The sequence below is a fragment of the Mizuhopecten yessoensis genome, unplaced genomic scaffold (genome assembly GCF_002113885.1).
Source record: "Mizuhopecten yessoensis strain PY_sf001 unplaced genomic scaffold, ASM211388v2 scaffold10603, whole genome shotgun sequence".
NCBI classification, from domain to species: Eukaryota; Metazoa; Mollusca; class Bivalvia; order Pectinida; family Pectinidae; genus Mizuhopecten; species Mizuhopecten yessoensis.
In genome coordinates this window covers 1,804,292-1,876,380 of record NW_018408629.1, presented here as the reverse complement: position 1 = coordinate 1,876,380, position 72,089 = coordinate 1,804,292, and the positions used below count along the sequence as shown (strand labels likewise).

The 72,089-nt window shown below is 35.5% G+C and overlaps 3 protein-coding genes across 4 annotated transcripts; 2 read left to right on the top strand and 1 right to left on the bottom strand.

Moving 5' to 3' along the window:
- Positions 1-13,143: 13,143 nt before the first annotated feature.
- Positions 13,144-38,149, top strand: LOC110461365. Its single transcript, XM_021514811.1, has 17 exons — positions 13,144-13,201; positions 13,866-14,102; positions 15,892-16,086; positions 18,745-18,854; positions 22,209-22,338; positions 23,979-24,203; positions 25,599-25,840; positions 26,083-26,225; positions 27,561-27,676; positions 27,845-28,413; positions 28,789-28,953; positions 29,624-29,825; positions 30,264-30,458; positions 31,156-31,313; positions 32,282-32,599; positions 34,744-34,848; positions 37,037-38,149. The coding sequence occupies exons 1-17, from the start codon at positions 13,150-13,152 to the stop codon at positions 37,187-37,189; spliced, it is 3,315 nt and encodes a 1,104-aa protein (XP_021370486.1). The 5' UTR covers positions 13,144-13,149; the 3' UTR covers positions 37,190-38,149.
- Positions 38,150-38,522: 373 nt separating this feature from the next.
- LOC110461367 (mevalonate kinase-like) lies at positions 38,523-54,993 on the bottom strand. Its single transcript, XM_021514814.1, has 9 exons — positions 54,847-54,993; positions 53,338-53,485; positions 51,836-51,983; positions 49,722-50,002; positions 49,287-49,332; positions 46,826-46,916; positions 42,283-42,405; positions 40,049-40,202; positions 38,523-39,378 (listed from the first exon to the last, which is right to left on the bottom strand). The coding sequence occupies exons 1-9, from the start codon at positions 54,916-54,918 to the stop codon at positions 39,242-39,244; spliced, it is 1,200 nt and encodes a 399-aa protein (XP_021370489.1). The 5' UTR covers positions 54,919-54,993; the 3' UTR covers positions 38,523-39,241.
- Positions 46,717-67,473, top strand: LOC110461368 (cob(I)yrinic acid a,c-diamide adenosyltransferase, mitochondrial-like). 2 transcript variants are annotated; one of them, XM_021514816.1, is made up of 10 exons: positions 46,717-46,800; positions 50,634-50,727; positions 55,409-55,467; positions 58,618-58,711; positions 60,981-61,038; positions 62,148-62,220; positions 63,855-63,952; positions 64,736-64,800; positions 65,293-65,352; positions 66,606-67,473. In XM_021514816.1, exons 2-10 carry the CDS (start codon positions 50,699-50,701, stop codon positions 66,709-66,711), a joined length of 642 nt encoding a protein of 213 aa, XP_021370491.1. In that variant the 5' UTR covers positions 46,717-46,800; positions 50,634-50,698; the 3' UTR covers positions 66,712-67,473. The 2 variants fall into 2 exon arrangements, with proteins under 2 accessions (XP_021370491.1, XP_021370490.1); XM_021514815.1 differs by lacking the exons at positions 46,717-46,800; positions 50,634-50,727 and adding an exon at positions 54,979-55,093.
- The last annotated feature ends 4,616 nt before the right edge of the window (positions 67,474-72,089 follow it).

Below are 72,089 nucleotides of genomic sequence, written 5' to 3'. Positions count from 1 at the left end.
ACTATACAAAGAAACAATAGTCGAAGCGGGTTGCTACGATGGTAACTTAAAAAATCCTCTTTTAATAGCTTTTTAAAATTTAAATGAATTAATCTGTTTAGCACTTCGAACACTTTAATTCAATTCATTTATAACGGCCGTTATATATGCGCATTGACTAACTGCTGTGTATTGTCCCATAACTTAGCCGCCATTGCTAATTTTACCGTCAACGAAATTTGCTTGTGTCACACTGGAGGCCATCGATTATAATCTGACCTACAATAATGTCATTGTAGATCTGGTATCACTGTGTATATCTATCATTTTAATAGTAAACTGGAATCTGTTTACACTTCATTTTTTATATTTGTTTATGTTATATTCCCATATTTTTTCTCTCGAAGCAATGTTTGTATCCTATGCCTAACTCCTGTCTTTACAACTGATCACACCTATGTTGGTATTCTTATAAACTGCCATATTCCCATAAGCAGACCTCCAGCTACTCTTACAATGATATTTCAATCTTAACATGGCATATTCAAAGTGGTTCGTTCTAGTTTGGATCTATATATATGTTTTGTATGTATACATCTGTATATATGAAATATTTGCTTAACAATGTGGAAAGGATTCCAAAGGGCAATTCGTAAGCCTAGTTCACTAGTACAATATCATGTTACAATAAAGAGCTATTTGAGTTGTTTACGTCCCTTCTATTCGATGTTAACTAGTACAATATCATGTTACAATAAAGAGCTATTTGAGTTGTTTACGTCCCTTCTATTCGATGTTAACTTGCTCCGTCTGCTACTGATTTAATCAGCAATGAGCATCTCCACAAATGTTCTCTAAACTCAACACGAGTCGGTAAGTTGATACTGTAGTATGATGCAAATGTATCAACCAACATTGAGAGGTAGCGAGGTCTCCATTAAGTGTTATTATTTGTTAACGCTATGCTTCAATTGTCATGTTAATAACGTGTCGCTAACTTTGCAACAGTCGATTAACAGAGCACAGGCCACTTACTCTAAAACACTTCCTTTCTATCCATGTTTTTGTTTCAGTGTAATGAACCCAGCGACGGTAAGAAGAAGTCATACATTTACGAACATTCTTGAACAGTAAATTATATATGCTGTAAACATGTTTTGCCGTCTATTTGATGTTGTGGATCGAAATTGGGTTGACGCACTTAGTAAATATTTGCATAAATACGATAATGGTGACGACGGAAGATGTTGCCACTCCAATGCTTCTTTTAAAATACCATCACAATGAAATATCTTAAACACGTTAGTATGTATGGCATTCGACCCCCCAAGAAATTGAAGAATCCAAAGTCAGCCTGCTCATTGCTAAATTTGAGATCTTGATATTTGTTATCTTATATACAGGGAACTTAGGGAGACATCAAATAAGGGTGAAAAACTGATAAGAGTTATTATGTTTATATATCATTTTTGATCTCCTTGGCGTTACCGAATAAAGGGAAAACATTGTTCTTTGCTCTGTTTTCAGAACTGTGCCATTTTTATAGAGAACACAGAAGGAAAGTTGCGAAGCTTGGAAATACTGCTCGACCAAACTAACCCACACCTTTTGCTTGTGTAAACCCTCGATGAATGAGTTCGTTGCTTATTCGTCCTCGCTAAAGTAATAGAAAGACGTTGCCCTAGGATAGGCAATTAAGTGGCGCTTTAAATGGTATCTCATTAGGTAATAAACTGAACACGATAGCGTTATACCACATCCGGTAACATTATTCTGCCACCGCGCTAACCAGAGGTGCATAGATAACAACGCCGAAACCAAATATCAGGTTTAATAGAAAACAAATAGAGGTCTAAAGTGTTACAAACGTGGAAGCGTTTCAACGGAGGTTTCTCCAACTAAATCTAAAAGTAGAAAAAAATAAAAATATAAACCCGATTCTGACGTTTGCCCTCATTAGTCGCCTCATACGATCATGTAGTAGGACACCGCATGTAAAGTATTTTTTCGCAACCTTAGAATATATATACAAATGTAACAACCTGTATGAGGATATTCACAAATAGATGGTATATTCAATATTTACAATCCGTGCCAATATAGAAACAATTGGACACACTCTGTTTTATTGTTTACCCTTGTATATGAATCTTGACAAAGACATTGCGTTTTGTCGCTATGGTATACTTTGAGGATCTGTCATGAGTTTCCCTTCATATTAGATTTATGATACAAGGGCAGGCAAATATGAAAAATCCAAAACATACACATACTAGATGTAATGGTTTTATGACACTTCATAACACGGTATTCATATGATAACTGCTTTTACGCCATACTTCTAATATTTATTTATAAAGAAGCACTTCATAAAATATATCTGTAAGCCACTGATAGCCATACCCATTGTTTCGTTTGTATGCCTCATGTCATATGAATCTCAATTAGAAGAAAACAAACATTGATATTAAAATCATCGACAGAAAGTCCGAGTCCTGGTCAAGTTTTTATAACTTTCTATCGGTCATTCATGTACAACAGTTGCTTCTATTATTTCATATTGCTTATAAAATTATCCAATACACCCTATTGCTAATCCGATTTTTTTTATTTATTCACAATAAAGTCAATCGTAATCAATTTGCATTATACTGTCAGCAAATTTAGTCAATCATGCACGTTACTAAATCATGTTTAATTAGTATTAATCGTTGTTTCCTTCTGAGTTGCTTAAAAAAAAAATCTATCGTTTAATGAATTCGTTATCTCGAGAATTATATTAGGTTCGAAATTGCATATGATCTTACATGAGTTCCTTTGATGTTCATTCTGATGACCTAGATTTGCATAATAATTATGGAATTTACATGTCCTCATATAAAAAAAAAACACCTAAAGGAATGCGTAAGGGATAATCAATGTTCTTAGACAAAATCCCCAGCCGTTCTGAAAGTGCATTCCCGTAAAGAAAAAGAACACGGTCGGACAGACGCTACGAACAGACATAAGCTAACATGGCTATTTAGGGCCAGGCAAACCAATTAAAACCATAAACAGTTTGTCTGTGTTATTAAAATGAATAATATCACAGAGCATTAGGGCCAGGTAGAAAAAATATAGCTTTTTCATGTAACTAACTCGAAATTTTGACTTAATATTCTTTTTCGACTAATTTAGAAAAATAATTACACAATATTTTCGCTTTTGATAACTGGTATATGTATAGCACAGACATTGAATATCACATACTGGTTTCGCATATGTATAAACTATCACACGTTTGTATGCACTTTTATAACATCACAGGCTGGTATTACGTATTTATCTACTATCACAAAATGTTCTTACTATCGGACACAGGTGTGATACCTGTAATTGCTACATGTAACTCATACAATAGGTAGATCACGTTCATTTCTCGTTATTTCTAGTTATCAAGTCGAAATTTCGACTAACTGTGTCGCAATTTCGAGTTATTAAGTCGAAAGGTTTATTTTGTATTCAAAATTTTAAGCAAGGTATTCGAAATATCGAATTTGGATGTTATAAGAAAATAATAATAAAACTTTCTACATGGCTCTAATGCTTTTACGTAGTATGATATTATCTCTTTACCATTATTTGTTATAAAAAAAAACCTTGTAGGTATTCCTAATTTTTATGTGCAGAAACAAGTGCAGGATATCGTGCTCGATTACGTGAGTAACTTGTCTTGTTGTTTCTTATCAAAGGCCAGTAGCTGAACATCGGAAATATCTAAATCCGTGATATGAAAAAACAAACCATATGATTATTCCCAAGAATCATTCAGGTGTTCAATCTTTATGCTTTGAAGAAATGGGGTTGTTTAAGTTGTGCTGATCTGTTTTATATTTACATGTTTATGAAAGCTGAAGATTAAACTTTGAATGCATATTAGGTCGTGTTGGAGTTACGACACTTGATTTGGTTTACAATTAAACTTAAATTGAATATATTTGGAATTCTAGTGGAATGGTAAATGGCATAAGATAAAAAAAAAAAGGATGTTGTTATTCAAAACTATATTGATGGGGGGTTAAAAATGATTGATGTACATCCTTGTATTGATTCTCTTAAGTTGGGTTGGGTAAGAAGATTATTACATTCATCTGGTAAGTGGAAGTTGATTTTAAACACATTTGTTGATTTGAAAATAGCTGTATAACTGTGGAAAGCAATGTATTCTTTTATGTGGATCCAATTGTCAAAATTTATTTTGGAGGGATATGCTTAAAGAATGGGATAGGCTTAATAATTCTGAATATATGAGGCTGCCTAGACCAGATTCAATTTTAAAATCACCTCTTTGGTATAATAAGGATATCAAGGTAAACAACCATGTTTTTTTATCCTAACTGGTTTAAGGTTGGCGTGTTTACATTAAATGAGCTAATTAATGATACAGATCATTTGACTTTTCTCTCACTTGAGGAATTCGTACATAATTTCCAAACCAACACACACTTTCTCCAATACCATGAGCTAGTCTCTGCTATTAAACGTTATCTAAGAAAATATTATTTCCTGTTGCAGAGACCTCTCCAGCCTATTATACCTCTCATGTTTGATGTATTTTTAAAACATAAAAAGGGTTCTAAAGATTTTTATAAATGTATCATTGCTCCAGTGTCTTCACCTACTGAAACAAGAAAATGGAACCAGGAGTTTAATTTTGATCGTGAAAAATGGACAGAAATATTTAAAATTCCTTTTACATTCACCAAACGTTCCAAATTACAATGGTTCCATGTAAGTGTTATACACCATAGTTTGTTAACCAACAATTTTCTATTTAAAATAAACTTAATTCCTACTGCTTTATGTACCTTATGTTATATGGAGCGTGAAACACTAGTACATTATTTATGGGAATCCCAAGATTTTCAGTCACTATTACGGATATTTGAATCATTACCTTTAATTCCGTTTGCTTATAATAAATAATAAAGAATCTTTCCTTTTTGGAATAGTATCACAGTACTCCAGCTATGTTGATAATGAAATTTTAATTCTTATGAAACATCATATCAATAAAACTAGATGTCTCAGCAACTCTTTGAATCTCACTGCACTTATCAAGGTCATCAAAGATCATTTACTTGTGCAACAATATCTAAATCACAGTAAAAGTGAGCGTGTTAAAAGGCATTTTGATTTCAACTAGAGAAAATGGAAACCTATTCTTGAATTATAGTTGTCTGATTGTAAATACTTTGTGTAACCTTTACTGGTTTTGTTTCCAAGACTGACATCGCCTGTTTAGCTCCTTAGATTGATTTTTTATTTATCCATACAAAAACAATGTGTTCCATCTGTCTGTCTGTCTCTGTCCGTCTGTCTCTCTTTCTCTTGCTGTGTGTGTGTGTGTGTGTGTGTGTGTGTGTGTGTGACTAGGTTTATGACTGGAATAAAGTTGTAATGTTTGTGTTGATGGTGATTATGAATATTGTAATGTTAAAGATTAGGTAATGATGATGGTGAGAATGTGTATGATGACCAAGTGGTAAGATGTTGATGTCATTTTATTGTTATAATGTTGATGAGGAGGAGGAGGAGGGTGATAATGATGTGGATGAGGATAATGGTGATGTTGTTGATGAGTGTCATTATGACACAATGATGTGGATGAGGATAATGGTGATGTTCATGATGAGTGTCATTATGACACAATGTTGTGGATGAGGATAATGGTGATGTTCATGATGAGTGTCATTATGACACAATGATGTGGATGAGGATAATGGTGATGTTGATGATGAGTGTTATTATGACATAATGATGTGGATGAGGATAATAGTGGTGTTGATGACGAGTGTCATTATGACACAATGATATGGATGAGGATAATGGGGATGTTGATGATGAGTGTCATTATGACACAATGATACGGATGAGGATAATGGTGATGTTGATGATGAGTGTTATTATGACATAATGATGTGCATGAGGATAATGGTGATGTTGATGAGTGTCATTATGCCACAATGATATGGATGAGGATAATGGTGATGTTGATGATGACTGTTATTATGACACAATGATGTGGATGAAGTTAATGGTGATGTTGATGATGAGTGTCATTATGACACAAAGATGTGGATGAGGATAATGGTGATGTTGATGATGAGTGTTATTATGACACAATGATATGGATGAGGATAATCGTGATGTTGATGATGAGTGTCATTATGACACAATGATGTGGATGAGGATAATAGTGGTGTTGATGACGAGTGTCATTATGACACGATGATATGGATGAGGATAATGGTGATGTTGATGATGAGTGTTATTATGACATAATGATGTGGATGAGGATAATGGTGATGTTGATGAGTGTCATTATGACACAATGATATGGATGAGGATAATGGTGATGTTGATGATGAGGGTTATTATGACACAATGATATGGATGAGGATATTGGTGATGTTGATGATGAGTGTCATTATGACGCAATGATGTGGATGAGGATAATGGTGATGTTGATGATGAGTGTTATTATGACACAATGATATGGATGAGGATAATGGTGGTGTTGATGATGAGTGTCATTATGACACAATGATATGGATGAGGATAATGGTGATGTTGATGATGAGTGTTATTATGACACAATGATATGGATGAGGATAATAGTGGTGTTGATGATGAGTGTCATTATGACACAATGATGTGGATGAGGATAATAGTGATGTTGATGATGAGTGTCATTATGACACAATGATGTGGATGAGGATGATGGTGATGTTGATGATGAGTTTCATTATGATGTGATGGCTATGATGATGACTGAGTAATAAGATGATGAAGTCTTTTTATTGTTATTATGAAGATGGTGAAGATTATAACCGTGATGATGAAGATAATGTGTGCCATGGAGTTGAGGAGGGGGAGGATGATGATAATGATGTTGTTTATGATTATTAGTGTCATTATGGCACAATAAGGATGACTGTTTCTAATGATGATAATGTCATTCCATTGTATGATGAATAGGATGAGAATGATGATGATGATGATAATCTCGTGATGTTGAGATGGTGAATGTTATGCTGAAACACGAGTAATGTGTAGTTGTGTGTGTGTTTGTGTGAGTGCAAGTGTATGTAAATGTGGTATTAAATGTATTGTAATTGTGAGAGAAAAAAACCTTGAAAAACAATTTGAATATGTGTTTTATGTAAAACTCATAGGTAAATGCAATTGGGTTGCACTTGGCCAAACAATAGAAAATTTAAAAGCAATAGAGCTATAAAAGAAGAAATCGCAGCTTTAAGAAAGGAATGCAACCAAAATCAGCCGTTAATATCACCTTGACACCTTGTATAGTGGACTATATTTTTCACATGACATCAATACGTAGAATCGTGTATCAACGACAAAATATATAAAATAAATATATAATTTTCAATTATAGATAACCATGTGCTTATTGAGTTTATTTAAGTGCAAAGAATAAATCTTCCTTTGGCCGATTCCATGGGGGTGATTAATAGTGTTTGTCGTGAGACGAATTCAAAATGAAATGCTTTGCAATTTATTAAATTTGTATCACGACCTCAATTCATCAACCTATGGAATCGACCTAAGACTCAATCATTAAAAGATACATGGACTCTTGCCTGTATTCACTTTTCGGTGGTGTAGGCATGGTACTGGATATAATTATACTTTGTATACTCCCGGCTCATAAGTTGGTTGGTTTTAGGATGGGGGATAACATTTGTTTCATTTATTTAAAATTATACGGTCAATCTGGTCACCTCCGGCATTGCGATTAATAATTTACTTGCTTCATCCAATACATTATCATAAGAGAAAGACACTTTTTGAAAAGAAACTATTATCCAAATCCAAACGTATTTTTAAAATACCAGAATCCCAAGTTTAACTTCATAATTGAAGCACATGTACCAAAATCGAATTGGTATCATATTCACGCAAATGCGTAATTGCTTGTGTACAAATTCAAATAAATATCATTTCTGTAAATTGTTGAAAACATATTTGCATTAACTTCAGGAAATAAACACATGTTCCCATTAACCATTTTGATAATCCGACTTGGTGTGATGTAGTCACTACGGACCTTAAAACATGATTCTTACATTGTTTACCTTTTATTTTCTGCAACATCATGGTAATTGCCCAAATAAGATAGGGGACTTACGGATTTTTTGCGGTTCTTCTTATTTCTTTCTAACGAATGGTTGCCGGGCTTTTTCTCAAACACTACTACAGTAGCCGTATACGTATGACCTCAACATAAGTTTGCTTGACATGCGATGTTCGTAACGGACATCAAGCATAGCATCCAATGCATTTGATTGTTTGAAACATTTATGGGTGTTACGCAAAGGTGATGCAACGCTTCTGATCTATTTCTTGACAATGTACACGACGTTCAATAAAGATTATTTATATTAATTATATGTGACATCAGCTATTGATTATATGTGGCAAGACGATAATGGAAGTGACGTCACAGGAACAAGAAATTATTTGCACTGACATCACAGAGACATTCGAGATTATATGATTTAACACAGGACTATCAATATGTTTTAAGGGAATTTTACAGAAAGGTCCAGTACAGCGTAATGAAATTTGTAGATCTCAGTATAACATACTTTTGACATGAACATAATTGAATTGATTATCATTATAACAATCCCCGTTCATTATATAAAACTGTTCACCTTATAATTGCTTAAAATAATATTAACCCCCTCCTTGTGATTGTTTGTGTGGCTGTCTTCCTTTGTCGTCCCCCCCCCCCCCCCTTCCCTCCTTTCTTCGAGTTCAATACAACTTGGTAAACCACTTGTAAGAAAGCTAGAGAAAGTGGTACAATCATACTGAAGTATATTGCATTTAGTGTTAAACTGTATTTAACCCTTATCCGACAGAACCATCATATCATTTTTCAAATCTACGGCACGCAACGGGAGCAGATAGTGATAGGTTACGATGTGACTATTTACAAGATTTGCACAGTTATTCCAAATAAAGTTATATCTATTCTTTTTTTATGAACTTGCTTATGTTATGCGTGTTGTAATTAAAACCATTAATTTAAGGACAATATATATTTTTGAACCTTTATTTAATGATATACACTTGCCCACGATAGTCACAAGAGAGTCCATTTATAAGAGGAAGAGAACAAGGTTAGGGGTCAGACACATACTTTCGCCAGGCACCATACTTGCCAACTAGGTGCGCCTTTTTTCAACAATGACGGAGCACGAAGTAAGAGCTTATACTAAAGAAAGCTCATGTTCATGAAAAAGGTAGCATGTTGAAGGGGCGTGAGGGATTGAGGTATTTGTATACTTACCCTTACTATTGTTTGAACAAATTGTGTGTTTTATGCTCAATGGAGAAACATGCAATTTGCATGTAATTGTGACTGAGCATTTGAACGTACCTTGTACAAATGACAAATTAAACCAACCACATACTGATTTTGTTAGCATCACATAATTATAATATTTTCAACGTCTCGAACCTTCACATGCGTATTTTTTTAATTTAGACTCCTTTGCTTTTATTACTTTACTTTCCGTATAAGGGCTGAACTCTTCTCGCCTATATATCTATCGATAGAATGTGAGGAAGCAGGCTTTAGTTTGCTTCCTCCCATTCTTCTCCCACCCCGCCTGCATAGAACAGCCCTTCTCCCGGCACAGTGCTTTCAGTTCGCGATGTTTTCTTTGATTAAGTCTGTTATTTTTTTCTTTGGTTTGACAGTTAGATAACAAGATGTATAGATTTGTTGAACTTTAAATAATTGAAAAGGTAAAAAAAAAAAAAATACTTGGTCCTGTTGTAAGGGATTGTGGATATTGGCGTGAGCTTGGGACCTTTCCCTATGGAACCCCCACTGGCTTAGGACGACACAATACTGGTTTAAGTCTTCCTTGGCTTTCTGGTTGAAATTCATCTATTACCTCTTTTCTCAAATTAATATGAGCATCCTGACCTGTTGAAATTAAGTTTAATTAATTAATTTGAATTTGTTGTTAACTTATTCTTATTTTATCGAAATACTGGCTTTTAAAAAATATACCATTGATATATTTTTCCATTTTATTTTGGAAATCCTTACTGATTAAAAGAACGGTAAATAAAGCAACTTAGTTCTACAAATTATGCCATTGGATATTGTTAAGATAAAATAGCACACATACTGGCAATGTTTGCTACGTAACTGCTCCAACGTTTGCTGGTCCACCACTATAAAATGTCCTCACTCAAGTTGCAGTGGTACATTGTGTCGTTCGTCTTCTCTAAGAACTATCTGGTCCATCACATTCCTTTTACCTAAACCATCTTTACTCTGTCGGATTCCCAGGAGGTAACCACATTTTCTGACGTCAATTATTCGCTTCTTATATGAAATATCTTCCCTCTCCTATGCTTGGATGGCCTGACACGTTAAATTACTCGGTTGTGGACATTAAACCTCGAATAAAGTCTGGTGTCATCACACCAGCACCGAGATCTCTGATGTGAATATATTGGTAGCGAGGACCATAGATGACTCTGCTGGCCAGTATTAAATCAGAATTATTTCCGCGCACAGCGGCGCGGAAGAGGTACAATGTCAATAAGTGTATAAAAGTCACTTCATATATAAACAAAACAGTGGGATTTCTTATGTTTTGACTCCAGGTATAACACCCATCGACACTTGGATTGATCTGCTGACATTTACAAAATTTACAATAGTTTGAAATTATTTCATCTGCAAAGAAAAATAGTGAGATGTTGAGCAAATGGCTAGCTTTGTTGTGGTCTGTTGCCATTTGACATACTCTCTGTGTTTTTACAGAATTGAAACCTAATAAAATTGCCAATTTAACACAAAAAACCCATACATCCCACAAAAATTAAAAACCTGTTTTGATCATGTTCATTTTAAGTTGTCATGAACCTGGCTGAAGTAAAATATTCTTATATTTGCGAGCTGAGCTGATTGTCAAGAATTTTACTCCTGTGGAACTTCTGGTGATGAGTTTAGCGTCAATAATTTGGTTAAAACAATTTTCAAACAAATGGTTTTATCAGTAAGTCGACTTCCTAATACAAATGGAGAACCATCACAGCCGACAATAGTGCAGGAACGACTTTCACATGTTTCAGTAATGACATGGTCAAAGACTTACTCAACAGCTGCATAAAAACAGGGGTTCACCATTATTGGGATGCCTGTAATAACAAACTCTGGTCCATTTTACCAAAGTAGCATCTTAAAACAAAATTTTGATCAGATGTTTTGGATGAAAGCTCAACAAGTGGTTATTCAGCTGATCTTTTGTCCATAAAATCAAAAACTGAAAACACACAGCGAATTATTTCTTTTATGATTTCTCAATATGTAATCACAGTGATGAAAGCGGACATTTACGTGTTCTGCATTTTTTTCTGGTTGAAAATAATACAACCCAGAAGATGGAGAAAATTCCGGTTTGTATTGCACATTACTAGGCAAAATGTGAATGAAGTTGGTGACGATACTAATGATTGCTTTGGCATTATGGCACACACGCCAATTTCTAGACATCACTTTGTTGTTGTAAAAGTATGAAATCCTGTTAGATTGCTAAGGTTATTTCAGACAAACTCTAGTAAACTGTTAAAACTTTATTTGTTTCGTCTATCCACTGCACAGCATCAAAGAATTTTGAATATTTGCCATCTTTGTAACAATTCTGTCATCGCACTTGTTTATTATTTCTTTCTGGGATTTTCCCAAATCAGCAGCAATTCTGTGTCTAATTCTAGCAATTCAACAACGACGTCAGCTTATCTTTCATATTGATGTAAATAAGTCATAATCATGGGTGAATGACAAGGTGATACCTCCGGTCCCAGTCTATGCTTATTATGGCATTCCACATTCTTTTGATCGCATCAATTGCAACTCATGCATTGGGCAGATTGAAGGATTTATTTAACGGTCCATTGGAACTTGGAAACTTGTCATCTCCTTAATTACCGAAGGCAAGTTGCTTTCGTTATTGTGAGCAACCCACATCAGTGTAACTTGGAGATTGACAAACAAAGAGCATGTTACAAGGTGTTTACTTAAAACATTGAACCAAGACCAGCGTTCTACGTTTCCTTTCGGTGTTGGTTTGTACGTGTACACGTGTATGTGTGATGGTAGTGTTAAATTGCCTCCTTCTGATGCCGACTTTATAGTTCTACCTCTCACTAAAACACTATGCCGAAGGCACACCACCCGTGCAGGTCGCGGTTCGAGAACAGAATACACCTACTGCTACCCACTGCATGTAGAGGCAACTAGTGTGGGAACCCATGCAGAATTGGGGATTTGTTTTTTGTGCCCTCTACTTAGGGACACAAAAGCGACCAAAATAAAATATGTTGTTTGTACCCATTGCGATAATTGGGATCTTTATCTTTCCCTCTACTTCTAACTCCTTGCTTGGCCATACCTCACTTTTGACGTTAGTGTTGAGAGTTCGCTTAGGTGAGGAAGACAATGGGTCCTAAAATTGAAAGTTGTTATTCCCTGCTTTACGTTCAGAATTTAGGGTTATTGCAACAACTGGTTCATACGGATAAGGAGGGAAAAGAATCAAATATTGGTGTTGTCCGTGGGGGCGGGTGTTTGTAAGCCAAAATTCTATTTGTATTTGACCGGGTTTCAAGGTACAACATGTGTTATAATTATAATTGGATAAACGAAACAAGGAATGTCAATATAATGGCCGGAGTAGCGAGAGTAGAGATTTCACAGTACAGTTAAACTAGCATGTAGCAATACTGTCCCGTACGTACTAACTTATCATAATACGGACACGATCGTCACAGCAATGAGCGTGTCTTTCTATGCGTCTTCAATGTCTGAATACTCAAATCCTGATCATCTTAACACGTCGTGATTTAATTCAGGATTGTTAAACATTTCTGATACCTTTAACAAACCTAACGGGTAGGGAAGGAACGCGATAATCAGAAGATGAGAAAAGCAAAATCAAATGTTTCGATATTTCAAATATTAGGAGAGAAAAAAGAAATTAAAAAAAATGTCTGTTTGTCTTTAATAAGCTAACTAAGCATTACATATTAAGAACACGAGTGAAGCTTATCTGACACAGACTAGATAGCTGTATGTGCACCACGGAGGTCAAACACACCATGATTCAAGGGCTGGTTATTTTCGGTAAATCAAATTTCCTATGCTATTATTAATGTATCATTTTATATAATTTTAAATACATATTATAATGATTATTAATTGACATTCATGTTAGGGAGATATGTAGTTGTATGTTAGTTGATGTCAATATCTAGTTTAACTGTCAAACGTCATGTCGTGTCGTTGTATAATTCATGTTTGTCTTATGAAGGAAGTATGGAATGAACAAAAAATTGGCTGCATGAAATTTGATAATATTTTAAATCCATCAAAACTCTTTTTAACCCCAAAATGAAATAATAGATTCGAAAAGGTTACTTGAATGTATACATAAATGTGAATAAACAATGTTAACTGTATACGCCTGACCCCAACGAAGAATTCTAAGGCTGTCAAGAATTTTTCTCAACCTGATGAAAAGGATGATTGGGTAACATCATACTTTCTTTTTTAACTCCAATATCCAATTGTTTTGTTTTATATAAAGTGTTAAAAAAGCTTTCTTTATGCAATTACAGAAGGTAGTCTCTGAATTCAGATAGCTCTAATCATATTACATGTAGAGCACCCTGTGGACTTTGTCTTCATCTAGTTTGCACTGAAACATGTTTTGTCGACTTACGTTGTTTTTGTGACTAGTGGACAAGTGTAAAGCTTAGTTATTTCAATTTTTTCTTCGCTTTCTAAGTGACCAGTCTAATAGTGGTGGAGTCTGCTTTGCCCCAGGGATGCGTCCAGCTACAAGAACACCCGTTTTCACAATCGAACCCTGGTGATGTCTTCGGAACATCTAGTGAAATCGGCAACAAAGCCAGACCAACTAAGGTGGAGAATCTACGTTCTAAAGGCGCTATTCCCACTGGGCATTTCATGACCAATGTCATCAAAGATCATCCGGTACCACTTAGGCTGTTTCCGTATGAAGGTAAACAATTATATAATACAATACGTACTGATGGCGCTGTCACACCATAACGTATGACACCAGCGTATGGCACTTTTTTCCAAACACGCTGGCAGTTCTATAGTGGTCACACGCTCGTCACGCGCTTTGATACGCTGTGATAAGTTACATAAAAATGTGTGATACGGTACTCAAACGCTAGTCATTCGGTATGGATACGTTCAGTTCGTTATGTAAACGGTAGCTTTTACACCAAATCCAATATGGCTGTTGATGTTTCTGGCGTGTGCGAGCGTATTGAACTATTTTCAATCCTTTTTTATACGGTATACGTTATGGTGTGACAGCTTCAGAAGACTGCATGCACTCGCTTTTCATTCGAATACACATGTTTTCATTGTTCTATGTTTTATTGTAGTAGGACGAAAAAAAGTGATAAAGATAGTGCCGTCGCTTGGGCTCGAACCCGCGACCCTTGGCTTCTCCAGCCCGATGTTCTACCGCTGAGCTAAAGGGAAATTCCCTACAGCTGACGCGTGCAAGGCAACCTTGCACTATATTTCCGTCCTAGGTCTTTCACATTTTTTTTCTCATTGCTGTATTCATCCTCTAGATTAAACTTCCATTTATTTTTTAAAAAAAACATCGCACAAATTTTCAAAATATCAGACGAATGATTGTTTTCGACAAAATTGTTTAAAATCAAGTCGCGCGAGAGTCGATTGAATGTCTAAGTACATTTAATGTATTGAATATTTTGTAACTACAGAAACATTTAAAGAATACGTGTCTAATTTGACAAATTGTATGTACTACAAAATAGTTCATGTCGTTTTCAATTTAATCCGCTAGTTAATACCTGGAACTTATGTACGCCTTCCATGAAACACTAGATACCTACATATATTCTGGTACCTGTGATAGTCTACGTATTAACTTGATATATATAAAGAAATAGAGTCCATCATGCAAAGTTCGTTGGCATTGACCGTGCCGGAAAAAATCATTCTTTAAAACAACATTTTCATAGGAAGTTAAGAATATCATAAGTACATTTTGTATGTACATAATCCAAATTGATTATTTCAATAAATACATCAAAAACTTTCTGATGTTGCGGCGGAATAATACAAGCTAAACGGGATCAAATTAGACAGGCAAAGTTATGTGGTCAATATCATGGAAACAAATAACTAGTAGTAGTTTCAACTTGAGTAGAAATGGAATTGCCTGAAAATCAATGTGAACAACTGATATCTCGCTTGCATTAAATTCCTTTGAGTATTCCATTCAATATGCTGCCAAATCATGCTTATATTCAGGTATCTAATATTTCCTCAATTGGCTTATTAAACACAGCATATACTTAAGTAAAAATAACTGAAAACATGCCGGAATTTGCAGCTCCATTAGCACGCTCATATCAGCACAATGTTATCACTAATTTTTGAAATAAAAGAAATAGACCTTTTGAAACATATTCTTCAGATATGAGTACAATTAGGTCAATACACGTCGATGGGTGCATTTTGTGGTGCTCCTGGTGGGATGAAGATAGTTCTTATGTACTGGTTTTTTTTTTTTTAATGAGGACACCTAAATGATTTGGTCACTTGATAGAAACGGGACGTACTTTTTGCACTTTTCTATTAAAAAAAATCCGAGTAGCACAGCACACCTGCTATTTACCTATTTTCAAACGCGTGCTTATTTATGACTTGCTTTAGATAATAAACTGTCTAGACTTTAATTGATATATCAATAAATATTTAGCTAAATAACGAATGTTGTATTTAATAATTCACAACAGCGACCATGGATAACTACGGCATGACTTACGACGCTTATACCATGGAGAGATGGTACGACCCACAACGCACAGACACAATGCAACAGCAGTCAGCCTGGAAAAGCGGCGAACCATGGAACAAACTCATGAGCCTCGGCACCAACCTAAAACAGACTACTTCCGGTCCTGATGGAAATCGTTACGGCACATTTTCAGGTGACACTTCGGTTGCTCTCATCTTGATTCCAGGCCCTCTCCCCTCCCAGTTTCGTTATCTGAAGACTTTTGTAAAATTATGATTCATCAATGATGTACTTATTGTTCAACATTTCAAATGACACCTGTAAGACACTCTCATGATATATGTTTATGTATATGTTTTGTTATTTCCTATGACCTGGTCTATTTTGTTTCTATTCTGCACTATTTCTGATTGTATTGTTTGTGATATTGATACTCTGTTATATTTCCGGTTACTCCACTCAAGTTTTTGTTCCCTATCCCACTTAACTGTGTGTGGTTTTTTTCAAATATTGGGTTACCTCCCTTTAATTTCGTTTTGAGTCGTGTTCATTTAAGTCCCGCAGTGTAATAGTAATCGAAGCTAAAATCGTTCCGGAAAAGTGGCAGTGGTCCCTAGACAGTGGGCCCTAGACAGTGGTCCCTAGACAGTGGTCCCTATACAGTGGTTCTTAGACAGTGGTCCCTATACAGTGGTCCTTAGACAGTGGGCCCTAGACAGTGGTCCCTGTACAGTGGTCCCTAGACAGTGGTCCCTAGACAGTGGTCCTTAGACAGTGGTCCCTATACAGTGGTCCTTAGGCAGTGGTCCCTAGACAGTGGTCCCTATACAGTGGTTCTTAGACAGTGGTCCCTATACAGTGGTCCTTAGACAGTGGTCCCTGTACAGTGGTCCTTAGACAGTGGTCCCTAGACGGTGGTCCCTGTACAGTGGTCCCTAGACAGTGGGCCCTAGACAGTGGTCCTTAGACAGTGGTCCCTAGACAGTGGTCCCTGTACAGTGGTCCCTAGACAGTGGGCCCTAGACAGTGGGCCCTAGACAGTGGTCCCTGTACAGTGGTCCTTAGACAGTGGTCCCTAGACAGTGGGCCCTAGACAGTGGTCCTTAGACAGTGGTCCCTAGACAGTGGTCCCTATACAGTGGTCCTTAGACAGTGGTCCCTATACAGTGGTCCTTAGACAGTGGTCCCTAGACAGTGGTCCCTATACAGTGGTTCTTAGAAAGTGGTCCCTATACAGTGGTCCTTAGACAGTGGTCCCTAGACAGTGGTCCCTGTACAGTGGTCCTTAGACAGTGGGCCCTAGACAGTGGTCCCTAGACAGTGAGCCCTAGACAGTGGTCCCTAGACAGTGGGCCCTAGACAGGGATCCTGAAGGGGAAATGTACCATAAAGATACAAGATGTATATCAAATAACGGTTTTACATCGATCAATATTGACGTGGAACATCACATCGATACAATTAAAATACGTACTGAACAGTGCGTGTAGTTGTTATTCACATTGAGTAATTTCTTCTGACACACTATAGCAAACACTTGAACCATTGTTTCGCTCATGGTTAATGAGTAAAGTATATATGCATGTCCTGAGATGTCACGTTTATTTTACTTGTTACCTGGGAGATCAATTATTTGGAACGATTGCTCTACCAATACTCCTCAAATCAGTATTGACTTGCCTGCTATGAATATATATGGATCTACATGGTAATCAGGGTTCTACACGACAGGTAATTTTGGTCTGATTATACACGGGATATAACTATCATAGCGTTGATATACATAGCTATTGTTATATATAGTATGTCTCTACAGTATATGGTGGTGTTTTTTTTAAGATAATGATAATTGTTATGAAACGAAATTCATTTTTAGTGTAATGTGGTATAGCAGTTTGTTTAAAGTGTATGGAACGTGTCATACGATTTCAATTAGGTTTATCCCATTACCTTTTTCGATTACCCGACGTTTGTTTGTTTGTGGTTAAACAGCTAGTGTCATATGAGGACGGTTGCCAAAGGAGACGCCGTCTGAAAAAGAAAGAATATCAATTTTGATCTCTTCCATGTCCTTTTAGGAGAAGGCACAGAAGAAAAGATATCACATAAGAGGCCTTTTACAAAACACATACAGTGGTTCTATTCTTGGAAGGAAGGAAGAAACCATCCCGGGGGGGGGGGGGGGGGCACATATTATTTGTCTCTTGTGATCATGCATTGGATACAGCAGGTCTTTTTTCATTTTTATGTGACCTTTTTTGTGATCGACTTTTGACCGTCTTGCCCACGTTAACAATTTCACAAAACTCTAAAAAAAAAATACAAGAAACAGCTATGGCTTAGGGAACGTCAAAACTATATGACCTTATATGTCCCCCCACCCCTGGGGAGTGCCATTGATTCTGGGAAGGTTGCAAAATTTACCATCTATTATTTAATGGAAAATAAATATTATTTTTCTGTTATAAATTGTTCCAAACTTGTTAGAATTATTATTACTTATCGACAGTTTAAAAGAATGAAAACTTGGACCATTTCACTTTTTTTGATCCCCTTCAGGGGTTCGAGGTGGAGGCAAACATTGGTTAAAATTTTAAAATCGTGTAGTGCCAAACCACCGAGGCTACACATGGTAGCCAAGATAGCTTTCACTTAGTAATATAGGTACATAGCTCAAGATATAGTATTATATTTTATTCATGTTAATAACAGTCATTTCGCATAAATCACACGTGTATTCCATGCTCTGATGTCCTCGTACTTAAATTAAACTCCAGATGTTTTGTTTTTTTATAATTAATGAATAGGCTTAAAGATGTTTTGTATTTTCTGTGTAACACGAATATTCTAGGTAGATCAGGTGTACGAGTTGGGATAGCCGGCAGTGGAGAACCGGTTATAACTGACATTGGAGATCTGCATGCCAACGTCATGTATACCGGAAATGGCGGATCGATGGAGGTAAATGACAACATTTTCTTTAGCGCATTATCGAGGTTCCGCTGTCAACATACACTGTTTTATATACTTTAAACTGTTACGAAACTAACAGTACTTGAACGCAAGTAACATAGCAAGTATCATTATGTACTTTCCATGAAGTTTTAATAAACAGGACATATTTTATGACTCAATGTTATCACATAAAATCTGGATAATAACAGATTTTATGTATACTGTTTGTATTGGAATTCAGGATATTAACCTCAACGGATGCTGAGAGACAAATTAAATGAACAACCAGGGTTGAAGTTTATTTGGTATAAACTTCAACGGTTTTGAAATGAAGTTAATGAACAGCATATACCCCATAAACTTCAACATTAGCAGTTCATATTTTTCCATGACCCATTGAGGTTTATACCAAATAAACCTCAACAGAACAGGATTTATCCTTATACGTAAGTTCAGCGCGATTTTGATCATTTATTTGATAAGTTCTATACACAGTCGACACTTCAACGTTGATTTTCTACGCTGCATAACCTTCGTTTTGAACGTAATTTTGGTTTGCAATTTTAACTTTGTTTCAACGTCTTTATTTCAACGTTGAATTACGGTTGGATTTTTATTTTGGATTCGCAAATATAATCAACGATGATTCAACGCTTTACTGTTTCAGCATCTAACATGCATCAATGAAAAACCGTTTGCTTTATATTTGCAATACAAGTCAAAATAGAATCATTAAAACATACAATAATTCGATAGATAAGCATGAAAGCCATACAAGTTATTCCTTGGGCTGTTTTAATGTATTTGTATCTGTGTCATTACCTTGCTTTCATTATAGGTCCTTATTATCGCTATATACATTGGTTTTCACACTTCCCTCAAGTTACTTCTTTCAGACACATTAAACCTGTACAGGTTCGGGAAAATAATATGCCTGCTATATCCCACTGCATGATCGTAAGAGGCGACTAAGATAGGCTCCAACTGCAGAATCGGGCTGGTTTCTTCCTTGTCTTCTGTTTAGGGACATTGTAGAAACCAAGAATAAACCTGCTGTATCCCACTGCATGTGTATCGTAAAAGGCACAGGTTTTGAAATAGATAACGTCTGCTGAATCCAGCTGCATGCTTTTTTCATAAGACGTGACTATTATGGGGTCCCCGTATATTTAGGGGTTTTCTTCTGTGACTATTTAGAGGTATAAACAATACAAAATTGATCAGCTTTGCCCCCAAAATACAACACTTTAGTTATTTATCTGACGTTTTGGAATTTATATTTTTCCGATTTCACCCTTATTTGCTTTAACGTTTTACCCCTTCGAGAGAAAGTATAGGCTTATTGTTTTCCACCGAGGTTAACGTAACAGTCAAACCTATGTGACACCTTCAGGATCAGAGGTTTTCTTCTGTGTTCTATGTTGAAGATACTCAAGTTTGATATGTTGCCCCATTTGTAACACTTGGGATCTATATATAATTTATATTTTTTCTCAGTTCTCTACTTTTAACTGTCAGTGATGTCTCCCTAGGTACCCGTCTCCATAGATATAAATATGACCCTGGGTTTTGCGAGAACGTTAAACACAGTACAAAATCGTAATATGATAGAACTTCTAGTATATTGTTAATATTAGCAAAATTTCGTAAACGGTCGTAAAAACTGTATCATGCAATGCAACCCATTTCTTGCATACGGTATTTATTACCGATTTTTAAAGGTTCAGTCACCTCTGTGTGTGTTATGTTTTTATCACATACCTGTTGAATCTTGTTATAGTAATACAAGCAATTTTCAGACAATGAAATACAACGTTCTGTTTTGCACATGTGCAATACGGAATGTTGAATTTACCTACTAGCCGGAACTACTTTTTATGGGAATCCCCTTGTCATGGAGAACTGAAAAGGTATTTGCGAAAAAATATCAAAGTTATAAAATCTTTGTATCGATATTCACTCGTGCTCTCCGCGCACTCGTGAATATATTCGTCCGCGCAATACACTCGTGCTTTCTGATTCGTTAGAAAAACACAAGTGTGTGGTCTTGCATATATATTTCATGACGCATGGCGGTAGACTCCGCTTGTGGATTTCCTAGTCCCCGAGGTTTGCCGTAGTTTTGATGACCACAGTAATATCTTTTGAGTTGTGGCACGGTTCATTCTATATACACTTAACTAATTATTAAGTTTAAAATCCTCCAGTACTTAACTTTTTGAAATTCATTAAATTGAAGGTTGTACTCACCTTCCCTTTTGTTCGACAATAGTAAAGACAAATTCGGATATTCAACTAGAAGGACGAAACAGCTGTGTGATGCAGTAAAATTCATTTTGGCAGACTATTACCAGACTATTACCAGACTATTAACACATGTTTAAAGCTGAAATCACGTGTGGGTGTGTTAAGTTCATCTTATATACATTAAATGAAATGTTATTTTCTTTTACTTGTTAAAATTAATCTAAAACGTTGTACCTTCAACATTGTAGCCTTCAATATTGAGAACTATTGCTGTATTTTTTTTGCATATTGTTTTTATTAATAAACCATTATATTTTTTATTTATTTAATTTACATTTTGTGTTTGATTCAAAATTATCACACACAAAACAATTAGTTTTTCGCCACAAAAAAAAAAATAATAGAAAAAATAGCTAATACTATCAAAATTTAACATGACCTCAAATTATTTGGCACTGGGAAAATGTGAACAAAAAGTGCTAGTGTTGATGCATTTGTATGCTCCAGCCTCAAAATATGAATCAAGTACAAACCATACACGGATAACCCTTTTGGTCAGTAATCAAGTGCTTTTGTATGATTGACATGTTAATCCCAAACATATCCACAGTCAAAAATTGAAAATGATTTGGCCTTGGTAATGTTTTCAGAATAATACACATTGCATAACCCCGATTTATTAGGGGATCCTTTTTTAGATGTGGTTTCCAAACACGCAATGTGATGTTAAGTACGACAAAACTGCGAGAAGGTTAGCATCTCAACAAAAAAAAAGGTTAAATAAAACAGCAGTGTGGCCTTGAAGGATTAGTTAAATCAGAAATAGACGTGTTTCTGATGGATTTTCGTTGTTTGCCGTTATAATATGGACACGACAACCAACAAGGTCAGGTAATTCTAAAATCAGCTTATCAGGGAAATCGTGGAGACGCTTCAGAACAGAAATAGTACATATTTGAGGAGATACATATACTGGTCCAAGTATATCAAACTAGGGCAGGAAATCAGTCATGTTTCGTTATATGTTCCTAAATTGACGGAACAAAAGGAACCACGATTTTGTTAGGAGTCTACATTTGTCGCTTGTTACGATTATGCAAAATCCTTTGACAGGTACCGATTGTACGAGGCGCAGCTCTCCTAACACATCTGTTTAACAACGCCAACCCAATCATCAAACCGTTCTGTCTCAGCAGCATCAATGGACAACCCGTGCATTTTAACTGTCCCAAGGAGAATTCCAGTAAGTGATAATGAGATCGTTTCAAAAATATGTCTTATATACAGTGTAGCATTTTATTTTTTGTTGATTTTAAAATGCGCTATTTTGTTTTAATGACGAATTCGTGGATAAATATTTCACGAAAAATGTTTATATATATGATTGTCAGCAATCTATCAAATGAAGAGAAAATGAATTTTGGCATAATTAATGCTTTGGAAGTTACAATGTAATCTGATTACGGATTTTGTTTTCTTTATAATAGATGTAAAAGCAAGTTTTAATCGCCATTAGTAAACACATTTTTTATTTTTATGTTTTACTTTATCGATAAGATTGCCTATTACATAGGTTACAAATTAACTGTTTCACATCCTCCTATACCAGGACTTGGTAATGGTAATATGGTGTTCTAATAAACAAAGTATATGGTGTAAAAGGAAACTTGTTTATAAAACATTGTACAATTTGTATTCCAAGGTTTACCTTATATTTGGTCATACATAAAACAATGCAATACCAGGCTGTTTTGCAGTAGGTTCTATTTTATACTTGGCCAGGATACTTCTTGACATGGTATCTCTGTTTATTAAAGCAACATTTAATTGATATGAGTTTTAACGTTCGAACCATTGGTATGACCCTATTGTGTTTGAATACTTATTTTACTGCTGTGTAGATGATTTATTTTCATTTTTGTTGTATTATCTATTATCTATTAAATTCCTGCTAAGCCAATTATTTTTTTCAGAAATGATTTATCACATATGTAGTAAGCCGATAAACTTATTATGCATAATTAAGGTTTCTGGCAGTGGTACGGGGATACCTATGTCCCCACTGCAAACTGTATCATTTATATAGGTATTCAGTATTTAACAGTATCTATATGACCACGTTAGGCATATCTAAACTTTGACACAGGAAATATAATTGGAAGTGTACAAAACCGAGTGATATATATTGTCCTAATTTTTAGACTTTGCATCAATACTCCTTTTAGTAAGTATTGACATACAGTTACCACGATATCACTTATGTTCAGATATTTCCGTTGTATGTTGTCAGAAATGGTACACTTTATTTTGATAACTCATGGATTAGGTAAACAAACTGGAGTTATTTTTCAAAATTTGAAGTTATGAATAAACAAAACATGACAGTAATGTACTAATATATAGTTCGATCATTCGTTAGAGTTTATATACCTTTTATTCAATTGTTATACTTGTGGGTATGTCTTAGAAAACATATCTAACACTATAGAGTCACGTGGTAAAGAATAGGTATAAGCAGAGACATTTGTACTATTCTCTGCCATGTGGCTCTATAGGTCCTTATAATGCTCTATCTTCAAAAAAACAATCCTAAATATTGTGACTCTACATATATTTATTCGAAAAGGTAGTAACATGCACTCATGCATGCATGAATGATTAATGATGATACAAGAAAAGAAAAGAAAAAAAAAGAAAGAAAAACCGCACAAATACATATACACAAATAAAACTCCATTTTTTAATGTCTTCACCGTAAACTGAAAATTCGCATTTGTGATGAAAAAGCTTAAATATGACATGAATAACTATTTCATCTTACATTAACAAAGTAAATAATTCATTTAATACGATTATTTTAAATGTATTAACCTGTCTTTGCAGTGGCAGATGCCGGAAGTGGTCACATTTCCGGCACTTGTAGTGGAGGAACCTTACATATCCGGTTAGATAACTCAAAACCGATAAAAGAGATGAACAAGATTCAGTGGGCAGCAGGCAGAAGAGACCAATGGGGCAGTCACCACACTATGCACAATTGTGACGCTAGTAGTTGTCATCTCAGTAACGACGGTCTTCGCCTTGATATAGACGTTCCAAACGCCTCGGGTAACGATATCGAACGATTAGTTTAACAATCTATTGTTTGGATGGTTAATTACCAAGTTCAAGTTCTTGATAACTTTGAGATGCACAGCCCATCAGTATGCAATACAGTGCAAACTCTACGTATGAACAGTGCAAATCAGACAAACATTATAATATGAACACAAATTACAATGACGGAATTACAAACAGTGTGGGGAGGTACATTACATCACTGTAAAGCATCTGTCTATTTCTTATTAGCAAAGTATTAAAACTTTGCGAGATAAACTTCATCTTTCGTATTATTTGACGACAATATTTCTAATAACTTTAACATTGTTTAGCTTCAAATATTATAGAGTCTTTTTGTATTTCCTTCCCAAGTCCGCAAAATTGGACAAAATTTTAATACAAAATTGAATTCGTGTTTGATATTTTCTAATTGACACAAAGTACACAACCTCAGACTATAATCACTATTTAAATGCCCCCTTGTTTCGATTTTATGATGAGGATTTTTATCATGAGTATTAAATAATTCAGCTGTCTTCTTAACTAAATTATGTTGTTGTCTTGACAGCTAAACTCCAAAAGCGATTTTTATAAAACCTTTATCATAAACGGTAATTCAACATACAGACACCTTTACATTGTGTCTTTATCTTAAAAGTCACTTTCACATTTTCCAATATGTTTTGATATATTAAATGTTTAGTTACAAGTATTCTTTTTTCAAATTTTTGACTGTGTATAACTTTCTATCAAATTATTTACAGAAATTATTCGAAAGACAAATTAATCGCTAGAAAGTGTACCGTGCAATGCTTTTACCAATTCAGACGTACGTTTGTAATAAGTATTGTATCAAGTTGAGCTGGTTATATTTCTGACATTTTTAATAAAGTCAATATTAGGTGAGATGGTAATATGTAAGCAATACTCCCTTAGGGACTCTATCATCTGTGGACACCAGCTTCTATATGACCTTATCATTCTTTCTTTCGACAATGAAAAGAAAATCGAACAATTTTCACAGAAACCTGTTCCATCTTGTGCAATAAAAACCCATACGCCATGCGTTTTATGTTACATAACATAATTGCTTCGACATTGTTGTTTGGCTTTGTCTCTTACTTCTGAACTAATGCCCGTTCGTGTTACGGGACATTAAAGATATTCCTAATCAAGGCATGGAAATTAATGAACAATTTCAGATAACATAAATGTTAATGCATATTAGAAATATAAGCAATCACGTTGCGACTTTTCTACATGCACATGTCTATGTATGTATTTCACTTTGTTTCACTATTTTGCCTTCAAACTACTATGTAGTTACAAATGTGCAAATAAAAAAAAAATAAAAAAAAATAAAAAAAAAAATCTCATAATATGTAATACTTGAACTACTAACAGGTAGAATGGGATTCGCCATTAACTATATAGGGCATTATATATTGCCCTGGAGTTGGATAGACCATCCTGAGGAGGTCTCGTGCAGTGGAAGGAGGGAAACTACTGACAAAACTGAGGACGACATAGGAACGAATAAAAGAGCAGCCATATCAGAAATACAGTTCACTGCATCGTGTAACCCGAACCATGACGTAGAAATACGGGTAGACCTCGGCCACCACAATTTACCTGGAGTAGCGAGAGTAAGATTATTACAATATCAATGTTATTGTTTACCTGGATACTGCTACAATGTAAAATATAACATGGGAATAGTCTAACGTTGTGGAAAGTTGTAGAAATAGCCAAACTTAAATATTGTAAAATTTAACAGTGTCAACTATTGCAGTAAAAAAATAACATTAGTTTCACTGTGAAATATTTTATTTTACTGCAGTATATGGAATATTTTTGTATTTAAACCACGAAATATTGTATATTACAGGTTCAATACGCTCTGGAGAATGACAATGAGTGGATAGGCTGCCCTGCCCGATGTGTACCTATGCATACGTGTTCATATGACAAATGTACAAGGAGTGGACAATACGTCATCATTAAGACACACATGTCTGGAAGCCGACTGAAGTTTGTACTTCCATATCACTGCTTTTCAAATGATTCGCGTGTGTACACTGTAAGCGTACATAAAAATAAACAAACAATTCCGCGCTTCACCTATATGCCCTTATTAGTAACACACCAATTGGGAACATTTGGCATTTTCCGCAAACGGAAACAAATCAGTCTACTGGAAATGCCAACAGTTTTGGATTTACAAAACACGTATTACGGGTTTGCATTAAAAGAATATGTTAAAAGCAAATTACCAGATTTAAGATAGCAAATGGTTTGAGAAAACGTACAGTAAAAGCTGTATTTGTAATTTCCCGTATACATTTTTTTTTTTACTTTTATTAAAAACAAACCACGTATATATGTAAGTATGTATAATAGTGACTTTCGATAGCAGTGCGATTATTATTAAATACATTGGAAGTGCGGGTATAACTTATTTCCAATATAAGCGCGGCTTTTATAATTTCCGTAAGAAACACGGATGTTTCTTCTGTTAATAATGTGGTTCATTTTCACTTCTAGTATACATGCTGGTATATTTAGGTTCACGTCGAAGTACGGATACCATTCATTGCTGTTAGGAATGCAGGAATTATTTACTTCCGTTAGATGTGCAGACACTACCTACTTCCGCTGCCTTTCCGTCCAGCTTAATCCTTTATGTATTATGTTCCTTTTAGTTTAGCACTAAGTCAATGAAGGTGTGTGTAAACAGTAAAGCTTTGCTTAGTAACATGTTGAATCCTTACAGAATCCCGGAACATATGTACCCTCTTCTCGGTAAAACCAATAATAACCCTAACCCTAACCCCAACACAGGTTACTGCACCTTTTAAATTTGGTAGAAGATACAGTATTCCAATACTTAATAAAACTGATTTCATAAAAAGTATATAAAGTTTATTTATTTCCCCAAAAGTATAAAATATTATGTTTCAACTTACATGAATCACTATTGCTTGCCCGAATGGAAACGTGTGGAGGGTAGTATCTAGAAGGAAAGCATAGTACGTGGAGAAATACAGCATGGTCGGGCAGGCCACCCAAATACCTTTTCATGTTGGTGATTTGCTACCTCTCCTCATTTGCAACATTTAAGACCTTAATTTTTTTTCTCCTGCGCCACTATTTCGTTCAATGATAGTGTCTCTCTAGACATCCATGGTTATAATTAGCAGGTGGCGTTGATCGACGAGAGTGATGCGATAATGTAATAATGTAAACAATACATTATATAGCTACATTTGTATACTTTATAACATATGTATTGAAGTGAAGTTTGACATGGTTCTTGGTCTCGATCACCATGACGTGTTATGGATTTTATGTTTGTTTTTATTACAGACTGGCTCTTAATGTGATAGGACGGACAGTGTTACCATATCAACACTGGATGGAGGCTCCGTACGAACTGACTTGCGGAGGACCTAGTATCAATAGTCTTACCTACTTCCAGGGAGGTCAGTCCTTTTTTATAACATTTTAAAGGAGATTTTGCTGGTTTGTTTTGGATTTTTCCCGTACCCTCTTCATGCCTTCCTCCAATGCCCATATATTAATAGAATTACATATGCATAAATGTGATTTGTGTTTTATATTAATATCTTTATTTTTTTTTTAAATTGCAGGAGGTCCAGTCACGCAATCACCAACACTTACTCAAGCAACACATGCTCCAGCAACAAATGCACCTACACATGCTCCGATAACAAAAGCTCCAACACATGCACCTCCTGTCACACAAGCGCCAACTCAGGCGACCCAAGCGCCAACCAACTCCCATGGTACAAATACAAACCACCATGTTAACATTGCGCCGGGCACAAAGTTCATCATGGAGCTCAATGAACCAGGCGATGAACTCCCTAATCAGACGAGAAAATTCATGCTGTACTTCAGTAAAGCCGTCACCATGAACATAAACAATGGAGACAATACAATCACGTTTTCTCCACAGTCTGGTGGCGCCTATTCCGGTCTCATGCAATTGGCTTATTTAGGAGCTGGACCAAGGGGAGATAATTCCAATGACAATGTTTTAGACAGCAATCTGGGTTTATATTCATATAAACCAGTTGCATCATACTGTGCCTCTGATTCGGCAAATAAGGCGTATGTAAATTTCGAGTGGAACGTCAACAATCAATATGCTGCGGCATCATCCGGGCAACTACTCATGGTTACAATGCCTCATCATGTACGTACTTAGTCGAGAAGAATTGTTAACATACGTCTTATTCGTTACAAAGATGACGACATCTTCTTTTGATATCCCCATATCACACCTGCACATGAATCAGCTATACTCAAAATTAAGCATTAATTGAAATTCAAGAATATGGTGGACACTTTTTTGTTCATCGAACACTTTTTTATAAAGTTTATATCTGCAACGCAAAGTTATGCATTAGCTAAAATTATTAAAACAACGTTAGGAAACTCCTTATGATTAAAGAGATAACGTTTTATGATCTCAATTTTCATGAGTTTGTCTTTCATGTAAACTTTAATAATATCATTATTGTTTTAACATATCACATAGGTATATTGGACATTAATTTGCTTGTTGCAGGTACTTCAAATGGCACACAGTAGCAGCAACATCAAAAACACAGTTTACGGCTTTAAAGGGTACGAGGGTACTGAATGGCTGCTCGAGATGAACCTTCCTCGTGCTTCGATGGAACCTGACGAAGCTGCAGTCACTAAAATTAAACAAAATAACAAACAACTTAGTGTAAGTATTGGTTAGTCTGGGTACACAATAGTTGTGATAATCATTGAGTCAAAGATGTTCAAAATTATATAAAACATCATAAAAGAGTACGCAGATCCTTAAATGTTTTCTAATATTTATATTTCATATAAGTATTAAACGTCTGTCCGATTGCAGTTACAGTGTATATGAATGCAATCTTGGTGAAAGATAAATAGAATGACGTACGTTAGGACGTCATGATTATTTTTCTGTCAACCCGATTGCATTCATATTGGCTGTAACTGCAATCTGGATATTTGGTTACTGTTAACGCACATATATATATATTTGATCGAAAATATTATTTTAGCACTTTTGGCGTTTAAAATATTACGCTAAAATATGATTGGACCTATTGCAGTTTCTATTGCCTATATCATTGATGCAATAATTCATCGTCGAGCAAATCGGATGAAATTCTATAATGCATTAAAATCTGATTGTGCTTAAATAAGCACATGAACGTAAACCGTAATAAACATTAAAGATGTACAGGAGTGTATCTATGGTTAAACTTAAAACAAATAATGGATAAAACTCGTTATTTAAAAAAAAAATCAAAAAAATCTTGATAATACCGTATGTATAACCACAAGCATAGACAAAATTAGAAGGCAATAGATATCCTTCATGAAATTATTTTTTTCAGGATATCCTGACAGCTATTGCGCGTGACGCTTCCGAGCACAACATTGACACGATCTGTAGTCAATGGGACAGTTACGGCCTAGGGAAAGCAATAGGTTTGTCTGCCAGATTGGCCAGCATATCACGAGCCTTCGGAACAGACCACTATGAGAATATAGACACGCAAATCAAGAATTGTCTGGAGAAATGGCTCCGTGTCCAAGGTATTGAAAGCGAGTCTACCTTTGTGCAGTTTGCCCAAATGGGTTACTTAAATGTCAGTATCCGTATTTGTATCAGTGTATATACAAAATTGTCTTACATAATATTATTTACTATTATAAGCAATAATGTCTTAACATAATTTTCACGGGTTATCTATAATTCTGTCTACACAATTTACATCATTATATTCAATATTGTCAACTTAATTTACATATACAAATCGACGGCGGATTGCAATTATAGACTTGTCATTGACTTAGATGTTGTGATGATCACGTTAATTTTGTCTGTATTGAGTAATTTTGTTATATACCATTCTGTATATAAGATAAACATAATTATGTGGGTTGTTTGTTAATTGGGTAACAATGTATGTTGTATACATGAAGATTATCATTGGGTGGAAGGTTTCTAATTATGATACGTATTTATACAAGATTCCCTGTCCGACATGTGGAAGTTCCACTATGACACTGTATGGGGTGGTCTATTCCTCCGAGCCACTAATAACGCCGATGTCGGGTACGGCTACGACTTTGGTTTCCCATACTACAACGACCATCACTTCCACCTCGGGTACTTTCTGTACGCCATCGCTTACTACGTCAAACACCACCAGGATTGGGGCCAACGTAAGTATGGACATGGTTATATTTATATATCTTACTTATAACTCTGCATTGGAGATGTAGATCACCGTGTCCGTCTCTCCGTCCGCACTTTCTTTTCCGGAGATTATCTCGGAATCTAAAAGACAAATAATTTTATTGATTTAACATGGTGATACACTGTGAAATATGAAGATGTGCAAATTGGGGTGTTTAAAAGCGGTCAAGGTTCAAGGTCATGGTCTTGCAGGTAATCCAATACCTTTTCATGCCAAAACAGGGAATCGAACCCAAGCAGCCTTGTTAAGCGAGTACGCTATCTGCTGCACCATCTGACCTGTATGCGGATGTGGTTAATAATAATTCTGAATTGCCAAAAATGTAGTCTTCGGATATAATTCTGTGAATTTTAAGAAGTATTTGGTTTTGGTTGTCTACTCGGGTAAAAGGTCAAATTGATGTATCACGTCATTGTATCGACGTAATTTTCGTTTGTTTGATTAGGTTTACTTCTTGTGTGTCTTTGTGTTCTGGCATTATCGTATAAATATATATATGTGTTAAACAGCAGATCAAATGTTAATATTTGTAATGTGTATACATTTTTCGTAAATGTATCGTTTATGAGTGTTGTCAAGGTTTGCTTTACAAAGCAAAGCAAAGCAGGCTTCATATCATTACAAGTGCATTTGCCTATATACTTATGTGCGCCCTTTTCCAGAGCACAAAGAACGTGTTTACGCTCTTGCCAGAGACGTTGGTAACCCGAGCTACATTGACAAATATTTCCCCGTGGTACGTCATAAAGACGCGTACATGGGATTCTCATGGGCCACAGGTGTGGTTCCAGGGCAGAGACAGGAAGAATCATCATCGGAGGTAATTATAGTGTTATACAGGGGTATAATGGACATAAAAAGCGAAAATATCAATGTAAAACAACAATAAAAGCGTTATTTGTACTTTTTCTTATATTATGTTTCCTCGGGAGGTTTCTAGAGCTCTTAAGAAAGACATGTACGATTGTATTGTTATAGGTTTTCTTAATAGTAGGAGCCCTTCGAAATAAGGAGGATATATTCCTTGCTTGAAGTAGTGTCCTACAAGGTATTGATTGTAAAATGTGAAGACGAAAGGAAAGTCCCATTCTGAGATGTAGTCGCTTGAGAAATACGTATGTGTCTTAAGGATAGACGCATTGAAATTCAATTTTACTGAGTGTTTCGATCTAAATTGTAACTTAAATAGTCCTTAGGAGTAAATTATATGAGAACAGGGTTTGTCCTTAGCATTATTCTCATTGTGAAGAATGTGAAAATGTATTACCCTTGTAAAATATCAGGTAATTATGTTCGCACAGCTATTTTTCAAACATGAAACATATATTTTGCAGCACTACATATGAACGCATGTTGTGTTAGAGTTATGGGCCTGTATTCATGAAACCGTTCTCATGCTCAAGCATGGATTCCGTGCTAAAGCCAACTTTCTTAAAACTCGCTTTAATCATATGTCACAATCAAGAAGATTAGTGTAAACATTTACAACACTATTCCGCATGAAGATGTTCAAAAATTCCTTGTCACTTACAAAAAACAATATTCATTCATTTATCTCTGACAAGAAATTGGGCGCTAACACAGAATCTGAGTTTGAGCACAAGAAGGATTTCATGAATACGTGCCTTGGTCAGCAATTTCATTAACACAGTCAGAAAACGATATATCTGCCTGTTGTTCATTAGTTTTTCTTGAATCTGTTTTCATCTTATAAAATCGAAACAGCAAGGTTTATCATTAAGTAGAAAATATCTTTCTTTCGTTTCTAACAAACAAATTCTGTTGTAGGGATTGAACTGCTACCATGGTCTCGCTGCGTTGGGAGATGCTTACAATGACGACATTATGAAGAAGACTGGTCAGGTGACACTTGCCACGGAGATTGAATCCGTGCGAGAGTACTTTCACGTGCGGAATCACAACGAGGCTCATTTTCCACCAATCATCAGAGGGTACGGAGCGGTAGGACAGATAGCTGAAGACAACTTTTACGTTTACACGCTGAACTGGCCATGCGCACCTAATGTTTTTCCTATGAGACATGCATGTCTTATTGGTATTCAGATTATACCCATCACCGCGGCGTCAAAGTACTGGATGGACCAGGTCAGTTCATTATTTCGTATTTATGTGCTTGAGATGGGTTCTCTCCAACAATAGAATCGTTATAAAAACGTTATCCCTCTATACGAGATACTTGATCTATAACAGATGTGTTTGATCTATCTATAAAATAACTGGTATACATAAGAAATGTGTTTGATCTTAACCTGTTTATCTATAAGGTATATGTTTCATTTCTAAAAGACACTCAGCAATACCAGAATGTTTGATATATAACATTTTTTTTACAGAATATGCGTTTGCTGTATGAGGGGCCATTTTTAAAAATTCTTTATCTCGAATCCTTTGAATGTATTCGCCCTATGCATTCCCTTTATATATGGGAGATGTGTTTTCTGTACAATAGATTCTTTCATAGCAGTCTTTAATCTAATGCGAGGTCCTCATGTTGTATTATTGATAGTAATTGATTGTATGTGTAGAACTATTGTAAAGTGCTTTGTCTAACTAAATATTGCACTATATAAAATGTCGAATAATAAGTAGTAATTACTAACAGATACGGAGGAAGATGTTTCATTGAAAGTCAAATTAATTTTGTTGCACTAAATGTCTCTTTTGGTTCATTAAGCAGCGCAATAAAATTATGACATCGAATTATGCTTGGTAAACACAACTTACCAAAGCAATGGCAATATGCTTTAATGAACCTAGACCTGACGCTTCGGTATATACGTGTACTATGGTTCTAGTGCATGAGTACCACAAATACAGCATTGTCCTTTAACTACATATAAAGTAGTAATTTCCCATTCCTTCAAAATCTTTCCAGAGCCATAACGCTTGTATATTGAGAAAGTTAGGGATACATAATAACTAGCTATTTACGTCATGTCACGAACCACCAACGCGTTTTAAGAACGCTTATAATTGGCCATATACATTGCAAGAAATGGTGATATAGGTGTATGATTCATTACTTCACTAAGTACTTTGGTAAATAGAAATATGTTCCCAATGAGATAAGTGTTGATTTAATCTTCATCCTCAACAGAAACGATTAGATTGAATTTAAACCTGTGACTTCGTTACCATGGCAAATGAGACTTTATGCAAGATCGTGCCTTGTAACCATGTCTATCATTTGGGGAAAATGTGGCGATAACTATCATAGTATTGATTTCAAAGCCATGTCTCTCGTGGAGGTAGAGGGCTGGCGCGACTAGCTAAACGTGTGAGGAGAGAAGGGTTTGGTGTAGAGAGTGACCTAAAGGGTATGGAAAAGTAAGGGAGAAAGTAAATTGTTAAATCTAGAAAGCCTGCAAAAAGTAGTTAGTATTAGTAAGAGGAGGAGAGATTAATCAACCCTGATGGGTATTAAGAGTGTCGATATATGTGATTTTCACGTTAAGGCATCTTGATGTTTACATTACAAGACTTGTCTTGTCCATGAAAACTTGCCTGGTCACGGAGACGGCAATGGATGTTTTCATCAATCCGTGTTCTGAACATACATCGACTGCTACAGAAATGATGAGAGGTCTAGATATATTTTGTTAGTGAGTTAGCATCATAGTAACGATACTCATAGACTTTTATTTATTGAAGAATTAAACAATTTAGTATTCATTGAATATGGCCACACTGACAAAAACATTTGATGAACGTAACACGCACACAGAGGTGATTGAACCTTTAAGATTTGGTAATAGATACAGTTTGCCAAACAAGGGATTAAGCTACATCATACAGCTAGTTCGTCCTTCTACTCATCGGCGATACTAAGAGGCCAAAACGCTCTCATTGTCTAAAACAATGTACAACCAGAGGGGCACATAATTAAAACCCATTAATTTCTGTGTTTCTTTGTAGATCAGGTCTAAGGTGACTCCATACATCTCTTGTTTTATTGAAGATATCAAGACAGGTGCCACATTTGGTGAAGGACACGCCCACCTTTCCCGAGCATCTGGTTTTACTTCCTTTTGTTTCATAGGTATTTTCCCTCTCTTTTGAGGGAACACGGATCCATTTTTTCTTTCCTTTTGTCTTGATATCATCTCATGTCCTGCTGCTATATATTCTCGTCGACTATTTCAGGTTTATTATTATTTGGTTACTGTGGTATCTTTCTTTCAGTATTAATTTAATCATTCACTGATTTTGTCATGTTTTTTTTTCTTCAGGACTGGGCATCACATATTAAAAATTCATGTACTCAAGCCATCCATCCAGAAACTGCACCAGACTACCACCTGACGAATCCCAGTGATATGGGAAAACTAGACTCGGTAAGAACACTCCGACCTCTCACCTTGGTGTTATCTGTGATAACGAGATATAACTACTTTTTCTTGTAATATTGATTTTGAGACTATCATAGTTTTGATTTCCATTTTCGCATTTTCATATTAAAACAGTGACACTGTGCAGTTCAATATGCTGAATTCGTCAATTTACCTTAAAATAATAATGAAACTATCGTGGATAAGATCGTTTAAATGATCAGCAAAGTGATTACATAGTGATGCAGGCAGTAGTTGTCACCATAAGCCCCGATTTCATTTCTCTAGCTATGTAGATATATTATGTTTTCCATTGGTGCATGTACATGTAGTAGTCCACTATGATGCCTACGGTTTCATATCCTTAGCTTTCCAGATTTGATTTTCGTTTTCTTTTAAATAAGCATGTTCAATAGCAAATGATATTCTGACGCTTGCATTTTCATTGCTGTACATATTGTAATAATCGACTCCACCATAAGCGCTGACAGCTTTGTTGAGTAGAGAACCACTCTGTATGTTCTATGAACAAGACTTGTTAATTGAAAGCAACCTTCCTACACTTTCGTTTCCATTACTATGCGTCTAATGATGCTATAATCATTAGTGCAAGAAACTTTTAAACATACATGTAGCAGCCCTGATATTGTGCTGATGTCGTCTTTTATGTTTGAAAGTTTCTCTGTTCTTTTTCTAATTATCAGATATGTGCCCCCCCCCCCCCCTTACATATTGACGCTATAATTTCGTGCCAAAAAAATATATACACTTTAGAATCACCAGAAAAATGGAAAAGGAGCAATTGTTTGCCTTATTCTGTATTTTACAACAAGATTACATAGCCGTAGTAAGTAGTTATGAAGATAACAAACACATATTTTCTAACGTTGAAAAGAACTGTGCTGCTCTTTGTTCCAAAACGTTTGACATATTTAAGAAGAACAGTGCTACGTGTTGTTTCAAAATGTTTGACAGATTTCAGTAGAACTGTGCTGCCGGTTTATGAGACATGCCTTTAGTCTGGCGCCCCAATGAATCTCTAGCTCTTAAACTTGTGATTATTTTTTTCTTAATCCTTAAGCAGCTGATGTATGAAAGTCAGTAGCGTCCTTGATTTAAAATTGCCATCGATCTCAACAAAAATATTGTAAACAAGGAATTAAATGATGCTCACAAATTCAACCCCATTATATCTTATCATTTTGGCCTTTGATATGTTTTTCATATAATATGCTCCAAAATAATGTACAACCATATCTGTTTACCTTTGGAAAAGAACGCTGTGGTAATCAAAGAACTAATGCGTTCCTATAGTTTGATACAGGAATGGTATTGTAAAGTTCTAACAGAAGAAAAATTCTTCATGAGAGGATTTTCAAGATTGACCAAAAGAATTCTTTACATTCACATCCATATATTCCTCTTCAGAATTATGCAGTGTCACATTAGGACTGTAACCATGATTTAATGGTACTACTAAATGCAGTTAGTTACTAGTAGAGTCAGCAATAAAACGTTGTTTATAATGATTCTCTTGAAGTTTTGAAATTTAATACAAACGAGGCAGGTCCGCATCCTGATAATTAATGGACTTTTTGGAAGATTGTTACACAAACGCATGATAAACTAGTGTTATTAGCCTTGGAAAAAAAAGATGTATTTGTTACATTTTTTCTTGATGCACAAGTTCATAAATGCGCTAATCTATCAAAATTCAATATTGCGCTAAAATTTGAGTGCGCTAAAACAGGAACGTTTACAGGATATTGCAATATCAGTTCATTGTTGAAACTTCATAGACGTCCGATGTTCGTTTGTTGAAACTGTAACTTAACCAATGTAATATATATGCGTGATTAGCACTTTTCAAAGGAAGGAGAGTAGCAAACGAGGCATATCTCGTTTTTATCAGTCAATCCTCACTCTGTTTAATGCATTTTTCTATATAAAATGTATATAATATCTAGCTATTTACCAAGCAGTTTCAAGTAATTAAAAACAAAAAAAATACCGATCATAAACATTTTATTGTATGATTGTGGCAATTATAAAAATAAAATAGATCATTTTCTTGAACAAAAACAAAATACAATGTAACTAAATAAAAAAAAAATCATTCAATGCCCTGGAATGTTTTTAGAACTGACCTGTGGTTCAAATAAAGATGATAATTGAAAGTATTCTTTTCTTTCAGGGATGGGCAGCATTCTGTTATGCAGGCATGGCGCCATATGATGACGCTCATATGCAAATGGCCGCAGACTATGTCAAAGATAAAGGCCCGAGACAGTTAGTAGGAGGGACGGGAGCTGCCAGTACTCTGCTGTTTATATACGGACGTACATAGGAGCTGGGAAACCAATAATATGCTATTACATTGTACCAAAGAAACACGTCATGTTATCACTACTTACGGCTGAAATTAAACATATCCACATTATGCAAACCTTGTTACATTACAATATTACTAAAACAATAAAAAATGACTTCATCTATTTACTTTTCCCTGACACGGTCAAGTAAATTTGACAAGATTGACCAGTGAACCAGTTAAAACCATATATTCCTCCCTGACTGTTCCATACATTACAAAATGTCATTGAATAATAGACAAATTTCAGTTCAAGTACTGAACAGTATGAAAATATCAAAATGGTAGTGACATATACTTCATGATATGATGTGAACACAGTTCAAAATAAAGTTTTCAATATCAGTACTTTCAAATAAATGACTTTGAAGCAACTCAAAAGTTTCAACTCTTCTTAGGTCCGAGGTGTTCATATTTTCTTAATATAACATAAACGAATAAAAAGCATTTCGATCTCTTTGCTATTGTTATTTTTATACATTTAGTTGAGACAACAGCTTGTTCTCACCATTCAGTTTCTATGGAATATTGTGTTAACAGTTGATGTATAAGATTGTGCTTCAATGGAACATGGCAATATTGTGGAAGATTATGTAACCATGGAAGTGTGTACATTTTGTATCTACGTAACATGGTAATATTGTGGAAGATTGTGTTACCATGGAATTGTGTATCTACGGAACATGGTAATATTGTGGCAGATTGTGTTTCCATGGAATGGTGTATTTACGGAACATGGTAATATTGTGGAAGATGGTGTTACCATGGAATTGTGTATCTACGGAACATGGTAATATTGTGGAATGTATCTGGAGCATTGTGTTGAATATTTTGTTTCTGCGAAATATGCTGTCGATATGGACACTATGTTCCTTTTGAGTACAGTGTAACTGTAAAACACTTTTACTTAGTAACATAGAATAACTGTAATACTTCTGTTACCCTGGAACATTGTGTTTCTATGGGAAAATATACTATCAGAACATTGGTTTAATGTGGAATGTTTTGTTAAATTGTGTTACTATTTTAAATTGTGATATGGAACAGGTTGTTACTGTGTTAAATTGCAACTAAGGAACATTGTGTTACTGTGTTAAATTGCAACTATGGAGCAATGTGTTATTGTGTTAAATTGCAACTATGGAACATTGTGTTACTGTGTTAAATTGCAACTATGGAACATAATGTTACTGTGTTAAATTGCAAATATGGAACACTGTGTTAAGATGACACATTGTGTTTATTTGAAGTATGATGTGTATATGGAACATTGATATATTGATGATAGTTATGTTATATGTTTGGAAAATTTTCTGTAACTTTTGAAAATTGTGTTACTTTGTATAACATATTCTTGTAATTAATTTCATAATGATAAAAAATAGGTCAAAAATACATGAATCAAGTAAGTTCCCTCCCATTACTACGATTAGACTTGCACAAGCCCAAAACATCATCCTAGCGGAACACATTATGATGGCTTATATAATGTTTACAACTAAATCAAGGAAATAACGATAAATATGAAGATTGATTAAATTGCACTTGGAGATAAGTGAAATGCAACCATCGGTGATACAGTCCTTGAAGTATCTGACATATTTATTTAAGGTATGTTTGATTCAATTTAAGGACCTTTGGTGGACATTTTATTAAAGTATAAAAGAATTGTCCAGTAATGCCCTCCATGGTGTTCATTGATGCCGACTGGTTCAGTAACTTTGTACATGTTAAATAATAGAATGCACCTTATAATGACGTTATTTCTCCCTCAAACTCAAACACAATATTAATAAGTAGAAATAACGTTTTATAGGTAAGATATGTTATCATACACATATGAGCTGGTAAATGCACTTTTTCCATTAAGTGTTCAGCAATACCCATCCCCGCTCTAATTTCAAAGTTTCATCACTTACATTTTCTAACAAATTCTCTTTCCTTCTTTCTTATGCAAATTAAATTAGTAGTATTTATTCCAGTACAGATTTAGATGGAATGTTTTCATGTTCACTGTTGGTCTAGTGTCTAACTATCCCCTGGCCACATATATTGGTTTGTCCAGTGTCTAACTACCCCCTGACCACATATATTGGTTTCCCAGCATTCAAAGCCTTCTACTTTAAGCTGTGACATCACTTCCCTGACAACCGCCTGTGGAGTTCCTGAAAATGTACAAATACAAGTGAATATTAGATAAGGCTTTTTAAAAAAATAAAATAAAATAGGCGTTACTTCACTTCCAGTACTAAAAGTAAAAATTTAAGACATCATTTTTAAAATTGAAGACTACCAGATAAGACAGTTCTTTGAAACAAGCAATAAACCTCTCTCATTTTCTCTCATGATGTCTTTGTTTAGAGGTACAAATTCAATAATAGATGAAATTTAAAAAACAGGTAAATAACTCACAGGAGGGAGAATCCAACAACGTGTACTATTAATTACAGTTTACAGTATAATCATATAAAAAGAGTGCTTCCACCGGGAGCGAGCCGGCAACCCCCATCTTTCCAGCCTGCCGATTGAGATAAAGGAAATTCCTTCTAGCTCGAAGTTAGATGGTGACCATAGTCCTATTCAATTTCTGTTCAATTAAAATCTGCCACACTTCACACACACACACCCTCCCCCATTTAAATGTGTTGAGGGCCACAGACACCATTTTTAACAGGAAAGAGAGCAGTGTGCTTCCACCTGGGATTGAACCCACGTCACCCTGCTTCCCAGTCTGCCGATTGACCTAAAGGGAATGTCCCTCTAGCTCGATGCTGGAAGGTAACTGTAATCATATGTACAATTAAAATCTTCCACAATCACATATTGAGCCATCACCTGGTCTGATAAGGCAAAAAGCACATCCTCCACCACCAGCACCTGTTAATTTGGCGTGGAGACCACTGGCCGCAGTGATCTCACATACTCTGTCCAGTTTAGGGTGACTGACCCCTAAGGTTCTCAGCAGGTTTTGGTTCATGTCTATAAGATCCTGCAAAACACCAAGAAAATTGTTCACATCATTTAATTTTTGTCAAAATTGAATAAAATAACTTTTTTAAGTGATGATTTTAATTATTTAAAGTTTAATTGCATGAAAATTATTTTAATTATCATCCGCCAATTAGGTTAATTTTTTTCTTAAAATATTTAAACTGGTTAGTATGCTTGTAAAATCTCAAGTAGAACTCTAATTATCTTGGATTTTTCGTCTCTAAATGATAACTAGATTTAACTGATCTAGCTACAGGAACTAAAGCTCCAGGTCCAATAATATAAAATTGAAAAATAGAATAAAAATGATCAGACCTAGAGCTAGTACGGTTCCCACAGCTATAACTGATTACACAGGCATCTTGGCTGTTACGTGCATAACTCATATATTACGTAGTTATCATTTCCACTTGTGAAAATTAGGTGGTCGATTATATCTCTAGAGAAGCTGACAGATAGCTGTATAGGATAATGATCTGTAAACATTTACAGAAAATAGTAAAACCCTTAATTTTATTCCATTTTAACAAATTTGTTATGTTGTTATAGAGATGACACGGTTATTAGAGTCAAATAGACTAAATAGCGGGCTAGACCTATATAAATTATTTCCGTAATAGTAAAACCCTTAACCATTACATTCCCTTACCTCATAACAACATCATACCTAGTTATACATGGAGTTTAGCAGATCTGATGTTTGTAATTATTGTCAGTAATTTGAGTTGAGACCTCTCCATTTCTATAGACTATATAAACAAGAAAACACCTAGCTCACATAACACATGTATTGAAAGTATTGCTTAACACATATTGGAACCCACTATATATACAGAGCTGTTTCATTCACCCCTACATATTTAAACTGGACTTGCCCAGTCTTTGAGTTGGTAAGGTTCAAGTGTGACTTTAGGGGAGAATGGGTTAAACAGCCCCTTAACTGATCAACCATTAACCAACTGTATCACATACGTAAACACTCACACCTGAGAAGGGGGAAGTCGAAAACGATTCACACAAGTTTATTATCATGTTGAACTGAACAGTACTACCAAACTGACAGTGATAATTGAGATGTCACTATTTCTATTAATTTTGATACTCACAGGGTTATGCTCACTTTCACTCTCTCTACACCCCTGGAATATGTCATAGCAAAATCAAAGGCTCTGCACATGTGCAAGCCACCTTGTGGATGAGACGAGAAGACTATTTTGATCCTTTGAAGTTCATGAAAAGTACCTCGCGGTTGGGTAATGGTAAAATTGACTTGCTTTGTAGCCTTTGTAATCTTCAAAGGACAGGTATCAGCCCTAGCAACTGGTCAGGGTGCAGAGAGCGAACGTGAGGATATAACCCCTGGATTATTGAGGATGGATTTCTATGAAAATGAGACAAGAAGCCCAATGGGCCTGAATCTCTCACCTGGTATTAATCTCGCACTTGTAATCTTAAGAGTGAACTAAATACAGCTACAGGCAAAATATCAGTGTTTGATTTAAACATATGATCCCTGTGACCTTGAAAGTCAATCAAGGGCATTAAGTTGAACAGACTTTATAGCCTTTCAACCTAGCATGCTTCTGGCCAAATAGCATTACCCTAGACCTTTTGGTTATTCAGAAGTTGTTAAGAGATTTCAACATATTTGACCCCAGTGACATTGAATATGGGCCAAGGTCATTCATTTGAACAAAGTTGGTAACCATATCATCACCCTAGGCCTCTTGAACATTCAGAAGAAGATGTTTAATGGTTTTTAACATATTTGACCCCTGTGACCTTGAATATAAGTCAAGGTCATTTATTTGAACAAACTTGGTAGCCCTTAATCCCAGCATATTACTGGCCAAATATCATCACCCTAGGCCCCTTGGTTATTCAAAAGAAGTTGTTTAAAGGTTTTAAACATATTTGACCTCTGTGACCTTGAAAATGGGCAAAGGTCATTCATTTGAACAAATTTGGTAGCCCTTCATCCCAGCATGTTACTGGCCAAATAGTTGCTTAAAGGTTTTAAACATATTTGACCTCTTTGTTACTGAAAAGAAGTTGTTTAAAGTAAAAAGTTTACCAACCTCAAGTTCCTTGTAGAGTGACGATGATAGATGACCATTGTCCAGTAGTTTACTGTTGGTGTCAATGCTCCTTGTTGTCAAGGTGTCAATAGCATCCATTACTGGTCCTACAATGGCCTCATACTACAAACAATAAGGCAAAATATCTTGAGCAATCTATAGTCTCCAACCCCTGGAAAAGTTTTGACATCAAAATGAACAAAAGGGCTTAACTATGTAAATAATATGGGGCATAAGAGCCTATTTTCATATGCAACAATCCATCATCCTATTTAGCTAAGAGGTAGACGCATACAAAACTTGGCAGCTGTAGTTGACAAAGATTATGAGATACGCTTACAACAAAGCGATGATTGGACAGACTGACTCTTGGAGTGCCAACCTAAAGTTCCCTTCTTTGAAATGCAAGAATTTCACTCTTGATACACAGATCTAACGTTTCACCCTTGAATTGAAAAGGGTAGGGTAAGGGCCTATTGAGATTTAGCATTAGTATCGGCCCCCGCTTGGAATTTTAAAACAAGATAAATACAAAAAGGTATGGGTATAGGAAACTTAAATCAGGAACAGTTAGTTTCAGAATTCATTTAAGGATAAATGGGACCTCATTGACTTACACCTGTGTGGCTGTTAAAGGTGCGATACTACAATTCCTCCTAGAGCATATAAATGACACAATTACTATAAAATTATATCATTATTGTGTGCAACATATTCCAACTGTTATTTTGAAACCGAATATTACACTATTTCAATAAAGAATTGTTCTTTTTATTGAAGATTTAAGCAGAAAAGTATGTGAAATTTCATCACTAATGAGAAAATTTCTATTTTCGACACTTTAATTTACATAGTTCTAAAACGAGTCTATTTTTCATACTTGCTTAAAAGATGACTACCAATAAAAAAAAATCAACATCAGGAATTTCAAGAAATTGACTACTAGTAAATTTGTCATATAACACTTTTGATTCAAATAAAGAAAAACATAGCTTTCTTTCCACTTTTCCATGTTCATGTGAATGGATTTAAATTTTGTAAACGTTGATGACATTGACCTTCGTTCAAGGTCACAAAAATCTAATGTGCTGAAATAAAATGTTTGTATGGGGAGTCAGACAAGGATACCTTTCCTTGCTTTATTTGTTTAGAGTTAACGATATAAAATAATGTGATATTCCTCTATAGTTTCTTTAATGAATGGGCGATTGGCAAAATAAAATAATAACTAGAGCTGTAAGCCAAAAACTAACTAATACCCCCGCTCCTACATGTATATAAACCAGAACTGTAAGCTAAAGGCTCACTAAGGCAGAGCTATGCAAAGCAATCCATAGTCTCCCCCCCCCCCCCCCCCCCCCCCCCCCCCNTTTAATTATATTGTCACTGATATACTTCCTGTATACCCTCCCCATGCCAACACATACTTCCCTAACAAATCTTGTTAGCCTAGATGAACCAGTTTTGCTGAAGTCGTCCTAGTAGTTAAGGAAGAGTTGTCAAGACAAAGATTTTTAACAAAGGCCCATAACTCCTTAAAAAGGGTTAAAATGAAAAAAGTACTACCCTTAAGCATTTACCCTGGTGCATGACATCAGGAGGTAATTACCATATCTGTAAACATTCATTGAAATTGGCCAAGTAGTTTATTTGGCAGACAAAGGTTCTTTTTCAACAAAGGCCATAACTCCTTTTTAAAGGTTCGCAATGAAAACATACTGTTTGGATGCATAATGTCAGGGGGCAGTTACCATATCTGTAAACTTTCGGTGAAAATGGCTCCATAGTTTTTGAGGAGTTGTCAGGACAAGTATTTTTAAACAAAGGGCCATTAATCCGAAAAAATGGGTCAGATTGAAAAAAAATTACCTGGATGCACACCATCAGGTTGAAATTATCATATCTGAAAACTTTCGTTGAAATTGACCCCTTAGTTTTGGAGGACATGTTCTGACAAGAATTTTTCAACAAAGGGCCATAACTTTGAAAAAAAAAAAAATCAGAATGAAAAAAAAACAAGCAAATATGTGGAATTTATATCCCCCGCTTGCAGGACATATTATAGGCTAACATTATTGAGGTTAGGTTTAAACATGTGAGTATCGTGCTGTTGAGACATAATGTATGGCTTGAAACTTGAAGAAAAAAAAACAACCTATACCTCATTGATTATCCGTAAATATGCACTAATCACATCGGTTGGTAAACTTTACTAGTAGAGTTGAATGTGCATACAGAATTCGGTTGAAACATTTGAACAATATCTGCAGCAATTATCACACGAAAATCAAAAGAGTGCCCAAGATGGGTGGAAAGACAGAGGAACACAAACATTGTTATCAAGTTTGAAGGAATTTGGCTAATATTTGCTAGAGTTATTAAGCGGAAACTGCAGATAATGACGTTTTTCGTTAATCAAGGGTCAATAACTCTGCCAAATGGAGTCCGATTAAAGTTGTTGTAAATGTGGCTGAGCCCTTAATGCGTTGAGCCCTGTTACTAAGTTCGAAGGCAATCGGATAATATTTGCGAGAGTTAATGAACAGAAACGGCAAATATGACGTTTTTCGTTATTCAAGGGGCCATAACTCCACCAAATGGGGTCTGCTGAAAGTGGTCATTTAACTTGGCTGAGCCCTTAAGGCATTTAACCCTGTGACTAGGTTTGAAGAAAATCGGTTAACATTTGTTGTAGTTATTGCACGGAAACAAAGCGCATCAGATAATGACGTTTTACGTTATTCAAGGGGCCATAACTCCACCAAATGGGGTCCGTTGAAAGTGGTCATCGATCTTGGTCGAGCCCTTAAGGCATTAAACCCTGTGACCAAGTTTGAAGGAAATCAGTTATTATTTGTTGTAGTTATTGCACTAAAACGAAGCGTGACAGACAGTCAGACAGACAGACAGACGGACAAACCCAAATTAAAATCCCCTGTTTCGGTGAAAGCGGGGGATAATAATACCTGGATGAAATTACAGAAAATGTATCGGTATTTACCATAATAAATATTGATAATCAAATCTTCAAGATTATGTGAAGTTGGGCATGCTAATAAAGTACTTTACCTGTTTTTATATTACATAAAAATGATTCAGTAGACAGAATACATATATGGAAAGTTTAAAATATAGACTACCACTGTAACTATATATATGCAAGTTGACAATGTTGATTATATATTAAATTTTGTGAAAATTTTGCATGTTTTTCTAATTAAAAGTATCACTACGCTTACTTCATGTATACCAATTTGACATATTTAGTATCAAAATAGCATTAATTTTATACACTGGACAATATCATAATTCATTTTCAAAATAACATTCGCCTGTGACATTTATCTGCCATTTTGTTAGGATATCACCGCCACTCAACCTGGTGTTATACAAGGAGGTCCACTGCGGTTATCAGTAGTAGTTATGAATAATCATTTATGCAGTTATTGATCATTTTTATGTATCTGCATATGGCAAAAGAATAAAAGAAATCAAAGAGGGGGCCAAATGTTGACCCCACCTTTGATAACAAAATTGAAGGCTCTGTTTGAGCCACCTTGTGGATGATCTTGATGTACATCTAAAGATTCACAAGGCAGCAAAATGGTAAAATTGACAAGCTTTGAAGTCAAATTTTGTGGCTCTGTTATCTTCAAAGGAGAGGTTATCAGCATAGCAAATATAAATTCTATAAAATTGTTCTCAAGACAATTTCTGTTCAAAACCAACTGACTTATATTTTATTGTAAATATTGGTGTGAAATTGAAAAGAAATGAAACAGGAAAGAAAAGTAACATGTTTTCACCAGGAATCAAACCTGCAACCCTTAGCTTCCCAGTCCATCACTCTACCGATTAATCTAAAGGGAAATCCCCTCTAGCTCAAAGCTAGAAGGCAACTGCAATCATATGTATAATTAAATCACAGAATACAAATTCACATGAGAATGTTTTCATGTTTCCTTGGTTATCTACGGTTCTGAAAGGACAAAAGGCTCAGAGGGCCTGTATTGCTCACCTGCTATCCGTACTGGAGTAGGAATTTAAAGATTTTTCTCTGGTTTCTTTTATTGGGCCCTATCCTGCTGTACTTGTGGGAGCCAGACTCTCAGTTTATATACAATGCTGAGTCATCGTAGTTTAAGTATACTTCAAACTTAATTTGTTCAAGTAGGTCAAGGTCATTGCTTTGATGAGACTTTGTACTACTCTGTTCCAGCATGCTATTGGCCAACTATGATCACCCTGGCACTCTTTGTTATTAGAAAGAAGTCGTTTAAAGATTTTACACCTTTTACTCCTGTGACCTTCAAAGAGGTCAAGGTCCTAGGTCCTCTAGTTCTTGAGAGGAAGTCGTTCAAAGAAAAAGTTGACAAATGACAGATGACGGTTTACACACCACACCTTATAAGCTCACAGGCACTTCGCGTCAGGTAAGTTAACAATAACACATGCTAGCCTTCAAGGGATGACACATGAGAAAATCACACAAAGAGATACCAGCCACCAAACTTTGCTGTAAGTATTTGCATACTTAACTTACCTTTTCAAACTTTGTTTTGACATTAGCCACCATGGTTTTGGTATTTCTTGGCACTTTTGTGTTCACTAGCAAAATTTTTGTTTCTGGCATTCTGAAAAACATTTGAAATTGAAATTACTTAACCTGAAACAATTGAAAAAGAAATACGTTTTAAAACATCGCTTTATAGAAAAAAAATCAACTTAAGATATTCTCTTATTAACACATTAGCGATATTTTTCCTTATGAGAAAATTTAACATGTGACTACCTTAGAAGAGAATAAAACCCCAAATATTATTTTCAGACGGTCCTCCTAAGTTTCAGAGGTTTTTCCAAAACTGTAAAATTAATGCATAAAAGAACAATAATTTACTCACAAAATTCATTATTTTATTAAATTGACAATTTCATTAAGGTCATTTTTATTTGAAATGGTAGGCATAACAGCAACATACCGCCACTGTAAGATAGCATGGTTTTCCATGTCATTAAAACATTAACATACCAAAATATTGGTGTATTATCTTTTGTTTGGTATCTCGTTGCAGTGGGTTATTTTTTACCTCCTTTCCACAGGGGCCTGTTGCCTTGTGACTTTGAGAAAACATTGCACACAGAAAGCATGATTTGAGGAAAATAAAGTGATTTTACATTGATTTCGGAAAATATAGCAGAAAATATCTAGGGGATGGGGCCTTCATAAGGCCCTAAATTCACCCGAAAAAATCACTGCATCGCCATTAAAAAATTGTTATCCATCGGTAATGTTAACTTAACTCATTCACCCCTACATATTTAAACTAGACTTGGCAAGTCTATGATTTGGTTAGATTCAAATGAGAAAATAAAGAGGACATTGAAAAAAGTTTACACAGCTCACCAGTAACTGTGACAATCCTATGAGGTAAAGACCTGTTAACTAAATTTCTCCAACGACCACTATAGGTTTGCTCACTCCCGACCCATAAACCTGCTAGGAGTTGATGAAGATATTTGGCTACCCACTAGCTAGTAGGCAACACCCTAGACGCTATTTCATTTGTCAATCTTCTTACTATGATATCAGGTAACAATGCTTTGTGACGTCATCTTCCATTGGGACGTCATAGTTCATGGTAATTTCTCCCCCCGATCAGAAACAGGAATAATGTATTCCCAAGAAAAACATATTTGTAGTAGGAGAAACTTAAACTTGTGATGGATGATACACATGTATATCTAACTCACGATAGTTTAAGTTAATTGTCAAATTGTAAAAGACACTGTAAACCTCACGTCTTTATACAATTTGTAAGTTAGACTAAGATTTTGTTTTTGTGAACAAAAACATATGTCTCCCCTTATTAGCCAAAAGACAAACTTCGGTATAAAAAAATAACAAAGGGCCATATCTCTTTATATAGTGGGGCAAGAGACCCGAATTTAGAATACGACACTCCTACTTCCAAAGATACATTAAAACTATAGCAAATTTGGTTAACGTAGGTGAAATACCATGGAAGTTATGCCGTGGACAAACTTCGGTATTAAAAATAAACAAAGGGCCATTACGCTGTATATAGTGGGGTTCAAAACCTGATTTTAGTGCGAGATATTCCACCTTCCCAAGATACATAAATATGGTAAGTTTGGTCAATGTAGGTGAAATAACATGGAACTTATACTCTGGACAAACTTTGGTAATAAAAATAAACAAAGGTCCATAACTCTGTATATAGTGTTGCACGAGACCTAGTTCCAGTGCACTGTACACCTTCTGTGGGTGATGCAGGTATACTTCAAGGTTGATCAAGATATCTTTAATGGTTTAAAATTTACAGGCCGGACAAGAATTTACTCTAAAATGCTGCACTTATTTGACCTTTGACCTTGAGGTGAAGGTCACTGTGACCTACTACCACTAACCAGTGCACTGCACCACCTTCTGTGGGTGATGCATGCATACGTAAAGTTTCATCAATATAACTATGATGATTTAAAAGTTATGGCCTGGACAAGCTGCGATTAGAAGGACCAGAAGAAGAAGAAGAAGAATATATATTAAAGAAGAAGAAGAAGAACCAGTACTAATACAATATGTCTCCCTTCATTCAAAGGGGAGACATAATAAACCATATCACTTGTTGGGGGACCTCTATGTACCACATCCTTTATAATAGGTAAAACATATATATAAGCTTAATGAAAATGGCAGGTGACCACTCTGTAAATTCCATAAATATAAAATCTTGTAATAGACATGTTCATAAATAGACCAAAACTGTAATTTTGATGGTCTACTGGACCACTGCTTAAGAACATATACATGGTTTTTTTTCAATAGTTTGATGATCTTGGATCACTAGACCACCACTAAAATTGATTCTTAGAATACACGTGTAAGTAACAAGTTACTTGAGGATTTTTTAATCATCCTACACTGCACATTTAAATCAGTCATATGTATTCTATAGGATTCGACGAGATTATTAATTACTTACTGTGATAACTTTGTGATATTGCCTTTCTTAAATTCTATGGCCCCACCTGCAAGAAGAAACCATTAATCATGGAGTATTAAGAAAAGTATTATATGAATTAATGATCCCTGTCCCACTGCACTGTGGCCTTTTTTCCTGTAAACAGTAACCTCCCCTTATCTTCCGTTCAAATATATAACTGTAGAAAAATTGGTCCATGACACTTCCGTCAACCAGGTAGCTCAATTGACAGTTCAGCAGACTGAAGTTCGGGGTTCGTATCTGGGTTAGCCCCTCTGTGATTTTTTACTGTCAGAACACTTCCCAAGCTTGTTGATTATATTTTGTTTATTTCATCTTAAAGTATTTCTCATAAAAGTTTCGTAAGATATGGTTTGCTTTTCAGATATGATCTTTCAATAAAATCTTAAAAGGAAAGGAAGCAAATTCACTTACCATAGACTGTTACAGAGTTATCCACCCCTGATGGGTTGCCATGCATAATTTTTTCACTTATTAATGCCCATTTATTGATCAGTTCAGTGTCATCATGTGACCATGATGACTGATTTGATTGGTCAGTTTCTGTATGTGATCTAGATTGTGATTGGTTAATATGGTTTCCTAGCTGTAACAGTGCAGCAGCTAAACAGACAGAATAACTAGCGGAGGATCCCAGACCAGCTCCAATAGGGATCTTGGAATGTACACTGACATCTATGGCAGGTAATGGACATCTGAGGAAGGAAAAGACAGGGAAATGGGATAAATATTATAATTGATTTTAGTATTCGGAGCAAGGAGCAACACTTATCCCCTTATCATTTTTAAGTCATGTGATGTCAAGTTTGACTTTTTATACTTTGGTATTTTTGCAGGTGAAAATGCTATATCATAATAACAGTGACCTTGACCTTTGACCTTCATAAGTGGAAAGTAATTTCAAGCCAGTATTTTTTGTAAGCAGTTTATTAAGCTTCATTTTAATTGGCCCACAAAAACAAAACTTAGTGTGGAAAAAACAAAGATTCTTTCTTAAGCCAAAGTGACCTTGACCTTTAACCTAAATGAACTGAGAGAAATCCCTCTCAAAAATTGCAACAGGGAAGCAGTGTATGAAGTTTTAGTGTTTTTTTGCTAACTGGAACTTGAGCCATTGTGCAGAAAGCACATTTTGATTCACAGTATCAAACAGTATAACGAGGACTTTTGTCTTCCAGACCTGAACAGCAATTTCATCCAAGCAATATCAGCATGATATCAGTGTGTGAAGATTCTGTTTAATCAGCCCACAACAGCTCAAGTTATTGTGTAAAATAGTTACAGTGATCCTGACTTTTCATCTTTTGACTTGAAAACTTATTCCAGGAAATCAGGGTGTGAAGATCGAGCAGATTCAGCAAAGAGGAATCCGTGGTCCAATGGACTGACTAATGGATGAACATCGTGAGAACCTTCATCAGTGAGATTATCAATTACACTTACTTCTGTCCAATGGGCCTTACTTTCTAAAAGTGCAAACATATCCCTTATTTTGTAGTTGTTCCTTGAGACTGAACTGTTTACATCAAATTATGATAATAGACACAACTTGAAATCATATCACAAAAATAATTCAGAATAAGGAAATTAAAACTTTCTTAATTAATTCTCTTTGTATCTTTTGTTAAAGAAAGAACAATTGAAGCAAAAAGTTCAAACAGACATACTAAGTGTGACAACAATGAGCTTCCATACATAAATTATTTTAAAACAAAATGTAAGGCCTCCTTCACGTATATGGTTCAACCAGTTGAAACGGGACACTGGAATATTCGGCACATGTAGATTAAGGGGTCCAGAGGCGTCTGACCGAAACTAAAAGGCTGACTATTGCTAGTTTGTGTTATTTCCTTATAAAACAATTTGGTCAATCCACATATAAAATTTAAGATACATTATATAATTTAGTGGACGCATGAAAGTAGAATGTATTATTCTTAATGTACTCTGCCTACAGTTCGGTCCAACAGCATTTGTTTATTGTGGAATATTTCTGTGCCACCTGAACTGTTTCAACAGCGATACGCAAAAGTGACTTATATACTTTCACTCACAGAAAATAGCAAAAATTGCATTATGCTATTATTTTGCTTCAAAATTACATCACAGCATATTTAAGCTAAATCTAACACAACAGAATGGCCGTTAAAGTTTACAAAACAAGGATTAAAGTTTGTAAACACATAACGCACAGAAAACAATACGACAATGATATAAATCATGAGTTTTTCTTTGATACTAGAATTAGCAAGAAAATGATTATTGAATAGCTCCATCATCTGCTCACAAGGTCAATTAAATTCATTCATAAAACAAATTTACCGGATTAAAAGCTATATCTCAATTTCACTAAAAGGGAGATAATTCACACTTTCTATGGAAGCCATGGCAAGACATTATGAAAATATGACCACAGTAATATTGAATTAACAGATTCACCTCAGTCAAAAACTTGTGAAGATAACACTTTGATGAAAATAAAACAGATTAAAACATACACAAGATATAACATTAGTTCTTTTACTCACTTGCTAGCCTTTGATATCTCTGTATAAAGATAGAGAAATGTTACGACAGCTGAACACTGTGTCCTTGTAGCATCCTCATTCAAACCTGATAATTCCTTCAATGTTTCAATAGTTTCCTCTGTGGCCGGCATTGGGCTTGTAACATCACCTAGAGAACAACAAGGAAATTGACACATCATGTACTGGTACATATAACAAATGTGTAGGAGGCACGGTAGTCTAGCGGTAGGACACGAAGGCCCTATAACCACAGATTATAATTTGTGAACCGTTTGAGACGACCTATGAACTAGGTTGTGATAAAGCAGTATTTAAGAACCTCAAATTATTATTGTTATTATTATTATTTCATTTAATCTAATGGTTTTCACTTTTGGGATGAACAGTCAAAGATTTGTAACAGACCCAGAGACTGATTTTTAATTTTAAATCGATTGCAGATGAGAAAAATGTGAAGAATATAATTTTTAAAGAAAATTTGGAGACTAAGGTGTCGTGAAGAATTGGTGTCATCCTCCAAAACCAAATGGGGACATTCTCTTTAGAGATTTTGTGTGAACAATTTTTGCAAGAATTCTTGGGATGAAACTTAAAACGAAGTTGCCAATTTACATAGGATTTTTCTGGAAATTATGGAAAAATATAATCAACTAATTAAAACCATTTATATATCAATAAGTGTAAAGATAAACAGAAAAAAATCTTCAATTAGGGAAAGAAGATACAGAAAATCTTCAAAAGGGGGAAGTTGTTTTGTGGTAGGTTTGGAGATTAAAAGAGATATCAAAAAGAAAGAGGAAATCTCCTGAACAAAGGGTGAGATCTAGACATAACATTAATGTTGATTGATCAGCCCAACCAAATCTCTCTGGGTCTGCCACTGAAATATCTGATAGTTGAAAACATGAAATGACAGCCAAAATCAATTACGTATCACAAGGGAGGTCACTAACTTCTTTGGCTTCTTTAAAAGTGAAAACTTATTTGTCAGGAAAATCCCTGTTGAGGTCAAATATATTCAACAACAAACAATTTGATGGCAATTAAGGGGAAACCTTTTATCCATCAGAATACACATGAATCATTACTTGTAAATATTCATGAAATCTGCCTAGATCTTACTCAAGTCTGTCTACACATCAGCCAAATGCACCTCACAAACTGTTCTATAATGATCTGACAACCAAAATTGTAAAGCCTGAATTCAAATATGTTGCTAGGAAAAGAGCTATTCTTTCAAGGTTTTTTTTACTTGTTTGAATAACATTAACCTTCATTCAAAACTCACTTCTGCACACCAACTCCCAAAACCTTTCTTACACATGATAGTCTACAAAGTACATTTAGCTTCTTCATCTAGAAAGGAATGAGTGCATTGACAGATATCCTTAGGATCAAATTTCGGAGTTTGAAATGTGATGTACATTGTACATTTAGAAGTCATCAAGGTCCTGACCATATGCATACACACAAATGTGTGATCACTTCAGGAAAAACCATACCTTTTTCAGAATCATTTTTTGAAGAGAGAAGGCCACATGGGAAGGACAACTTCACTTCAATATCAGGCAGGTCCAGGTTAATGAGATTATCTCCCCTTTCACTTACTGTCAAGTTGGTACGGAGATTCAAACTTGCTGCTAATGCTTTCTGAAAAGTGACAAAAATGTACCATACATAAATTCATAAGACTACACATATATATATATATATATATGTAACAGGAAAGACGGTAGTGTGCTGTCACTGGGGATAAAATCTGAGATCCCAGACTTTCTAGTCTCAGGGGATACTCCATCACTGAGCTAAAGGGAAATTCCCTCTAGCTCCATGCTAGAAGGCAATCGTAATCCTATGCACAATTAAAATCTGCCACACTACTCCACTTTTTTTTAAATGTGTTCGCCCTAAAACACCATAACCAAAGTTCTAACTCCCTGTAAGACAGACCACAGGGAGGGCCATGGACACCGTTTGTAACAGGTAAGAGAATAGCATGCTTCTACTGAGGATCAAACCCGCTCCAGACCCTCAAAGCTAGAAGGCGACCGAAAAACCTGTGTTCAATAAAAATTTGCCACATATATATGTATACTTTATCATTAATTGTGTGATGTTTCAAAGGAAACATGCCATCATGATTACCACTGTGATAAGCCATGGAAACACAGCTGTACAGTACATATGTCAAGTCCAGGAAGGAAGTAGTGATGGAAATACTACACTTTACTTTTAATGGGAATGAAACACTGAACTCTCCCTGCAAATGAGTCTCCATTATTTTTTACTAGGGAGCAAACAAGCGACCCTAGTCTCTCCAGTCAGTCAATCAACCTGTGAACGGGCTGATAGGAAATTACTTCTAAAATATAGCCAGTATGACGAATTTATTGACACTCAGTTCAGTGTATGACATTTACACATGTACTTGTGGTGTGTCATTCAGATCTCACCTTAAGCTGAACCATTAAACATCAATGGTGCCCATTATTTGTTTCATTAATTAATTATATATACATAAATATATACATGTCCTACACCAACTTAAAATATGCGTTAAATGCACCAGTCTCTTACTAAAGTATTACCGTTCAATAAGTATGTCAGTAACCTGGTGAGTCTTGAACATTGATCTGTCTGCAATCAGTGTTGTTTGGTCAACATCATCAGGCCCATACGTTTAGGTATTGAAATTGCTTGCTCAAGGGAAGCCATAGAAAACCTTGCTCAACATTTCGAGGAGAAATTCACATATGAAATGGAGGAAAATCTTTCAAAAATCTAGCCTCACATTTATTTTGGACACAGAAAAAAAAGTGTTGCCGGGGGAACTGGGACAATACACCAGAGGTTATATGCAGATTATTGTATAACAGAAAAAGAATAGTGCCCTTCATCAGCCACTCTCAGTAGTGATTAGCCGGGTGTTTATTGACATTCATGGACACCTGTCCGCAACATGCAATACACGACCAATCATTCAGGCTTCAATAGATTTCATAGACGTGTACCTTTCCATAAACAACAGCATGTTCTCCGTGTAAAATGACTTTCCCAGGAGCGGACACAACTATTTTTGTCATGTTTCACAGGAACATGTCCACATGAACTATAAAGTGAAACTAGCTCTTCAAAGCGGAGATACGAAAATGCATTTCCGGTTACTTTCGGTTTATGTAACCTTTGCAATATGTCACGATTTGTTTCTGTCTGTCGACAATCATCTAGGGGCCTAGCTACATATTCAAAACTGTTAGCGTGAGTGTAAAAGCATTTTTGTTATATGACAGTAGCACACATCAAATGAAGTTCTTCAAACAGTGGCTATACATGAATATAAAAAAATGGGGATTTACTGATCTATACAATACGTGATGTACTGTATTTATTGACAGCTAGCGTATTCAACAACATAAGAAAATTAAAGGTTTTGAAAGAATTTCTTTATATATTATTCATCTCTTTTTCATGTTAATAAGATTCCTAAATTTTTAGTGAATTTATCTGCTTTATAATGATCAAGATCAGTATACATTTTTGTAATGCATGATGAAAAATTGTATTATTTTGCAGAGCTCAGAAAAATGAAGGAAAGAAATATCCCAAAATATACACAAAGACTGGTGATAAGGGTAAGTAATAAAACGATGACTCTCTGTACACTGAATTACATATGTGCATAGCTGTCAAACCTGCCTCATATGGAGGGAGACTCCCTCATTTTGAACCAAAATTTACCAGTCTCCCTCGAAACTCCCTCATTCTTCTTCTTCTTCTCTTCTCCTTCTCCAAGGAAGGAGTGATTACTCTCTCCAGATACTGTGCACACATGTGTGGTAAAGATAAATTTAGTTTTGGTACTGTAAGATCAAAATGTTATATAAAGGTAGAAAGGTGTGTAAGGGGGGTATCTCATGGCATATGACTGTAAGAATTAGTTGTAAAACAGTGCAGTGCATCACCATATAAGACATATTTAACTTCGTACCCAGTGGGCGATTCAGGGGCAACAGGTTTTCATACATACATAGGCCAGCCTATGTAAGTCGAGCAGGTGGACAGGAGATATGTTGGAGACTGTACTGTATGTGGAGAGTCATGCTGTGAGAACGAATGGGGGTTGGGGGTTGGTTGAGGGGAAGTGGAGTTAATGTGAGGAGTACAGACCATCCTTGAATGATTCAAGGCTGTCTGTCTCAGCCAGTGAGGATGGAAGGTTGTTCCATTCCGTTATCGTCCCAGGTTGGCATGTATGATGACTTGAAAAATTCCTTGGAAGCCTTATGAGACGATAACGGTGGCCCCCTAGTGTCCTGGAGTCGGCCTTGGTGAGGTACCAGTCGGCTGGAATAGCTATAAGATCATGAGTGATCTTAAGAAGTTGACCAGTCTGGCCTTCCTCCTACGGTTCTGCAGGGAGTCCCACTGAAGGGTGTCGACCATGTATGACACACATCCTGGTGTTCTGGTGTGGAAGTCATTGTGGACATATCTGGCCGCTCTTCTATGGACAGCCTCACGCTGGCTGATGTGCTCTGCACAGTATGGATCCCAGGCAGAGCATGAGTACTCCAGTTGAGGTCTGACAAAAAATGCAAGGGCAGAGTAAGTGAGAGTTTTGACCCGCCTGGTGCATCCAGACATGTTACGGCGCAAGAATCCTAGAGTTCTATGCGCCTTAGCTGTAATGTTGTTTATATGTGGGTCACACAACATATCCTGGGACCCACATATAATTCTAGAGATTTGCTCTCTGGAACAACTTTGAGTGATTGCAAGTGGAGTGAATAATTAAAGCAAATAGGATGTCATTTCTTTGATGTTCTAATGACAAAGCATTTTCTGCATTAAAATTCATTTGCCAATCAGATTCCCATTTCTGAGATTTACCAAATTTCGCTAGAGTAACTCACAGTCTCTGACTGTGTCGATGACTCGATAGAGGGGACAATCGTCAGCAAAGGGACGAGCATTGGAAAGTACAGATTCAGGAAGGTCATTAATGAAGAGGAGAAAAAGTAGAGGTCCGAGGACTGTACCTTGTGGTACCCCCGCGAGTCCACCGATAGAGGGGGAGAATGGATGTTGTCGAGAAGAACTCTTTTTTTGTTGGTTATGTAAGATTTTTTTTGTTGGTTATGTAAGAATGATGATATCCAAAGAAGAGAGTTGTTACGGATTCCATAGTAGTCAATTTGTGAAGTAAGCGTTGATGGGGGACCTTTCCAAACGCTTTTGAAAAGTCTTTAAGCAAAATATCACAATCTGTTTGCCATTGCTTATGTTACTAGTGATGTCATATACTATGGTAATTGATTTAGATACACAAGATCTTTCAAGTCTCTAAACTCACACAAAATCAAAATCTGCATTCTGAGGTCAAACTATCTGCTCGTTACTGCAGGGTGTGTGTAATGATCATAGATTGTAACAGGTGTGTCTGTGTATGTGTATGTGTATGTGTATGTGTATGAATGCTTTTTGAAGTTATTTTGATACATAAAAAGGGAAAGATAAATTTAGCAAAGCAATTTCAGTCACGTTTCACACACTTTCTCCCTCATTGGAAATGTGGAATGAGGAAGATCTCCATCATTGGAGGTTCCAGAGGTTGACACCTATGCATTTTTTCCTTCCTGTTAGAAACGTATTAACAGATGTAGCAGAACTGAACTCACTCACTCGGGTCAGCTGCCAGGAACCATGCAGGTTTATGTAGTTTAATTAGTTTAAATCCTGGTCTGGCTGTGCATTTTTCTTCTCCTCTTACATTTGGTGCCCAATGAAATATACCCACAAGGAGCTTGTATAAGGTCTCATGTGTCTTCAAGATTGAAGAGTTTGTTAAGCGGAGGTAAAATGGAGTGGAACTCGACTGGGCTGATCACTGGCAACCAAGTATACATGCATGTTAAGCTCAATTGGTAAAAAATGTTCGTCTATAGTTCGGAGGGTCTTGGGTTTGAATCCTGGTCTGGCCTTGCATATAATGGTATTTCCTCTCTTTTTACGTAGAAAAGGAAGTACTGCATTAACACAGAATTCTAACCCAGGATTTCTAAACTCTAGACAGATGCTCTTATAATCAATTGAGTTTCCTGGTTATCGGTGATGGACCCAGTCCACAACATTCCTCACTCCTTCAAGAAATTCTTCCATCTCAAAGTCGCACAAGACCATATACCATCTTTCGTTAGTATGATAAGTTCAAAGTTAATGTGTTACAAGAGAGGTAAAATGCAATGGCCAGACCGGAATTCAAACCCAGGACCTTCAAATTATAGACGGATACTCCATATAACCAATTGAGCGACCTGCTCTCCAGTAATCAGTCCAGTCCAGTTACACTTAACACAAAGATTAATATGAATAATTTCACAGAGATAACTCCATACCCATAAATTATGTCAGCTACATCCAATATGGCAAAATGCAAAATATTGTATTTCAAAGTATTAGAATGACACTGTTATATTACAAAACCAGAATCTATATTATATACACATATTCAGAGATTTTTTTGGGGACTCAAATATTTAAGTCCTGGATTCATACTCTGGTAAATGGAACAAAGTAGCCCACGTCACTTCAACCAACGTGTGCAAACCTACTCCTGACTAAAACATCTGGTAAGATGTGTTCTATCATGAAATACTTTTCTATTAAAAATCTTATACAATTCCGTTTAGACAAAACGCTCCAATAGATTAGTAGTTATTTATTAACACATTCTCATTAATACATCTAATCATTTACCCTCATGTCTTTCCTCATTGTTCCAGGGATGTCATCAACCTTCACAGGAGAAAGAAGACCAAAGAATGACACAATATTTGAAGCTTTAGGAGCAACAGATGAGTTGTCCTGTGCTATAGGGTAATTAGCTTGTATTTATTACTAAATCTTGAGTATTTGGACTGCAGAGATCAATCTAGGTTTTAGGGGAATCTACCCTTTTTCAAATTGGGGGAAATTAAAATTTTGATACAAGGCTCTTATAAGCATCATGAAGGTAAAAGATAAATGTTTTGTCTGACATACATGTGTGCAGTTTAATTAATTTATAATCAAATTCAAGCTTAAAAGTGTAGAATCTTTGTTTAAATTATGTTAAGAAAATGTATATATGCAGTATTATGTAGTAAGATGAGGAACGGTGATAAAGATAGTGCCGTCGCTGGGGCTCGAACCCGCGACCCTTGGTTCTCTAGCCCGATGCTCTACCACTGAGCTAAAGGGAAATTCCCTTCAGCCGATGCTTGTAAGGCGACCTAATCAATGCACATCTTTTACACTATTACCCCCTTTTATCAATCACCAACCCAGGTTATTTGACTCCCCGCCAAGGGTTCTCCTACATTGAACAAGGAGGGTCAACGGCACCAGTTTGTAGTAGGACAAGGAATAGTGATCCAGATTGTGCCATTGCTGGGGCTCGAACCTGCGACCCTCGGCTTTCAAGCCTGGTGCTCTACCACTGAGCTAAAGGGAAATTCCCTACAGCTGACGCTTGTAAGGCAACCTAATCAATGCACATCTTTTACAAGTTATGCATTTTAACTGTTGAATTTTAAAGAAAACATAGCGGGGGGAAACATTTTGAAGAAAAAACGCTATTTTCTTGTTGAAATAGGGAAACTTTGAAGCACACAAGGGGAATTTCAAAGAACAGGGGAATTTTCTTCTGTAGGTGAAGCTACTCATAATCGGTAGTGAATCAAGTCTAGATTGTTCCCAATGGAAGTATATGTAATGACATTGCAAAACAGAAGAAAGGGGACAAGTCTATTTTGTAGCCTGGCCATTAATTTGGCCGTGATTAATGAAAGACCTTATTTTGTATACAAATTTTGCCTGTAACATCTGTATTGCCACATTACTGTATTATGTAGATCTTGGTAAAAAAGCATATATAGATGTATACTGTAAAAGCATATATATTTTCTTTGGGGTTAAAGTTTGTTGTTTTTGAATGGGGACAAATTCGTTGGGATTATATTTCTTGGAATCAATATTTAAAAACCCTGTATTTTTTAGTAAGTAAGAAGTTTAAATTGACAGGCGTGAGGACACAGTGCAGGTAAATATAGTACAGGTAATATAAGATCGGGTGAGATTTACTCACTTGAGTGGTATCGGTCATGTACAAAGAGCAATATATACAAAATGTATACTTTGTAGATTCACATAGACATACATATACCTTGTCGGTAGTTTGACGATATAAAAACTGAATTTCAAAATTTGTAATAAAATTGATAGTTTATTCCATGTGTTTAAAATTTTGTTGGGATTAATTGTATTTTGCGGTTTTATAAAACCACGAAATAAACAAAATTAAATCCCAAACGAAATATTTTGTTTTTACAGTATACTGTATACCAGGAAACTAATGATGACACCTGGGAATATTATAAACATACAGCATACCATGTATTTAGAAATTACAGGTGAAGGACAGAATATACACTGGGCAAATATGGACTCTTCCACTGAAGGGTGAATAGTTTATGTAGTACATTGTGTAGCAGGAAAGAGAATATAGTGTACTTCCACTGGGGAACGAACCCTCGATCTCAAGGTTCCTAGTCGGACGCTCTACCACTGAGCCAAAGGGAAATTCCCTCTAGCTCGAAGTTAGAATGTGACCGTAACCCTATGTACAATTAGAATCTGCCACACTACTCCCCCCTATTTAAATGTGTTCGCCCTCGAACACCACAACCCACGTTCTATCTCCCTGTCACTACAGGGAGGGCCATGTGCACCATTTGTAACAGGAAAGAGAATAGTGTGCTTCCACCGGGTATCGAACCCTCAATCTCCAGGTTCCTAGTCGGACGCTCTTCCACTGAGCTAAAGGGAGATTCACTCTAGCCCGAAGGCGACCGTAACCTATGTACAATTAAGATCTGCCACAATTGTATAAGATCTTTATGTCTGCTATATATGTATTATATTATATTTGATTCACGTCTGACTAAGATCTAGATCACACAACGACATATAACGGTTACGGTTAAATTTGCTATATTCTATCAAAAAAGGGGAAGGTTTGTTTTTAGATATAGTAAAGCTCTCTCATGTATAGTAATTATAAAGCTCTCTCATATATAGTAAAGCTCTCTCATTTATGGAATTTCAGTTTGGCTGCTGAATACTGCAAAGAAGCTGCTATACCTGTTGTATCTGAGCTAGAACAAGTAAGTCAGCTCACATTATATAGTTATATTGTACATACATTGAAGTAAAGTACAAACAAGAGGCCCAGAGGGCCTGTATCAAAGAAGCTGCTATACCTGTTGTATCTGATCTAGAACAAGTAAGTCAGCTCACATTATATAGTTATATTGTACATGGTAAAGTACAAAAAATGATACATTAATAAGTTTAACATATTCATATTCATCTTAGAAAAACTGCCAAAAAATATGCAGATTATGTAACGTTGTTTAAGTACCAATGCATGTATGATTATTGAATACCAATAAATGTACTGTACATGTATATTTCCATCTCAAACACCAGAAATAATAAGATTTACATTGACTGTTGTTATGGGATTGAGCATGTGTAAAATGAATAGATTACAAAGCCATTTACTGTATAACATGAACTGTTTGTTGTGTATAAACATCCGTGCTTTCCTTGGTTGCTATTGAACTACGAAAATAAATGCAACGAATTTGAATGATATACGTGTCTCCTGTTTGTTAATATAGGATATCCACTAAAGTTTCTACCACGAAACGATCTAAATGGCTTCAAACCACGAAGGAAAGTATCCACAAACATTTCGTGTTATACAGTACGATAAACCTGATCGTGCTTAACTGGATTTATCACTTCCATAACCTGACCATAAACACTTTTCCTTATTTTAACTCTGATAACTGCTCCACTTATCATCTAACGTTAATTTCCTTCATTGAAATTTTGCATACCCCTGCCAACATTTAATGTTGTCGACGTCATGGAAGCATGTTACAATCTATAGTAAGGTTGTGAGATGATAACTCCAGTTTATGGGAACAATGGTTATTGGGGGAATAGCGGTGTAGACGGTAAACATTACAATATATTATGACAATACCATAAGCTCATTATCCATGAGCTCATAGGTCCAAGAAGTATTTACAAGTTTGATATGAAACCATTCTCCATTTGAGTGGGTACTTACAATCCATGTAACCACCAAAATTGAGCCTCACAAACAAATGTGATTTCACAGTAAGTCAGGAATATAGGCTTGATTGAGTCTAATTTAAATTAATATGTAAATGTGTATATGTGATTTATATGATTTTGACAGATCCAGTGTGTGCTACAGGATATAGGGTCATGTGTGGCCACACCCATTTCTTCTGCCAGGGAGTCCCATCGAAGTAAGTACATTTTTATAAGAAGTCAGTGCACTCCTGTTGAAGTAATTAAAATACAGTACATGTGCATGCTTAACCTATATGGCATGATTATGAAATATTCTAGTCATTTAGGGGGCCGCGGTGGCCAAGTGGTTAAGACATCTGACATTCTGCTACCACTAGCCCTCCACCACTAGGTCACAGGTTCGAGGCCTACATGGGGCAGTCGCCAGGTATAGTACTGGCTGTCGGTCGGTGGTTTTTTTCTCCGGGTACTCTGGCTTTCCTCCACCACCAAAACCTGTTAATAGGAGGTAAAACACAAACAAACACAAAAAATGGAGTCATTTACTAGACAGGTGTCCTCTATGAAACACATCTTGGGATGCTTGTTTCATATTTATAGTTCGAAATTTTAGTGTTTGGAAACAAACCAAAAAATAACGACAAACAAAAGTGAAAAAAATATCAAGAGTCCATTTTGGTGCCTATGCACTGCCATTTTTTCACTGTATCAATGCTGCCATCCAGGAGTTATCATCAATGAACAATATCTTAATGAAAGATATATACCTTACACACGCAAGAAACTGGTGCAGTACTCGTTACCTTCTGAATGTCGGGGTGTGTTTATTAGACGAAAATATGATAAACTGTGAAATTTGACATGAACGCAAAATTCTTGTTACCTAGGTATTTTTTTTCTTTGAAAATACTCATGGTTTTAAAAACTACCCAAAAGCTAGGTCAGTGAACACCCCATGCAGGTCGTAGATTTAGAAAAGAAACTACCTGCTGTTACCAAGTGCAAGTTGTAAGGGATGACTAATTTGGAACCTCTTACAGAATTCAGGATTTGCATTTCTGCCTTCAAAGGATCGGACACCAAAACAAATCTGCTGTACCCTGGGCAGCATTCCGGACCTTTATATTTTCTATCGGTTTAAACCACTTTTATTTAGTTTCCTGATGACTTACTGTTTTCACTCAAGTGAGGAAGTTTATGGGTTCTGTCCCCCATGAATGAGACAAACTAAAGTCATTCAAATTGGCCCTTACTGCTCACTGCTTGATGTTCAACTTTGAATAGGTAGCGATAAGGATTAGTTTACCTGCTGACAGTCTAGTATGACAAGGTGGAATGTACAGATTGTATTTCAGTGAGGTAGCACTATAGATCGGCATCAGATCGTTAAACTGCCATTGCAAGGAGGCAAATACACCAACATACCATTTATGCATAACACATATGGTAGAACATATTTAAATTATCTCAGCTGTTAAAAGGATGCTAAACCAAGTAATTCTAACCAAACATAGGTATAGAGAAAAAATGATGTTTTTGGAAAACATTTAAACAAACTAACTATAAAATGTGACAATTTTAAAATAATAAATGGAATCCACTGTACAAGGCGTGTGCACCATAAATGTTGGAATACAAACCACAACCACCTTATTTTTAGGTATGCAATTGATATACAAAAGTACTTTGTGAATGATGCTTTAAGAAAATGCTTGTTTCTCATAATTTCATGTTTATGTACTTAAGTTAATAATATTGAGACATTTGTCATCAATTTAAAAGAAATTTATGAAAATGTTGAAATGTTTAAAAGTTGAATTTATTATTTCTATTTTTTTTCTCCATTCAGAGCTGACAGGATTCAGTGGAGAGAATGTGACAGACCTAGAAAAATTGATAGATGAGTATACTGCAGATTTACCTCCCCTGGAAAACTTCATTATTCCTGTAAGTGAAACAACAATTTTTCTCTGAAATAGGCAGTGCTACATAAACGTATGTATATATTTTCATGAAGATTTTATTTTGTCTCCTGTAAAAAACTAAAATTTGATTTATTTTTTGGAACTTTATATTTATATTAACTTTATTTATTTTACAACAACTATGAAACAACTTAGCTCAACTTATATTAATCACTTTTTTTTGGCCCGGATATTAGCGCGCTTGTTTTGGGAGGAAACCGGAGAAAACCCACATGGTTGGGTAGGTGACCCCATACCTTTTCACGTCCGATCGGCAATCGAACCCTGGATGCCTTAGTGAAAGACAATAGTCCAAATTATTCTGACGTTTTATCGACTTTTTTTATATCGGCCTGTCGTCGATTAACGTCAGAACTTCGGCCCTCTATAATATGCGGGAAATAAGCGACTAGAAAGACAAGTGCGCTATTTACTGCCCAAACCGACCTCCAAATTATATTTTAATTTGCTTTGATAACAAGCAGACTTAGAACAGCAGAATAGTGAATAATATGATATAGATTTATCTCACATTCTATTGTTGATGCTGGAGTATGTTATTGTTATTGGTATTTCTGATAACAAGTTGTGAAACATATGGAAATAAAAATCAGTGCCCATAAAAATAACATTTTTCTGAAGCACAAGTGGTTTGCGCTAGTCGTCTTAGCTGTTTAAATGGGTACAGGCAATTTCAGGAAGTTTTTAACTGATCACTATACAGCAAATTGCTAACATAACTGATATATGTGATTGTTTCTCATAGTCTGGTGGCAAATCCTCGTCTTCGTTACATCTGGCCAGATCTATTTGTCGGAGAGCAGAAAGAAGGTAAGGCACAAAGTATTAATCCTAAATTGTACCCAATTACTGTCAATATTTGTTAAGTCTGATATGAAAAGTGTTTTAAACCCTGGAATCAAGCCCAACAGAGCACATGGAACCTCTTACACCATATAAATGAATACAGTTAATGCAAAATATTTGCTGTTATTAAAAATTTGACTTTTTTGCTGTCTGTAATGAAAACATTTTTTTTGTGAGAGCAAATCTTAATACACAGCATACCATGCACAATATATATATATATATATATTTAAATTGTTACATGTAAAGGCAAAATTAACACCGAACAAGTACATGTGTTTTACCACTGAATTCTGTTATTTCTCATAATGGTTCTCACATGGTGTATGATGTCTAAATGATACAATTGGTATACGTTCCATGATTATTATTTTTTTATATCACCATCAGTATACATATAGGAAAGCCCTGCCCAGTAGACAAACATATTTTTGGACTTCATTCTTGTAATTGCAGTGTTACGCCTCTAGTAAAAAGTGGAGAAATGGATGGAGAACCACTTCAATATCTCAACAGGTCAGTACTTGGTAGTTCACAGTAATCCAGTAGAATGATTGATAGGTCAGTATAATGTCACAATAACCCAGTAGAATGATGTCACAATAATCCAGTAGAATGATAAATAGGTCAATATAATGTCACAATAACCCAGTAGAATGATAGATAGGTCAGTATAATGTCACAATAACCCAGTAGAATATTAGATAGGTCAGTATAATGTTACAATAACCCAGTAGAATGATAGATAGGTCAGTCTAATGTCACAATAATATTAATCCAGAATAATAATAAAAGGGTCAGTATTATGTCACAATGACCCGGTAGAATGATAGATAAGTTACTGTAATGTCACAATAACCCAGTAGAATGTCTAAGCAACATTTGATTGTCTTGATAGCTAGGTCAGTATAATGTCTCAATGCATTTGACTTTGGACAGGAGATATACTGGGCATGAATTGAACATCACACATTTCTTATTGCATTAAAACATATTAGATTTTTGTCTAAACATGAGGTTCTGTTCAGATTGCGCCTATTTTGTCCTGTTAGTATGATCTCTATGGTGATTATAAAATGTAGCAGAAATGTTTACACAGGAAAGGTTACTGTAAATATTAATCTTTTGTAACCATTACTAGTTACTTTTCTTTAAGAAAGCCCTTTATAGTTCATGCATTATTGATTTTTAAAATACTTGTAGAGAAACCAGTTATATGACCGTATATGATTCTTCACTTTTGTTTACAATTGATACCTATTATAATAAAATGTTTGGCCTGTTCTGAGAACTAGTAGTGCAAGAGTACTGTAACAGCTAAGGAATTTGGGAAGGGGGGAGAGGGGGAGACTGCCTTACTGGCAAGCTATAGCTTTTCCAGTGATGTGGTGTAATTACCCAGGGACTTGCTCACTAGTTCAGCACTGTTGAGCATGGTCAGTAGGTGGATGGGTGAGCGGGTCCTGTAACGTGGCGGTCACCTAGACTTGCCCACGTCTCTAGAATATTGAATTATTATGAAAAAAAAAATAACTCTTATTATTTTGATCACTTGGATGTCTGATTCCTAAGTTCTAAACTAGGGGGAGATAAGCTAGTAGTAAAATGCAGTCGAGAAATTCTTCATAAAAACTTAGGGGCTGGTGGCCAATCTAGCGGTCACCAGCACATTACAGTACTCTTTTTTACCTGGTAAGCATAATTTGACACATATGAATGACAGTGTGATAATTGGCATATAAGTCTGTCTTTGAATTTTCTCATTACAGGTTGAGTGATTTCCTTTTCACTGTCGCGAGATATTCAGCCAAGAAGGAAGGAAAGGATGAAATTATTTACAGACGAATCCATCCTGCTGAAGCAGAGGATAAATAATTAAAGAAACATAAACAATTCATTCTGTTTGGTCTCCATTAAAAGTGTTGTGCTCAGATGTGTCGATGATTCTGATTGGTTTCTTGTCTCGAGTTATAACAACATCGACTGTAATATCTATTTTCATTGGGCCACCTCGAGAACTGTGTCCGAGACAATGCACATCTCCTGATATCATTTTTACATGAGCATCTTTCTAGATTTGAATATGATCCGAGGTCAAAATGATATTTGAGAGCCCGAGTGACAAGAAATTCATCATGTTAATTTCAATTTAACCACCAAAGTGAGCTAATATTATATTATCTGTCCAGCATTCATAAACTGAATTTAAACAAACTTTTGATGACAGTTTGAGTTCCAGAGTGGCAGCCCTAATTTATGTAGATTGCAGCGGAAATAGAGTTCAAATATAGACAATATCATCAGGACATTGACAAAATCAATGAATATAAAGCGGGGTCGGGTATCACTGAACACTTAGGGGGAAAACCTACTAACAACAAAGAAGTGTGTTTTACGCTCTCCAACTTGTATGGTAACATATCTTAAGTATAAGGCGTTATTTCTACCAATATTGGGTTTGAATTGGAGGGAGATATAACATCACTGTAAGGTGCGTTCTATTATTTTACATAGTTACTGAACCAGTCAACGATTAATGAACACCATGGAGGGTATTACTGAACACTTCTTTTATTTCTTATGAAATATCTATCAAAGGTCTATAAATTGAATCAAACATATCTTAAATGAAAATTGTCCAGACTGCAAAGGCACGCCCCTGGTTTTAGTGCAATTTATGAATTATGTTCAGTAACTGCCTCCGGTTCAATAATACCCGAACCCGCTCTAACTGGTAAGCATTATAAAATATGAACTTTATTCATTTTATATCAATTATAAAACAAGTTATTTCAACTTGTATTTCTCACCTTTGTTGGCCCGGATGTTAATGCACAGGGGCTCTTAATGTAGGGTCAGGCAGGTGCCTTCCAAAAACTTAAACTGATTAACTTATTTACTAACGGACATAAAGACGATGAGGACAAAATAACGACGTCACGTTTCCATAGCATTTAATGATGCAGAATTCTTAGAAAGCAGTTACTTTAATTCATCAATTTGTCATTATTTCAAGACGTGTGAAATACAACATCTTGTATTGTATGGCCTGAAAACCAATTATATCACTATAATAAGATTTACAAGGTTTGGAATATAAAGCTGTGCATTTATTAAACAATGGGTTTACAAAACATTCGTCCTTAAAAGTACATTGCTGACGGACAAACTTACCACACAGGGTTTAGACAAATGTAATTGTTGATAAAAAAAACAAGTTTTGTGGTCTCCAATATGATCTTACTAGGTAATGTTCAGATAAATTTTTTATTTAAATTTCCTCTGCATTCTTCCATTGTAATGCATTGCGAAGGCACATGTTGTTATGAGACTATAACAACATTTTCTATTGTAACGTCATCAATCTCTATTATGACGTCAATAATTTCATTGTTGTCAACACTTGGTTTGCTGTTCAAAATCTGTTCGAAATAACTAAATAAAGCATAACTACATAAAATGTATACCACAAGGCGTTCCACATTCTGGTGTTTTACCTTAATCTAACAGCTAATTGAAAATTTACCAATAAAAATTGAAATTCAAAATGCGTATTTTAACTTCCGTATAACTGTTTTGAAAGTCAGAGCTCTAGTTTTTTCTGTGATCATCTAAATAAAATCCCATGCATATATTGCGCTTTTTTGCTTCACCCTACTTGATCATAATAATTTGAAACTCCATTCCATAATAAGCTTACCTTAGACTATATATGCAAAAAAAAAATCTTATCCACTTACTGTAAGTATTAAAGTAGGCATCCCTTCTTTAACCAATCAGAAGCTAAAACACTGGCAATCTTGTCTGATAGGAAAACTGTAAGCTGCAGCGGTCGAGCTCGCAATACTTTTATACCAAACTAGATGAAATTCGGACAATATTTTAGTTTTGACCAATAAGAAGCCAGGATATGACATCCCTCTTGTCTTATCTGAAAATGGAAGTAGAGAGGGAGTTCGCATTACTCAAAATTTACCTAAGAAGCAATATTGCTCAAATTGTTTAGTATCTAAATTTCGACCATTATAAAGCCGTGGCATGCATGTCAGTCATCCTGTCAACTTGAGGTTACCGAATTCCCGAAGTGGCAGACGAGTTTACAGTGCCATTATACTTTTTGTACCTAAACTAAACTAAAATAGAGTGGGAAGCAAAAGTGGTGGCCAAGCTATTTTATGAGAAATCGCTGTCTTCAGAGGACTTAGGAAAGTCAAGTGTCATTCCAAGAAGAAAATAACTGACAAATAAGTAAAGATCTGGTACGTCGCATTTTCAAGGCATCAGTAATCATGTAGTACTTATAATTACAATTTTTATATAGCAATTCATATATAAATACATAGGTCTATAGAATTGCAATCTAGTTAAAATCATATCTTCGCATTGTGACATGTCGGTAAACGGGAGCGATGCGAATATAAAATGTTAATTACATTGACAGTATTGAAGATTTCCCACACATAATCATACGTAACATGCTATAGGGTTGCAGGGCTTTGATTATGTTTATTACCACCTGTTTACCTTAAGCTGTAATGAGGTTTATATGGCAGTACTATAAAAATGCATATAAAAGCGGTAATCACATTTCAGAGATATATAGGTAGACATTTTGCGGCAATTTATGATTCATTTTTTCACATTCTTTCCGTTGCATGCGTTTGGATAAAGAGTTCAGCAACGCGCTGACGTACGTATATCAATATGAACATCAAATAACGACCGTTATTCAACATGGTGAATAACGGTCATAAGTTGTGAAAGTTTTTAGCTCACCTGCCCGAAGGGCAAGTGAGCTTATGTCATGTCCGTCCGTCGTTCGTCCGTCCGTCAACTTTTCCTTTAAACAACTTCTTCTGAAGAACGAACAGGCCTAGGGTCTTGATATTTAACTGAAAGCTTTGCTGGTAGGAGCCTGACAAAGTTTGAGAACGAAAATGACCTAGACTTACTTTCAAGGTCACAGGGGTCAAATATATCAAAAACTTCAAACGCCTTCTTCTGAAGAACTAAAAGGTATAGAATCTTCATATTTGGCTGATGAATTCCTGGGATCGAGCTCAACAAAGTTTGAGAATGAAAATGACCTTGACCTGCTTTCAAGGTCACAGGGGTCAAATGTGTCCAACACTTTAAACGACTTCTTCTGAAGAACTGAAAGGTATAGAATCTTTATATTTGGCTGGTGGCTTCCTGGGATAGAGCCCAACAAAGTTTGAGAATGAAAATTAGTTTGACCTACTTTCAAGGTCACAGCAGTCAAATATGTCAAATGCTTCAAACGACTTCTTCTGAAGAACTGAACAGTATAGCATCTTTGTATTTGATTGATGGCTTCCTGGGATAGAGCCCGGCAAAGTTTGAGGAGGAAAATGACCTTGACCTACTTTCAAGGTCACAGCAGTCAAATATGTCAAATGCTTCAAACGACTTCTGAAGTACTGAAAGGTAAAGAATCTTTATATTTGGCTGGTGGCTCCTGGGATAGAGCCTGACAAAGTTTGTAAACGAAAATGACCTTGACCTACTTTCAAGGTCACAGGAGTCAGATATGTCTAATGCTTAAAACGACTTCTTCTGAAGAACTGAAAGTTATAAAACCTAAATAGTTGGCTTGTAGCTTTCTGGGAAAGAGCCCAACAAAGTTTGAGAATGAAAATGACCTTGACCTACTTTTAAGGTCACATTAGGCAGATATGTCAAACACTTTAAACGCCTTCTTCTGAAGAACTGGAAGGTATAGAACCTTAATATTTGGTTGGTTATTTCCTGGGAAGGAGCCCAACAAAGTTTGCGAATGAAAATGACCTTGACCTACTTTCAAGGTCACATTAGGCAGACATGTCAAACACTTAAAACGACTTCTTCTGAAGAACTGGAAGGTATAGAACCTTAATATTTGGTTGGTTATTTCCTGGGAAGGAGCCAAACAAAGTTTGCGAATGCAAATGACCTTGAGTTACTTTCAAGGTCACAGCGTTCAAATATGTCAAACGATTCAAACTACTTCTGAAGAAGAATTAAATGGCATAAAATTATAGTATTTGGCTGGTGACTTCCTGAGATAGAGTTCACCAAAGTTTGTGAATGAAAATGACCTCAACCTACTTTCAAGGTCACAGGAGTCAGATATGTCTAATGCTTAAAACGACTTCTTCTGAAGAACTGAAAGTTATAGAACCTAAATAGTTGGCTTGTAGCTTTCTGGGAAAGGGCCCAACAAAGTTTGAGAATGAAAATGACCTTGACCTACTTTCAAGGTCACATTAGTTCTATTTTGTATTATACTGTTCTATTTTGTATATATTGATCTGTTATGTATACAATGTTCTATTTTGTATATATTGATCTGTTATGTATACAATGTTCTATTTTGTATTATACTGCTATTTTGTATTATACTGTTCTATTTTGTATATAATGTTCCATTTTAAATATATTGATCTGTTATGTATACAATGTTCTATTTTGTATATATTGATCTGTTATGTATACAATGTTCTATTTTGTATATATTGATCTGTTATGTATACAATGTTCTATTTTGTATATAATGTTCTATTTTGTATATATTGATCTGTTATGTTATGTACACAATGTTCTATTTTGTATTATACTGTTCTATTTTGTATATAATGTTCTATTTTGTATATATTGATCTTTTATGTATGAATTGTTCTATTTTGGATGAATTGTTCTATTCTGTATGCATTGTTCTATTTTGTATGAATTGTTCTATTGTATATATTGTTCTATTTTGTATGAATTGTTCTATTTTGTATATATTGATCTGTTATGTATGAATTGTTCTATTTTGTATGAATTGTTCTATTTTGTATTATACTGTTCAATGATGTATATATTGATCTGTTATGTATTCATTGTTCTATGTTATGTGTTTTGTTCTATTTTGTATGCATTGTTCTTTTTTGTATGAATTGTTCCATTTTGTATGAATTGTTCTATTTTATGTGCATTTTTCTATTTTGTATATATTGATCTGTTATGTATGAATTGTTCTATTTTGTATGAATTGTTGTATTTGTATGAATTGTTCTATTTTGTATGAATTGTTCTATTTTGTATGAATTGTTCTATTTTGTATGAATTGTTCCATTTTGTATGAATTGTTCTATTTTATGTGCATTTTTCTATTTTGTATATATTGATCTGTTATGTATGAATTGTTCTATTTTGTATGAATTGTTCTATTTGTATGAATTGTTCTATTTTGTATGAATTGTTCTATTTTG

Bases quoted from the DNA above. Each gene is read 5' to 3' on its own strand.
- LOC110461365 (XM_021514811.1), top strand. From the start codon at position 13,150: ATGTGCACCACGGAGGTCAAACACACCATGATTCAAGGGCTGGTTATT. The intron at 16,087-18,744 runs GTGACACTTCGG...CGAATATTCTAG, and splicing joins TCGTTACGGCACATTTTCAG to GTAGATCAGGTGTACGAGTT. The intron at 25,841-26,082 runs GTAAGATTATTA...TGTATATTACAG, and splicing joins ATTTACCTGGAGTAGCGAGA to GTTCAATACGCTCTGGAGAA.
- LOC110461367 (XM_021514814.1), bottom strand. From the start codon at position 54,918: ATGACAAAAATAGTTGTGTCCGCTCCTGGGAAAGTCATTTTACACGGA. The intron at 53,486-54,846 runs GTACACGTCTAT...GTCACTTTTCAG, and splicing joins ATGCTGTTGTTTATGGAAAG to AAAGCATTAGCAGCAAGTTT. The intron at 42,406-46,825 runs GTAAGTTAAGTA...TATTGTTTGTAG, and splicing joins TCAAAACAAAGTTTGAAAAG to TATGAGGCCATTGTAGGACC.
- LOC110461368 (XM_021514815.1), top strand. From the start codon at position 55,026: ATGTCACGATTTGTTTCTGTCTGTCGACAATCATCTAGGGGCCTAGCT. The intron at 62,221-63,854 runs GTAAGTACATTT...TTCTCCATTCAG, and splicing joins TGCCAGGGAGTCCCATCGAA to AGCTGACAGGATTCAGTGGA. The intron at 65,353-66,605 runs GTCAGTACTTGG...TTCTCATTACAG, and splicing joins CCACTTCAATATCTCAACAG to GTTGAGTGATTTCCTTTTCA.